The sequence below is a fragment of the Miscanthus floridulus genome, chromosome 7, assembly GCF_019320115.1.
Source record: "Miscanthus floridulus cultivar M001 chromosome 7, ASM1932011v1, whole genome shotgun sequence".
Classification (NCBI taxonomy): domain Eukaryota; kingdom Viridiplantae; phylum Streptophyta; class Magnoliopsida; order Poales; family Poaceae; genus Miscanthus; species Miscanthus floridulus.
In genome coordinates this window covers 61,887,476-61,959,564 of record NC_089586.1, presented here as the reverse complement: position 1 = coordinate 61,959,564, position 72,089 = coordinate 61,887,476, and positions in this window count along the sequence as shown.

The window sequence follows — 72,089 nt, the reverse complement described above, 5'->3', positions numbered from 1 at the left end:
GTTCGCGCCCTCAGTTTCGCATTCCCAGCTCCTCCTTCGCCGTCCACTCGCCTGCAACAGCTGCAGCCTCGGTGCTGAGAGCCCGCCATCACCGTTGAAGGCGCCAGCTCGCGCCTACCTCCTCCATCACCACCGTAGCCCTCCACCGCCACCCCAGCAACCCACTGCGTTCACCTGTGCCCGCTGTTAGCAACTGGTAAGCCACCACGCCGTGCAAGTGCTCGCCGGAGCTCCACTGCCACCCCCGTCGCCATGGTCAGACCCAACCCGACCACTGCAGGCCATGATAGAGCGCTAGATAGGTTCACCGTAGCTCAGTTATGCTCGTCTGAGCTCTAGGTCGAGTCGCTGTGGCTTCCACCGGCGTAACGCCATCGACTCGCACCTTCGCCCCGCCATTGACGCCGCCGTAGTCGCTAGCTCTGACGAGAGGTCCCACCAAGTATTGTAACGTGTGTGCGAGGTTGAGTAGATCACCTCGTGATGATGTCACCGCCGGCAAGTTCGTCGTCGGCGAGCTTTGGCTGCGCCACCATAGCGCAGCGTAGCGACTCTATTCTTGTCTCACTGACGCGTGGGTCCTTTGACCGACGAGTCCCACCAGTCAGCGGTAGTGAGAGTATAGGACAGTTCAAATATTCCAGATTTGTGTGTGTTTTGTGAATTTTAGATCTCTAGTTTGGTAGCTTCAAAAATTATGCAATAAATTTGGTAGTGTTCCTTAGGAAGTGTAGTATTTAGGAAAAATATAGACTTGACACTTACAGTAGAATTTTTGGAAGATTTAAATGGAAGTTTGAAATATGTTTTTGAATGCAGGCAAATTTGTTTATTTTATATCTAGAGTTCCTGTGCTCCAAAAATTATGAAATTTTTGTGGTAAGCTATTCTTGTCATGTATGAGCTCTGGTAAAAATTTGAGGATCAGTGCATGTGTAGATTTATAGTTATAGATTTTTCTTTTATAAATAGTTAATCCTTGTATGAATTTTTATAAATTATTTATGGATCCAAAATTCATGAAATTTGTTGGGGGTAATCCTAGTACCACAAGGATGCTAAGAAAAATAGGAAATCTGTTGCTTGACACTTTTCACTAGGGTTTTCTATTTATGCTATTTTAAGCCTTTATGCTTTGTCCTTTTTGTATAGAGTGTTTTACTGAATAATATGGCATGAAACTTTTACAGTAGTCTTTTGATAGCATTAGTAAAGCACTATAAATTTTTAAGAATTTATGATGCATATTTGATATATATTTATTATTTAACCTATGTATCCGAGTAAAATAATAAAGGCATATAAAGAAATAGTTTGGGCTTCACCATTATATTTGCTTGGATGTATTTTGTATGCTTAAACTGTTGGTAGACTTTGTGTTGTCAAACTTTGAATGATTACATGAAGTAGAAGTATTGTTACTTTGTAATGCAAATTGGAAGGATTCCGGATAGATTCTGGAGTTTGATAAGTTGCATGATAAAAATGATGTTTACTGTAAAAATGGTTAATAACAAAGTTATAGGTAATTTTATAAGCTTTCTAGAAAGTCTAGGATCACTGCATTTGGATAATTAGAACTCCAGTTATGAGTAAAACAAGTAGCCGCTTGTTTGTGAAGTAGTAGATGCATTGTCGAAGTAATTAGTTACATAATCAAGAAGAGATATGCACCTACTCAGTAGAACATGATGCACTTGTTAACATATATGCATTCACTGATATCTTATGCCATATTCAGTGCATCTAGGATCGGAGGAAGAAATAACGTTGCTGGAATTCGACGAAGTAGAGGAAGGGGACCAGCAGGAGAATCCTCAAGTCGCAGCTCCCGAAGGCACTGGAGCAGAATCCTGAAGAGCTTCCGGAGTGTCCTAACCACCGCCCCACTTCCTTTCTACTGAGGCAAGCCCCGGAGCATTCTAAGTCTCCTAGTATTTTATAAATGATTACTTAAGTACTTATGATTGATGCATTAGGTTATAAGAGTTGAATGGAACCACTTGATGCATATACATTCCTTGTCCAGATATTACACCTTTAACCGGTATAGGTCTAGGATCGAGTATATGCTTAGCCATGCTTAGACCGATAGAAGTCGGGTGATGTCCTATCACCTGCGAGATATAGGTGGATACCGGAGCATGGTTGGCTATATTTGCTATCATGGAACAGAACCATGGGGTAAAAGAAAATTGAGACTAGGTGGGATGTCGATAGAGAAGTAACAAGACATGGAGGTCTTGGGTGTGGATCTATCCCCGTCTGTGTCGATTAAGGACCGTACCATTATTGGCGTTTCTGACAAGATTGAACGCATGCCTCTCACTTAGCTGGCCAGATAACTCGTTCTGATCGCAAAGCCGAGTAGCTCAACTCAGGCTTGCACCCGTTCTGTTGTGTGCTCCTTCCGGGGGACGATCAGACTGAGCCCTAAGGGCAGGCTAGGCCTGAACATCCTAGGCATCTGGTGTCCCTAGATTGTGCAGGCATGGTACGGACCCGTGAAATGTGGACCTGAGTTATACCAAAGGTGACCTAAGGCTACCTTCGCATCGGTATGCCTGGGTTTGTGTTAGGAATAAATTCCCTAGCTGGTTAAAATTCGATTCGAATCGCCAGTCTCTCCCGGATAGTGAGAAACTTGGCTAGTCCCAACATCATAGTAACTGTGTTATGGAACATGATGGTTCGAATGAATATGGAAGTACAATACCTGCTATGGTTACTATTGTATGCTTTTAAATGATATACCACATATTTGGCATAGGATAGTTGCTAATTTAGAGATGGATAGTTATAATTAATTGATAAAGGAATCCTAATTGTACAATTAAGTCAATTGCCTTTATGCAAAATGTTGTCAAGCTATCTCCACTTATACAGCCTTGCATAATCCTTGGAGTCATTTTATTTCTGGTTTATGACGGGTAAGTCTAGCTGAGTACCTTCTCATACTCAGGGTTTTATTTTTCCCATTGTTGTAGATGGCACTGTGTATCATGGTTATTGCAAGAGTTGCTTCTATCCCATCATGGATGAGGAGTAAGCCTTGGGTAGGCTTCTTTATTAATACCTATCTTTGCTTTTGTGGACCGTGATCCTACTTGGCACTGTATCAAACTATGTTGGAAACTTTATTTTCGAACTTAATTGCTTCCGCTTTATCTATCAAACTCGATTTGTAATAACTTTTATTTGTACTCTGATGATGAAATGTATCTATGAACTTTATGTAATATGTGGCATGTATGTTGAATCATGTACGATCTTGGTTGTTGTAAATCAGTTTATCGAGACCCATCGTGGTACTCGACGGACTACCGGGTTTATATGGGTTCAAGTATGATAGTGCGACCGCTAGTGGGCTGCCATTGTACTTGTACTCTTATAAATTGGTCTGATTCTAGCGACAAGATATTTGATATCTTGTACCTTGAAACCTTTGGGATATTGCATTAGGGTAGTTTTTGCTAGTGCTTAATCAAAACCATGATCTAGTAACTTGACTAATGGTATATGCAATAAACATTAAAACATGACTTCTTAGCAACATGGAAATAGGGGGCTAGAGTGTTTAGCTAATTTCCACTTGTGGTCAACCAGTCAGTCATCCTTATGGATTTAGAGTCTTCGCCTAGAAGATCAGGGTCAACTTTCTGCTGTCTATACTCTAAGGTTATATTCCTTTTACTAATACGTTATGTAATAAGTGTTGTCTCTTGATATTACCCTTATTTGTGGCTATATGTGAGATTTGACTTCCTAGGCTCACATATATTGTGTTTCTAGGTTTTGTCTTTAAAACCTGGGTGCTATAGCCGGGGTGATGAAGTAGATCAAGGTTAGTACTACTTCTGGAATGCTCCTCTTTGATGTTGGGAATTGGATTTTGACATTGTTATTGTGCATTTGTAGGAGATAACTCAAACTATCGAGCAGCGCCACCAGCTGATAAAGAGGATGGAGCCCCTTGCTGAGGAGAACAAAAAACTCAAAGAGGCGATGAACCTCTTGGAGAGAAACATCTAGAGGGCCCAACGTGAATGAGACCATGCGAAGTCCAATGCGTGGGACCTAGAATACCAGAGGGGGGTCCTATTCGAGCAGCTAGCGACTACGTCCGAGCAGCTATGGAGACAGTCCAAGCAGCTGGCTGTGGTCTCCGGACAACTAAGGAGTGCCTCTGAGCAATTGGAACAGAAATCCGAACAGCTCAGAATTATATCCGAGCAGAAAATAGGTATGGTATATCGGTGAATGTACTTTGTATTGCTGAATAGCCATATTTTTGGTGATAACTATTGCGCTTGTAGAGCAAGACGCAGAGCTTGGCCAACTGCGCCAGGCCATCGAACAACTTTGATAGGAGAAGGCAAAGGAGTCTGAGCGAAAAGATAAACTGGCCGAAGAGTTGAAAGGTGAATACCTCCTGGTCGGAATTATCATTGAAGTAGTTTCCTTGTATGATGGAACATTGTAACACTTGTAGGCTACCGTCATAAAGCCAAGGCACAATTTGATGTGCTGGTGCAGGAGGCCAGGACCCAAAGGGATAACTTCGACGCTGTAGTCGCTGTAATTAAACCGATGCTTGACTGTGTCAACCTAGAACCGGCTACTCATCCTGACGGTAGGCGGCAATGTTCGGACACCATCATCCAGAGGTGCAAGGTAGCATGGGAGAACTTTAAGAGCTTCAACCATGATGCCATTGTGTCCGTTGCTACTCACACCCTTACGGTGGTTCGGTCCCATTACCCAGCCATCGACATTTAGGCGATAGGGGGTGGGTTCGCCGAAGGGCTGAGCAAAGCGGAGACCCAACAGCTAGAGGATGAGGTGGAGGACATAGCGAAGAAGCTGGCCAGTGATATAGACCTGTTTGATGAGATGGACAGTGATGGCGGAGCTTGGTGATCTGCTCAGAGATTATCATCTATAATATCTTAACAGTGTAGTTAGAACGTGTGAAAGCGCAAAAAACAATTATGTATGTGAGAAATGTTACAAGGTGCATGTGTATGCAGTTTGCTTGTATTTGGCAAAAAAAATCCTCATAGTTTTGACCATGACATATTTATATGGAGTATAAGTAGAGTTCGAGCAGTTAGTTCGCTACTGACCCCTATGGCCTTAGCTAGCCCATAGTCCATAATGTCAAGCGCGGAGCCCATGCACGTGTAGGAGGAAAAGGTGTGACCAAGGCACCATAGCCGACCACCCATAACACAGAGCATGGAGCCCATAGCACGTATAGGGAGAGATCGAAGACTGGGTGATCTCCATAGAGAATAGAGCGGAACGTGTGCTGCTCGGTGGTTATCGAAATAACTTGGAGATATAGGTAGTATAAGTGGCGTCCGAGCAATTAGTTCTATGCTGAGCTCTTGGCCTTGGCTAGCTCATAGTCCATAACGTCGAGCGCAGAGCCCATGGATGTGTAGGAGGAACAAGCGTGACCAAGGAACCATAGCCGACCACCCATAATGCAGAGCACGGAGCCCGTGGCACATGTAGGGAGAGATCAGAGACTGGGTCTTCTTCGAAGAGAATAGAAAAGAAAGTATGCTGCTCGCTGATTGGAGAAATATTTTGGAGATTTGGAGCAAAGTGTTCGGCGATTTGGAGAAAACATGTGGCGAAATACGTTGGCGATTTGGAGAAGACGTGTTCATGTAGCACCCGGTTTTAAAGACAAAACCAGATACACACTATATGTGAGCCCAGGAAGTCCAATCTCACATATAGCCACAAATAAGGGTAATATCAAGAGACAATACTTATTACATAACATATTAGTAAAAGAAAAATAACCTCAGAGTATAGACAGCAGAATGACGACTCCGATCTTCAGGCGAAGACAACAAATCCACAGGGACAACTGACTGGTTGACCACAAGCTTAACTCCTCCAAACCAGCAATCTGGTACCCATCTAGGATTTTTATCCAAAGTATAGAAAAGTAAAGCAAGCGTAAGTACATGTCGTACTTAACAACTATATCATGGGGTTCATGAGGCTCAAAAGGCTAACACTAGTTTACTGCAATTAGCTTTAATAGGTCATCTTTTTAAGTAATTGAGTGGCAAAGAATTTATCATTCCCATAAACACATGATCAGGTAAACATGATAATGTATAGCATAAACAATTAATCATTAGTATCATTATCCATTAGTGATCATCTCTATTCCATAAGGGTCCAAGGTCGCTCATGACCGTGAGCATGGCTGATATATCAGTTTTATACTCTATAGAGTTTGTACACTTTCATTGTGAGTCATGATTTACCCTTTCAGCTGAGGTAGCTAATCTCTTGACCCACTTCCAAGGAAGGTCAGCAGGGTTCACTATGAAGCCTTTCAAAGGTTCATCTAATAAGTTAGGGCCGCTAGACGTATGTGGCCCATCTCTAGGAGTGGCACGCATGGGCATCGTAGCACGGTACACACACCCTAGCAGGAAAGGAAACATACCCTCATGTGCCATAAAGGTAACCACTAACAAGCTAGAAAAGGTCCTCATACTGAGCTAAAGCCAGAGCCATATAGCCCTCACAGCTATACTGTAAGTCCTAGAGTATCGCTTATAGATAAGTCCTTAGGGAGAGGAATCTAAAGCATTTAGAAAGTAGCTAAACACTCCAGCCCCCTGTTTCCATATTGCTAAAAAGTCATATTTTAATATTTATTGCATATACCATTAGTCAAGTTACAAGATCATGGTTTAGTTAAGCACTAGCAAAAAATACCCAATGCAATATCCCAAAGGTTTCAAGGCATAAGATATCAAATATCTAGGATATCCTTATTGGCATCAAGGTAGACACATGCAATATGAATTAAGTGATTAAATGTGAATAGGTAACAAGGATGGTCCCATGCTATACTTGCCTTACGCACCGATCCTTCGGTAAGCTTTAATCTTCACGTCCTTCTTCTTCTTTTGGATCACCATGTGTATCTCACTGACTGGACATAATCATAGAACACCACACAAACATCCATATGCATACATGCATAGCATACAATTGCATCTATATCAGAATAGTACACCAATCATAGAAAAACAAGTAAAAGAGATTGAAATAAGATTCTACTGCATCGCTACGAACACACAGTCACGAGAGACACACTAATCGAAGCTACAGTTAAAAAGTTACAACTACCGAGAGATTTGCTTAATACGTTGAAAAGAAGACTACATGCTTCATTTATGTTAACCATATGAATTCATATATAAAAGATATTTTATAAATAATATAGATTAAATTAAGTCAATTTTAGAGTTGAATTGTAAACTTAAAGTAAAACAAATTGGATTTTATTTATAAAATCCCATTGCATAATCATTAATCAAGATATGATTTAAACTATGATTTTTATGAAATAGTAATATAGTAAACACTGTTATTAATGCATAGATCTCGTCGCTACAAATCTAACGCAACTTGAACAGGACTATTTCGGAGTTAAAATGAATAAGTTATGATTTAAACAAGTTTTCCTATAGTTAAATAATAGATTAAATCTACCCACGAATTTAAGATATTGAAAACATGCCTAACAGTTGTATAAACATGTAGAAAACGTAAATATGATCCTAACGCAATTCGAACGGGTCAAATCGGACTTAAAACGCAAAAGTTATGCATGAAATAAGGTCCAATGGCATTCCTATAATTAATTGAACTCAATTTTGAATTTAAACAATTAAAATTCTAAATTTAAACGTATTTTGGACTGTGCACATTAATTCTGGAAACTACAGGGGCTAAAACAAAAGAAAACATGACCTAAAACAAATTATTTTGAACTATTACGGACTATGGGTTGATTCACCAAAAACAGGAGGGTTATTCTGCAAAATACGCGTGGCTGACCGGATGTTGACTGCGTGTTGCTGACTGGGCAGCCATGTGGCAGTCTGTGGTTAGCGCGGTGCACCATGTGGGTGTGGGCGTGCGCTGACACGGTGCTGTGGACCGAGTCCACAGCCGTGGTGGACCGGTTATGTATCGAACCGGTACATCTAATCCTGGTCGTCCGTGCTAGATCTGATGGTGCTATGTGAACGAGAGGTCCCCCGCCGCTGCCCTATGCCTCCGATGAGCCCAAACATCGGGAGGGTGTCCCGGACTTCCCCGGTTGAATCCGAAAGCACGTACGTGAAGCGCAAGATCTTGCAAGATCACTGGAATACCGAGAGGGGACAGGGAGCACGTCGGGGCGGCGTTCCCCATGATGGTGCCATGGTCGGCGGTTCAGAGCTTGTAGATGTGGTGTTGTAGAGCGCTATTTGAGGAACAGAGAGCATGGGAGGAATGAGAAGCTCACCACGAATCGATTGGAATGGAGCGCGGCGTCCGGGGAGGCTCCGAAGGGGCGGGCGACGGTGGTGGCAATCTAGAGAGAGAGGCACGCGGGTGAGTGGAATCCGAGCAAATCAAGGCTAGAACGACTGAATTGAAGGTACCTAGGGCTGCGAGAGAACATGGCAGACCTCTGGGTCATGTCGACATCGATGATAGTGCTCGGGAAGGGGAAATCTACCGATGGCAGTGAGATTGAGCTCGAGCGGATGGGAAAGGGAGAGGAAGGGGGTCTGGCTAGGGCTTTATAGGCGGGCAGGGCTGTGGCATAGATGGAAGGGGAGCGGGGGCACTGGCAGAGTCAGTTGCCTTCCTTGCATACGCGGAGGACCGACAGCTTGCCGTTTTGGCGTGCACCATTGACGGGAGCAAGAAAGGAAAGAGCGCGCCATGGATGAAAGGAAAGGGAGGTGGTGGCTGACGGGCGAGACCTACGGTGTAGTGAAGGAGAACGGACGGACGCGTGTGGCTATAGGCGCTGAAGGCCGAGGCAGGGCCATGGTGCGGGGTAGGCCGAGCAGACTAGAACGGGCCGCGCGTAGAAGAAGCGGGAAGGAGAAAGGGAGGGAGGCGTGAGCTAGGGCTAGGCGACTGAGCAGCGGGCCACCAAGCGATGGGCGGTGCGGGGCTGGAAGGCGGGAAAAAGGGGGGGAGGCGCGTGGTCTGGGCTGCCAAGCAGGCCGAGCTGAGTAGGTTAAGCTAGGGAAGGGGGAGGAAAGAAGGCCGAGCCGGATTCCGGGCGTTGGGCTGAAATTGAAGAATAGAAGATTTTCAATTAAAAACCTTTTCTATTTCTAGTTTTCAAATCCTGAGCCAAAATCAAATCAATCCAAGTATAGTTTCAAATATACTTCCCTACTCAAATGAAAATGAACAATTTTGTTAGACTTTCTAAACACTTTTATTTTCTAATTTTCTTTTCTTTCTTTTCTTTTATTTCAAAGCCACTTTCAAACCCATTTCAAAAACAACTTCAAATTACTTTGGAGTTTGGATCAATACCATTCATCACAATAAATAAAATGCAACAGCATGTATGCTCACACATGTTACTACCTTATGATGAATTTTAAATTAATGAAAAAATTTATTCTCCTATATTTCATGTGCACAAAATTTCATAAATAAATCATTTTAGCTCTATTTCAAAAGAGGCAAATTTTTAGGGTGTTACAGTTTGGCAATTTGGAGAAAACTTATTCGGCGATTGTTGGCGAAAATGTGTCGGCAATTTGGAGAAATCGTTCGGTGATATTGGAGAAAACCGTTTAGCGATATTGGAGAAAACCATTCGGCGATTACGTTGGAGATTTGGAGAAACGTGGTTGGCGCAGTTATGGCTATTTCATATTGGAGTTCATTATGGAGTACAATAAAGCTCGGTGACCGTAAGTTGGGGTTAAACCACAATGGAGAAATACTTTATTCAACATAAAGTGGAGAGTATATATCTAGAGTGTTTCAAGGATAGAAACATATAAGGTGCTCGATGTGCCTCCCTGCATACATATCCTAGTCGGGTGACCTCTTTAACGATGTAAGGCCCTTCCCAAGGGGAGGAGAGCTTGTGCATCCCTTTGGTTTTTTATTTTTTGCTGAGAATGAGGTCACCGACAGCAAATGAACGACCTTTGACGTTGCGGTTGTAGTACCTCCACAAGCCTTCTAGATATTTGGCTGTGTGGACATAGGTGATTAGGCGTTCTTCCTTGGCCCTAATGACGTCCTCTGTCTGAACAGCTGTGACCTGCTCTTCATCATAGTTTTCCACCCTAGGTGCTTGGAAGGCAATGTCCGCTGGTAGTATGGCTTCTGATCCATAGACCAAGAAGTATGGAGACACACCGGTGCTGTGACTAGCTTGAGTATGCAGTCCCCAGACTACAGCTGGTAGCTCTTTGAGCCATCTGCCCGGGTGCTTTTCTTCTCTCTAATATAATCTCTTTTTAAGGGCATCAAGGATCATGCTGTTTGCTTGTTCAACCTATCCATTGGCTCTGGGATGAGCAACGGAGATGTATTTGATGGAGATGCAATGGTCTTTGCAGAAGTCCTAAAAGTGATGGCCAATAAATGTAGTTCCGAGGTTGGTGATGATGCTGTTCGAGAGACCGAATCTATCGATGATATCTTCGAAGAGCTTGACTGCTTTCTTTGCAGTAGCCGAGATGAGCAGTTTATACTCAATCCACTTGGAGAACTTATCAATGGCAACATATACATACCAGAAGCCACCTGGCGCTAGCTTAAAAGGGTCAATCATGTCCTGTCCCTAGCATGCAAAGGGCTAGGAAGCTAGAATGGTCTGCAGCTCTTGTGCCGGCACGTGTATTTGCTTGGTGAAAAATTGGCATCCTTCACAATGTTGAACGAGGTCTTCTGCATCAGGAGATGGCCGTGGGCCAGTAAAAACCATCTCGGAAGGCTTTGCCGACTAGTGTTCTCGATGCCGCATGATTGCCGAAGGAGCCAGAGTGAATTTTGAGAAGTAGCTTCACTCCGTCTTCTTGGATGATGCATTTTTGTAGAATCCCTTCCTTAGCACTTTTTCTCATCAAGTTATCGTCCACCAGCATGTAATGTTTGCTTCGATGGATTAGGCATTCGGTTTTAGTCTTATCGACGGGTATGTCGGTGCTGGTAAGGTACTTGATGAATTGTTCCCTCCAATCGGTGGCCATCAAAGGTACCGCCAGTACCAGCTAGTCGGTAGGGGGAACTTCCTTATCTTCTTTGATGGATGGCACCAGGAGATCTTGAACGAAGACCCCTGGCGGGATCAGTGGTGCGAGAAGAGCCTAACTTGGATAAATGGTCGGCAAGCTGATTCTGGTCGTGTACCACATGGTGGTACTCGATGCCATAGAATTTTCCTTCAAACTTCCTGATTTTGGCGCAATATGCATCCATCTTCTCGCTGGAGCAAGAGCAGTCTTTGTTAAGCTAGTTGATGACCAGCGTGGAGTCCCCATATACCATGAGCCTGTTTGACGCCGAGCTCAATGGCTATATGGAGTCCGTGGAGACATGCTTCATATTCAGCGGTGTTGTTAGAGGGCGGAAAGTGTATCTAGAGAATGTATCGGAGCTTATCCTAGGTTAGTGTAATGAACAGAATGCCTGCACCAGCACCATTGATGTTAAGGGCACCGTCAAAGTACATCACCCAGTGAACAGGGGCAAGTGGCAGCGATGGGTTCTTAGATCTCAATCCACTCAGCGATGAAATCAGCAAGCGCCTGAGACTTGATCGTAGGCCTGCTTCTAATTCAATGGAGTAAGTGCCGAGCTCGATAGCCCACTTGATGATATGGCCGTTGCCCTCTTTGTTGTGGAGGATGTCCCTCAGAGGAAACTCAGTGACCATGACAATCTTGTAATACTTGAAAGTAGTGCCGGAGCTTATGTGATGTAATTAGGATGGCATATAGCAGCTTTTGGCCCTGAGGATAATGAGTTTTGGGCTCATTAAGGACCTCACTGATGAAGTATACTGGATGTTGCACCTTATAAGCGTGCCTGGCCTCCTCGTGTTCGACCATGATGGCTGTGCTGACGACACAAGAAGTAGCGGTGATGTAGATCAGGAGAGTTTTGTTTGGCCATGGCGCCATCATAATTGAAGGCTTTGTTAGAAACAACTTGAGCTGCTCGAAAGCTATATCTGCCTTCTTTGACTAGGAAAAGCACTCAAAGGCCTTGAGGAGTTTGAAGAATGGTAGCCCTTTTTCACCGAGGTGCGATATGAAGCGGCTTAAAGTAGCCATGCAACCTGTAAGTTTCTATATATCCTTGACGCATGTTGGTTGTTTTATGTTGGTGATGGTGGAGACCTTGTCAGGGTTGGGTTCGATGCCATGAGCGCTGACGATGTAGCCTAGCAGTATACCGGATGGAACTCCAAAGATGCACTTTGAAGAGTTCAACTTCCATCGATACTTTTTCATGTTGGTGAACATTTCTTCGAGGTTGGCAATAAGATTGTCGGTGGTACTAGACTTGACGACCACATTGTCGATGTAAGCCTTGATGTTGCGGTCGATCTGTTGATCAAGGCACATCTGGATGGCCCTTTGATAGGTCACCCCAGCGTTCTTGAGTTTGAAGGACATGGTGGTGTAGCAGTATGCACCGAAGGGCATGATGAACAACGTCTTGATCTGGTCTTCTTCCTTGAGGGAGATCTGGTGATAGCTGGAGTAACAGTCAAGGAAGGAGAGCAGTTCATAGCCGATGGTGGAGTCTACACCTCGTCTATCCGAGGCAAACCAAAGGGATCTTTAGGGCAGTGTTTGTTAAGATCAGTGTAATCAACGTACATTCTCCATTCTTTATTCTTTTTTTGAATGAGAACAGGGTTTGCTAACCACTCAAGATGATACACTTCTTTTATAAATCCGGTAGCTAAGAGCTGTTTTATTTCTACCCTGATAGCCTCCTTGTCTGGCGTGAATCGGTGGAGTTTCTGCTTGATCGGTTTGGTGGTCGGCGAGACATTCAAGGAGTGCTCGATCTTCTCTCATGGTACCCCCAGCATGTCTATAGGTTTCTAAGCAAACACGTCGGCGTTGGCATGTAGGAAGGAGACAAACGCACTTTCCTATTTGGGGTCAACGGTGAGCCCTAATCTTCATGGTCTTGGAGGGGTCATCGAGGCTGAGGCTGACCTCTTTTATTTCCTTGGACTTGGTGGAGGCATGGGGAGGCTCTAGCTCTAGGATCTCCATGTCATTGGCGAGCAACGTCTTGGCTTCGGTGACCACGCTGGCCATATGGATGGAGAGGTCAGTAGCTTCAGTGAGAGCGAGACACTTTGTCTCATAGGCGTAGGTGATGGAGAGGTTGGCCCATAGGGCCAGAACTCCATCTTCAGCACTAGATACGCGTAGTGTGGTACAACCACGAACTTGGCCAGAGCTGGCTGACCAAGTATAGCATGGTAGGCGGTTTTGAAGTCGGTGACGTAGAAGTTGATGTGTTCGACATGGTAGTTGCTTGCTGTGCCAAACTGTACTAGTAGGATATTCTCTCCAAGCAGTTTGGAGGCCCTGCTAGGTACCACACCCCAAAAGGGGGAGTCAGAGGGTGTGAGATCTGATAGCCTGAGGCCCAGCTCCTTTAGGGTTCCGGCGAAGAGGAGATTCAGTGCGCTCCCACCGTCAATGAGCACCTTTCTAAAAAGCACCTTCTAGACGGTTGCATTGAGGATGAGGGGGAAACGCCCTGTGTAGATGTCCGCCCACTGGTTGGCCCTACTGAAGGTGATGGGTATCTTCGACCATGGGCAATAACTGGGGTTGGCAGTGGCATCTTCCGTAGTGACGGAGAGCACCTGCCGTGCGGCGAGCTTCCCTTCTCTTCTACTCTTGATGGAGGCAAGGCCCCAAAGATGGTGGCGACCACCTTGTTATGGTCCTAGAAGGCATTGTTGTTGCCCATAGGTGGTCAGTGGCCTCTAGCTTCGTCGTTGGCATCGTCTTCTAGCTTTTTGTCCTAAAACTCCTTAGCCAAGCCGAGGCAGTTCTTCATCTTGTGTTTGGTGTTCTTGTGAAGAGGGCATAGGCCGTCAAGGATCTTTTGGTACTGCTTGTCATAGTTGCACTTGGCGCAAGGTTGACTGACAGCGGCGATGATGTGGTCTGGCCAGCGGCAGCGATTTTGGCCAGACCTAGGTCCTTCTATTCGGTCACGACCACTGTCACGATGGTAACTATGGTCATTGAAGCGGCGGACGTTGTGGCGTCGGTCGTTGGGGCGGTCATCGTAGTGGCAAGATGGGCGATGAGTGCCCACATCCTTGTTGAAGCACACCTTAGCTTCCTCAGCATTAGCGTACTGGTTGGCAGTAGTGATCATCTTGCTAATGCCTGTGGGTGGCTTGTGGTTGAATTTGGAGCGAAGCTCGCGATGGTGGAGTCCTCGGATGAAGGCGGTGACGACCTTAGCTTCCATGATGTTGGGAATAGAATTCCTCTTCTTGGAAAAGCATCGAATGTAGCTGTGGAGGAGCTCCGATGGCTTTTGGTTGATGCAGTTGAGATCATGCTTGGTGCTCGGCCGAGTACACGTAGCCATATAATTATCGATGAAGACTTTTTTAGCTCTTCCTAGGATCTGATAGAGTTTGGGGCAAGGCTAGTAAACCAAGTCATGGCGGGTGGCGTGAGCATGATGGGGAGATAGTTTGCCATGACACTGGTGTCTCCTCCGGTGGCGCGGACAGCGATGGCGTAAGCCTGTAGCCACTGTGTTGGATTCATCCTTCCCTCATAGGGCTCGACCCTAGTGATTTTGAAACCATGGGGCCATTGAAGTGTTTGAAGCACCCTTGTAAACGTTGTGGGCCCTTTGGGGTTGTGGTCAGCGTCAGCTGTAGTGTTGCTGGTGTTGATTGGCTTGAGAGCTGAGTCTGAGTTTCTGTACTCCTGCTCGTACTCCTAGCGGCGATGTACTTCATCTTCATGGCGATCGAAGCGATGTTGCTCGATACGCTGTCATGCATCCCAGAGGTTGCTAGGGTGCACTCGAGCGTCCTATTTAATCTCCTGGTCGTGTTGGCGATGGTGTTCGGCATGGTGGCCCTCAGCTCCCCCCTGGAGAGGCAGCAACTGGTCGGCGAAACGGCTTTGACTGGGGTGGCGATTGGATCTTGGCGTAGCTAATAGGCGAATCATGCTCATAGAGCACGAAGGTCTCCGATCCTCGTGAATCTCATTAACCTAATAGTGTGCTGCTTTAAGCATGGTGGTGACCTTGGTGAGCTCGGGCGTCTACGGGAGGCGGGCAAGCTCATTGGCAGCCACTGCTAGATTAGCACTTGGAGTCTTGAAGACATCATGGCCATCAACACAGAGAAACTCTTCATCAAGGTCGCGGTGGAGCGGGAGTGGCCTTCCTTGTGAGTCGAGCTAATTATTTCGAGTAGCCTCCGCCCTCGCAATGGCTACCTCATTTTCTCGGTGCTGTGCGCGGTTGATGTTCTGGTTCTCAAGAGCAACGCGTTCCTCCTTGGTTTTGCTATTCTGAGGAGGGCTGTCAATGCTGACATTGAAGATCGTGTCACCCCAGAAGGGTGGAAGAAGGAGTTGCTCAGTGAATGTTTTGGCGAGGGTCTCCATAGAGCCCTAAGACTCGGAGCCCAGATTTTCCTCTGGGATGGTCTGGAGGGACACTCCGGGGCACCAGCCTATATGTAGCATGTTGATGGCTGGCGAAGGTTGGACAGCGATCTGGTCAGCGAGTGGATGGGTGCATCCCACCTGGTCGACAAATTTGCCCCTTAGGGCGTCTTTATAAGTAGCGGCGACATTGGTGAGCCCAAAGGGAAGATCCGCAACTCCTAGAGTTTTTTGAGCAGCCTTAGATAAATTTGGATCAGAGAGTGGTTGGCGCTGAACCAAAGTGTCCAGGGCCAATTTGGCGATGGAGGGGCAATCGACAAGCTTCAGACCGACCCAATCAATGGACTCGATCAGATCATCATCGTTGATCTGCCTCCTCTGGTAGCGAGGAAGCGGGTGACGAGTTGCTGATGCAAGCAACCTCGGAGGTGGTTTTGAGATTGGATCTACAGTCATAGGTGCAGGGATGATCAGCATAGAAATGATCTGTGCTGGCTTGAGGAGCTCTCCGACTCCGTCAGCATTGATGATCCAAGAGATCGATCCGACCATGAAGATCTGGCCGGGCTACGGGAGAGACAAAGAGCCTACAGAAAAAACCATCTTGTTTGACAAGGAAACAGCACGCAGTCCCCAACCTGGCGTGCCAACTGTCGATAGAATATCATTGATAGTCCTCCGAGGGGTATCCCACGAAGGTAGATTGATCGGCAGAGGAGCGTGAGATCAGGAACAAGAAGGCAACAGAGACACACGAGTTAGATAGGTTTAGGTCATTAGTATGACGTAATACCCTACTCCTGTGGTCTGTTGGTTTGTATTAGCTATCGTATGATATTGCGTGAGTTTGGAAGGGTCCCTGCCCACCTTATATAGTCCAGGGAGCAGGGTTACAAGTTGGTTAGATCTGAGAGATAACTATAAAGTAATAACTAATTACAGGAATCTTGGGATCATACATATCCTAACAGATCTCATAGTATCTTCAGGATATCTTCTAGATGTCTTGCGGAGGGCGCCGACCAGAGTCATGCCCCGCAAGGCTTCATCTTATGGGATGGGCCACCCCTGAGGATGTAGCCTATGTGGTCTGTCATGGGTATCCGGGGTCATACCCCCATAAGGTCTCATACCTTTTCTGGATTCGGAAGTTCTCCTAAAGCTCCAGCAAATACTAGCAACCTTTCTTCTAGAGTTTTCCTGCTTTTCCCCGTCATCACTTTGTGAGTTTTTTGTATAATCATAAGGGTGGTAGATACACCTAGAAGTTGTGTAAAAGCGGGATAGCATGTTTAATATCACCCTATGTTGTAAAATTGAGTGTGTTGTCACTCACTTATGTAATATGTTTTCTAAAATAATAAAGTTATGTAAGCAGGTTTGTAGTAATCGTAAGATCATTCATGCATCATGTCATTAATAATGTTTATTTACTTTTCCCTTACTAGTAGATTGGGTTAAGTGTGTTGCCAATCCTATTCTTGCTATCTTTCTTTTCCTGTGTGTTGTTCTACCGGTCTATGGAAATCTGGTGACTAAAGATCATTCTTACCTTATAGTATGAGGAATCATTCTGGAGCTACAGATATACCTGGCAACTCACTTGGTCATTGCTAACATGACTAATCCCATCAATCCACCACTAGCACCAACTTTAGATGATGCGGTTATTGCTCTGTTGATTGTTAGCACTAGCAAGCGCATATCCTCCAAACTTTGGCGTAGAATGGGATACCCGCTCCTCAGGGTCGTCTAGATCCCAAAGCCAACAACACTTATGCTAACTTTCTAAAAACTCATCGTCCCATATTTCTTAAAGCTAAAGAACATCTGGAGGTAGATTATTGGATTCACAATATAGAGCAAAAGTTTGGGCTTATCAGTTGTAGTGATGTCTAGAAGACTCTGTTTGCAGCACAACAATAGGGCCCTACTAGGTGCCTGGTGGGCAAATTTCCTTGCAACATAGCCAGAGGGACATTAGGTTCCATGGGCTGAGTTTTGCACTACTTTCTGAGCACACCATATTCCTGATGGTGTCATAGAGGTGAAGATAGAATAGTTCCTTAAGTTATAGCAAGGAGATCAGAGTGTGATGGCGTACTTGAGCAAATTTAACCACTTATCACAGTATGCCCCCAAATATGTCAGTACTGATGCTAATAAGAAGCATTGGTTTGTACGTGGTCTCGACACCAAACTTCAGAATATGGTGACCGCCTGCACCACTGCTAGTTATTATGAGATTGTTAGTATTGCTAGTTCTTCTAGGTAGAAGTATTGTCAGCACAAGGAGGAGAAGAGAAAGAATGTACCTGCAAGATCCTCTAGGGGCAATGCTCAGCATCAGAGGATTATGTATTGGCCTGACCATCATTCTCCTTATTGTCCACACCAGCCGAATATCGCCTGGTGTTCATCCTAATAACCCACCAAATAATCCCTAACCATGTTTTAAATGCGGCAAGACTAGGCATTATGCTCGAGATTGTTGTCTACCCAAGCAAGCCAAGGTTCTGAAACCTCTAGTGTGTCAACAATAGAATAATCAGCAGAATGCTCAGAAGAATAGAGCTGTTTCAAAGCTGGGCTGAGTTCACTATACTCAAACTAAATCGATTCTAGAAGGCGAACCTATAATGATGGGTAAGTTTTCTGTTGCAAAACAACCTACAATTATATTGTTTGATTCTGATGCATCCCATACGTTCATTAATAGAGCCTTCATGATGAAGTATTAGTTGCCGATTGAGGCTATGGAGGGAAGTTTCTACATATAGTCTCTTGGGGGACATATGTATACCAAGGAAGTAGTGGAGCATGTTCCTATAGATCATGTTGGTCATATCTTTCCTATAGATCTGCTTGTTCTTAAGGGTCAGGATATAGATGTGATCCTTGGCATGAATTGCTTGTGCCAACATGGAGCTATCTTTGATACTCTACTAAAGGACCATACAGTTGAACTCTCCTGATAGTAGTTCTAAGTTACTTATCTGTCTACCTACTCCTAAGAGGGCAGTTGAAAGAGTGTATGGAACCACTGTTAAGGAAGTGAAAGATATACCTATAGTAAGAGAGTTTCTAGATGATTTGCCTAGTTTACCTCTAGATAGAGATGTAGAGTTTGTGATTGAGCTAAAACCTAGCACTGCTCTAGTGTCTAAAAGAGCTTATCGGATGCCTCTAAAAGAGTTAGCAGAACTTAAGATGCAGCTATAAGAGTTGCTTGACAAAGGATATGTTAGACCTAGTTCATCACCGTGGGGATGTCTTGCTATCTTTGTGAAAAAGAAAGATAAAACTTTGAGGCTTTGTGTTGACTATAGTTCGCTAAATGAGGTAACTATCAAGAATAAGTACCCCCTTGGAAGGTCCTAATATGGCTAGAGGGAGGGGGTGAACAGCCTATTTAAAACTCTACAAAACCACTAGAGCAATTTGTTAGTAAACTAAATGGCGAAAATGCAAACTTGCTCTAGCTCTATAAGGGTTGCAAGCCACCTACCCAACAATTCTAGTTGCTATGATCTTTAGGCACAAAAGAGGCTAAGTGACTACTCACTAAGAGCTCTCAACAAGGCTACACTAAAGAGCTCCACTAGATAAGACTAAACTACAAAGCAAGCTCTCAAGACCAACTATACTAAAGAGCTTGCTACAACTAGTTTGCAAGAAAGTAATAGAGTGAGTAGGGTGATTATACCGCCATAAAGAGGAATGAACCAATCAAAATATGATGACAACCAATCACTAGGAGAAATCCAATCACACAAGAGATACAAGATTTTTCTCCTGAGGCTTCACGTGCTTGCCGGCATACTAGTCCCCATTGTGTTGACCAACACTTGGTGGTTCGACGGCTAAGAGGTGTTGCACGAACCTTGTCCAACAAATCGAACACCGCAAAAACCTACCCACAAGTGAGGTAACTCAATGAAACAAGCAATTTACTAGAGCTATCTTATGGCTCTTCACCGGGGAAGGTGCAAGACCCCTCACAATCACTAGAGCCTGGCCACGAACAATCACCAACACATGTTGAAGCTCCTCCACTACTCCAAGCCATCTAGGTGGCGGCAACCACCAAGAGAAATAAGAAATCCGTAGCCACAACGATCCCTAAGTGCCACTAGATGCAATCACTCAAGCAAATGCACTTGGAATCACTCCCAATCTCACTATGATGATGAATCAATGATGGCAATGAGTGGGAGGTGTTTGCTTAGGCTCACAAGGATGTTAGGAATGTTAAACTGCCAAGAGGGTGAGCCCCAAGATGGCCAAAATGCTTTTATAGACCCCCTCAAAAGAATAGAGCCATTAGGGTCAAGGAGGGGAGTTCTATGTGCTGACCAGACGCGCCGGTCAGGTTGACTGGATGCACCACGCTAGCGTCCGGTGGTGCATCTACTGCCACATGGCTCCTCGCATTCAAGCATAGCCATCCACCTCAATGGTCAAGTCCCAAGCCAGCATTGTTAATGTACTGACCAAACGCATTGAAGAAAATGACCGGACTCGCCACTACATGGAGTTTGATCATTTATAGAGAGCATCCTAGAGCATAGAAACCATGACCAAACATGTCACTGTGTGGGGTGACCTGATGCACCCTAGCATCCAGTCCTCACTTCGCCTCTCTGATCGCACCGTGATGTTGATGCTAGCATATGTCACGCCTTGACCTAACGCAAGCCCTGCGCGTCCTGGTCGCATGAAACCTCCTACGTTCGATCACCGGGCTATGCTGCACCTTCTCTAGATAGCTTGACCAGACACACCCTCCGCGTCAGATCACCACATCTAATCATTTCTTATCGCTCTTGGCCGATGCAGCCAACACACTATAAATGACCATACGCACCCAAGGTGAGTCCGGTCACCCCGTGGCCAGAGTTCGGTCGTGCACCTTCGCCTCCTTTTCTTTTTCTAAGTCCACAACCACTTTGCCCTTGCTTCCAATTGCTAACCACAAAGTGTAGAACTTGTGTGCTCGTGTGTTAGCATTTTACAAGGGTGAAGGTTAGCACACTAGGTTCCTAAATGCATATGCAAGAATCATGTCACCTAGTGGCACTCGATAATCGCTTAGAAAAAGATTTCCCCTCTTTATAGTATGGCTATCGATCCTAAATGCACTTACACCCTCTATGGTGTGTTAAGTGCCAAAACAAAAACCTATCTTATACCTTTGCCTTGATCTCCTTTGTTTTATTTTTCTCTTTCTTCTTTTCCAAATGTGAAGCACTTGATCATCTTTTGGTCATCACCATCCACCATGATCATCATCATGCTCCACCACTTGGAATGGGACCATCCTTTCATGTCTACACACTTAGTACAAGGATTAGTCCCTAAGTTTCATCAATTATCCAAAACCAAACTAGGGCTTTCAATCTCCCCATTTTTGGTAATTGATGACAACCTATTTACAAAGATATTCTATTAATTATTTTTGGATTCATGTTGCTTGCCCCAACATATTACCATGTGTAAAGGTTATGGACAAGTTTCATCAATCCAAATTGGTAGTATTTGCTCCCCCTACATATGTGCTAAGAGTTTGGATTTAAAATCTTGCACATATGCATGGATTGGAAGTTTGTGAGAGTAATAGCTACCAAATGATGCTAAGGTGTAAAGAATGGACCTTTGAAGCATGATACCAATCGGAGTTGCCATTTCAACAGCCATCCTTAGCACCATGGTTTGCTAGATACCACTTGAAAAGCAAAGACAAACAAGATACCTTGTGAGATCAACATTAGAAGCAAGGTTCTAGTACCACATGTAAAAGATCAAGGAATATCTAGCCATCCTATGCATGCTAGTTTTTCATTTCATCAATCATTTTCTACAATCTAGCATACACCACACAAGCATGGATAGGGAAATTAGAACTTGTGCCATGCAAGCAAACATATGTAATGCACATACAAATGCAACATACAAGTTTATGAGCTTGCTCCTCCTACTTGTGTGCTTCAAATTTTAATTGATCCCCTTACAATGTCATTTTATTTGTTTGGTCCCCCTATCTTACTTTTTGTGAATTTCTCTCCCCCTTTGTCAACAATTAGCACAAAAGGTGAGCTCAAATTTTAGATAGGTTGGGGGTGAAACCATGTTAACTGAGGATCATTTTCCCAATTTAGTTCAATCTAGATTACTTGCAAAAGATATTTAACTCGGTTTGATCTAAGGACAAGCTTCTTCACACCTCCAAATAAGGGTTATCTTGTACCATGTTGAGTTAAACACTTAGAGCTCATTTTCTAGATCAAACACTAGGTTCAAAAGCCCACAAACATATCATATGCTACCACTATATCATTTCAAGCATAGAGACAATAGTGATACCATACAAGCATCAAATTCATTTGATTTTCATGAATGAGCCTAAGACATGAGAGGAATGACTAGATGCACTAAACAAGTCCTTAGCAATGGATGAATGACATGTCAATCAAATTTACCTTGCTTTGCTCATGGGAGAGGCATGTCATAAAATGGGGGTGCATCAACACATATTTGAGAAGTCAAGTATGTTCAATTTATTCCTTAGATTGCAAAACCTCTTCTCATTAGTGTATTGGTGAAAATATCAGCGAGTTGATCATCGATGCCCACACTCTCAATGCAAATGTCCCCTTTTGTTGATGATCTCTTATGAAATGGTGGTGGACATCAATGTGCTTTGTTCTTGCATGTTGAACCGGGTTGTTGGTGAGCTTCATGGCACTCTCATTGTCACATAGCAATGGCATGTTTTTGAACTTGATTCCAAAGTCACTCAAAGTAGCCTTCATCCAAAGTCACTCAAAGTAGCCTTCGGCGGTTGAAAGTACTACACTATTTTGCTTCTTTGATGACCAAGGCACAAGTGAACTTCCCAATAGTTGACATGTGCCCGATGTGCTCTTTCTCTCAACTTTGCATCCTGGCATAATTGGAGTCTGAATATCCAATCAACTCAAATCTTGCTCCTTTGGAATACCACAATCCAACATTTTGTGTATGCTTCAAGTACCTCAATATTCTCTTTATTGTCTTTAAATGACTCTCTCTTGGTGAGGCTTAAAATCTAGCACACATGCATACACTAAACATCACATTCGGCCTTGATGCGGTCACATAGAGTATGCTTCCAACCATAGACTGATACATCTTTTGATTCACTATGTTGCCACTAGCATCACTATCCAAGTTTTCATTTGTCCCCATTGGTGTACTAATAGCTTTAGTATCATCCATTCCAAACTTCTTGAGCATGTCTTTGATGTACTTTCCTTGACTCACAAATGTGCCATTCTTCATTTGCTTGAATGGAAGACCAAGGAAGTAACTAAGCTCTCTAATCATGGACATCTCAAACTCACTTGCCATTTTGTTTCCAAACTCCTCATAAAAATCTTGATTGGTTGATCCAAATATGATATCATCAACATAGATTTGCAACACAAATAAGTCCTTGCCAATCTTCTTGGTGAAGAGAGTGGTGTCAACCTTGCCCATAATGAATCCCTTAGAAAGTAGGAAATCCCTCAATCTCTCATACCATGCTTTTGGTGCTTGCTTCAAGCCATACAAAGCCATTCTCAACTTATAGACATGGTTGGGTTTCTTCTCATCTTCAAAACCGGGAGGTTGCTTAACATACACAAGCTTATGATGTACCCATTGAGAAATGCACTCTTCACATCCATTTGGTACAACTTGATGTTGTGGGCTCAAACATAGGCTAACAAGATCCTAATTGCTTCTAATCTTGCAATTGGGGCATATGTTTCTCCAAAGTCAAGACCAGTCAAATTGAGTGTAACCTAGAGCTAGTAATCTTGCTTTGTTCCTTACAACTATCCCATCTTGATCTTGCTTATTCCAAAAGACCCACTTAGTTCTAATCACATTATGATCCTTAGGACTCTCAACTAACTCCCATACTTAATTTCTTGTGAAGTTGTTTAGATCTTCATGCATAGCATTTACCCAATCAACATCCAACAAAGCTTCATCTATCTTCTTTGGCTCAATAGATGACACAAATGAGAAGTGTTCACAAAATGATGCCAATCTTGATTTTGTTTGTACACCTCTAGAGATATCACCAATAATAGAGTCCAAAGGATGATCTCTTGCAATATTGGTTGGTTGGAGCACTTGCACTTGATTGCTCACTTGGTTGAGATGATGAACTAGCCACTTATTGATCTTGCACTTTGTCATCACTTGTACTAGCATGATTTCGATTATGAGAGCCACTAGCTTCCATATTTGAGTTAGAGAGCACTTGATTCATGCCATCTTCAACATCAATCACCTCTCGAGGCCTTATATCACCAATGTCCATGTTCTTCATTTCATTGACCAATTGAGTGCCTCTCACATCATCTAGATTCTCATCTTCCTCTTGGGAACCATTGGTTTCATCAAATTCCACATCATGAACCTCCTCAAGAGTACCACTAGCCAAATTCCAAACTCTATAAGCATTGCTAGTAGTGGAGTAACCAAGCAAGAAACATTCATCATATTTCTTCTTAAACTTGCTCAATCTAGTGCCTTTCTTCAATATGTAGCATTTGCGAGCAAAAACCCAAAATGTATGCAATGTTGGGCTTTTTTCCATTCAAGAGCTCATATGGTGTCTTCTCCATCATGGGGTGACAATAGAGGTAGTTGCTATAGTAGCACACCATGTTGATTGCTTTAGCCCAAAATGAATGACTCATAATGTACTCACTCAACATTGATCTTGCCATAGTCAATCAAAGTTCTACTCTTCCTCTCAACTAGGCCATTTCATTGTGGAGTGTACTTGGCTAAGAATTGATATCTAATCCTAAACTCATCACACAAATCATCAACTCTTGTGTTCTTGAATTCACTTCCATTGTCACTTCTCACTTTCTTGATGGTTGTTTCAAACTCATTGTGAATTCTCTTGATGAATGTCTTAAAGGTTGCAAACACATCACTCTTGTTAATAAGAAAGAACACCCAAGTGTATCTAGTGAAATCATCCACAATCACAAATCCAAATTTATTTCCACCAATACTAGCGTAAGTGGTTGGTCCAAACAAGTCCGTGTGCAACAACTCAAATGCTTTGATGTGCTCATCATGCTCTTCTTAGTATGTGTGTTACCAACTTGCTTTCCTGCCTTGACATGCACTACAAAGGTTATCCTTCTCAAATGTGACATCTTTCAAGCCTCTAACTAGATCATGCTTAACCAACTTGTTCAATTGTTTCATTCCAACATGATCAAGCCTTCTATGCCATAACCAATGTATGCTAGACTTAGTGAGCAAACATGTTAACAATTGAGCTTCTCTAGCATTGAAATCAACCAAGTATAGACTCTCATATCTAAATCCTTTAAATATCAAGTTAGAGCCATCTACACTTATGATCTCTACATCATCCACACCAAATATGCGCTTGAAACCAAGATCACACAATTGAGCTACCGACAATAGGTTGAAGTTCAAGCTCTCTACTAGTAGCACATTGAAAATGCTCAAGTCATTGGATATTGCAATCTTACCAAGCCCTTTGACCTTGCCTTTCCATTGTCACCAAATGTGATACTATCAATCCCATTGCTCTCATTTGTGTTGATTGAATTGAATATTCTTGAATCACCGGTCATGTGTTATGTGCACCCACTATCAAGCACCCAATGCCTTCCTCCAGCTTTATAATTGACCTATAAAAGAAAATCAATTCTTTTTAGGTACTCTTGCTTGGGTCCTTGAAGGTTAGTTACTAAGGCCTTTGGAACCCAAATGACTTTCTTCTTTGAGCTCACAATTGGTGTACTAATGAACTTAGCCTTCACACCATTGGCACCCTTAACAAGTGTCGGCACTGAAAATGTCGACACACAGCAAGCAGAAGGATCTGCTTTATGGAGCAAGGCTGGAGATCTGCTTGGCTTCAACACAGGGGTAACTGTTCCTATGAATTCCTCCCAAGACATGCCAGTCAATTTGCCTATAATTGACAAGGAGAGAAAGTTTATCAGTAATTTAAGGTGGAACATGCTAGGTATTTGCCTAGATAGTTCCAAGTGTGCCGCTTTGGGAGCAGCTAGATGAGAAAATCGACTAAATAGTCGATACGCGTAGAAATCGGCTGTTACTGGACTGTAAAGCTCATGGGTAGCGATTGATTTTATGCCAACAGGTACAGTACATGTAGACATAAGTGAGACCATCAGCTAGGTGGATATTATTAGTATAAAGCATTGAGCCGATGAATCTAACGAGAAAAGATATAGCATGAGAACAAATCGACTGTCTAGTACAAATGATCCTCCAAACTGCTCTGAATCTAATCTGTTACCATCAATAGTGAGGTTCGACTGGATCAATGATAGCTATGATGATAATAACAAACTAAAACCAAAGAATCCGTAAAACCATCGATAGGCTTTCCGAAAGACATGCTATGCATGAAGGCTCGGGTGAATCGGCTGAAATAGCCGATTCAGGTGAAAAGGTACTACAACATGTAAACAATCAACTATTTCATGTGGACAAACCTATAGACTCATCAGACCTAACCTGCTATATCTTATAGTGGGGTACGACCGGATCGATGCAGCTATGATTAAGACAACAAATCAAACCTTTAAAGTAAACAGATCTATTCGTGTTTAATAGAATCATGTAAACATACTATAGGCATTAACACATAGGTGATCGGCTATTTAGCCAATGTAGGCATAGCAAACAGTTAAGGTCATGCCTAATCAAGAACAAATCTACTAACTAGTATCCTCCAATCTACAGTGCCATCAGTGGGGATCGACCGGATCATTACAGCCATAATAGCAAACTATAGACTGGATTTAACTAGCCAGCAAACCTCTTCAAGATCATACATGCCTTAACCATGTACTATGCATGATCAAGATCGAAGTAAAAACTAGCCGATGAAACATAACCTATCACTCAGAGTAAGAAACATCATGTTGTGACAAAGCAAATGACGGACCAAAAGGATATGAGGCCAATCTAAATCGATCTCGACTGGGTAGATTAATGTTGCTAGCAAAATAATAACAATAGGAACATCAGCAAGATCGGTTACTTAATGAATCTACCCGAAGGACACCACCCTTAGGTAGAGCCGATAACTTAACCTTAATCTAATTTGAGCAGTGGAGGTCGAATGTGTAACACCCTAGGTGTTTGGCTTCCACATAATTGCATGTCATTTCATAAACATATGCATCATCTATGTCATCATGCCATTGTTATTGAAACATGCATATGTAACATTTTCGATTGTGTATGTTTCATGCTTGATCGCTTAGAATGGTAGTAGTGCAACATGTGAATGTAACATGAAATTCTCATACTTTGAAACATGGCAACATGGTAGTAATGTGACAAGTATAGAATAACAACCAAGTCATGCAACATATGAAACATTGCATTGCAACATATGAGTGAATTGCTTGTTTTAGTTGCTTTATCACATGTGATCTTTAGAAGTGGTATAACAATTTTGTAAAGTGGTTGATCATGGTCTATTACACCTTAACTACACTTAGGTTACTTGTTGGAACATTGTTCATGTAGATCAAAATGACCAAAATGACCTCAAGTGAAGGTTTGACTAGAATTGACCCTTGGAGTGTCACTGTTTGACTGATTCAAAAGACCAACTTAGAAACCTTGCATGGCTTTACACTCTTTACAAAAGTTGTAGCTAATTTATTAAGAAACAAAGTTGTTTTATGACCAACTCATGAAAATGTGTGGAACATGTTCAAACAAGGCCCACAAGTCAGATGTCCATGCTGTTTTCACTGAAAAATTTGTCTAAGTCTTAAACTGCATTTTCAGTTGGATCAGGCCAACTTGGGCTTCATTTACCTGCTTATCCATGGCGAATTAGATCTGGGTCCTTGAAAAGAAAATGTAGCTGGATGGTACCTCTACATTTTTCATGAACACCGTTTTTGCAAAGGATCATTGGTTGAGCCGTGCTGACACGATGAAATGGCGCTGTCAGTCTTGGTCATCAGCACTGAATCGTGTTTTCAGAAAACGCTCAGTAGCGTCATGGCCGACCGGTTCAGAGTTCGCTGGCCGCGTGGCACCACCCATCGCTAGCCTTCTGCTCATGCAGGCCACGCGCCATGGACGCCCTGGCACGGCCAGCCGCGTCTTGAAGCCACCCCGCGCCTGCCCGACCGAGTCGCCCGCCCCAGTTCGCATTTCTTCGCCTCCCACAGCGCAGCACCGAGGTCGTCCACCATTGCCGCTAGACCTTCGCCCTCGCCTAGCTCCTACATCTTGGCAAAAACGCATTGCCCAGCTCACCTAGAGCCTCGTCGTGATCCCCTCTCCCTTTTCCACCATGCTATCGAGTCAATCGAGCCTCGGTAAGGGCCAATCGTCGGTTTTTCTTCCACCGCCGCCATGGCTGCCCTCACCGGAGTTAGCGCTCCTCGCGGCCAGCTCTCCTCATGTCCTTGCCATCCTGCCTCTGTCTCACGCTAGGGTCTAGGGATGCTGCCGTAGCTCGTAGGGTCGTCCTATTGGGCTGCCACGCCGTAGCGTCGTCGGAGCCGGTCAAGCCGTGGCCGTGCGCCACCATGGCTATTGCCATTACCCTTACTAGTGATGATAGCTTCAATAGACGGTTCCACTAGGTGCGCATGAGGAAGGTGAACACAGTAGCGTTGATGGTTTCACCGGAGAGGTCACCGGCGATGACCTTCGTCGCCACCCTGTTCTTCTCCCCTGTTTCTCTCGCTGACGCGCGGGCCCCTCCAGTCAGTCACCACGGCTGAGGCGGGAGCCCAGTGTGGGCCGCACCGTTGTCTGGGCCGCGCCAGCATTGCTCGCAAGCCGCCATTTCCTCGGGCCGGCCCAACTGTGGCTGTGATTTGTTTCCTTATTTTGTTTTGCTTTATTATTTCACAGATTTGTGTTGATATTCAGAAATATGTACTTCCTAGTATATAGATCCAAATGTTATGGTTCTAATTTTGTTGAGTTCCTAGTATTGTCTAGTATTTAATAAAAATATTATATGAGCACATGTTTCAGAAATTCTGGATAAATTAAATAGGACTTTGAAATGTGTTTTTGGATACATGCAAACTTATTTGAATTTTATCTTGAGTTTTTGTGGTCCAAAAATGATGAAATTTTGTGGGTAATCTATTATTACTTAGTAGAATCTATGGTTAAAATTTCAGAGCTAGTGCATGTATAGTTTTTGAGTTATAGAATTTCTTTTTATCAATAGTTGGATCTTGTGTGAATTTTCATAATTTTTCTATAGATCCAGTATAGGTAAAATTTGGTGAGTAAGGTTCTTATGCTAGAATGATGCTAGGAAAAATGTGAAATCTGTTGCTTGACACTTTTCATTAGAGTTTCCTAATTATGCTAAAAATGGACATACCACTTGTTATTTTGGATACAACAAGTTCTGCTTGCTCAATGGCTTTGAAATTTTTATGGTAGTCTATGTGAAGCATGAGATAGCTACTGTAATTTCTGTAGATTTTTATGAACAATTTTACTATATATTGCTTTAATCACCTAATTAACTAAATAAATTGGAAAAGGATATTAAATAATTTATTTAGAAGTTAGCACTATACTTTCTAGTGTTCCTCTGGTATGTGCAACAAGTTGGTAAGCTTGGTTTGGTCAAATTAGGCTTTTGCATCATCATTAAATAATTAAGTTAGTAACCCTGCCATTCTGGACAAATTCTAGGTTTACTGGAATTCGATTTGGTTAACATAAGAATCATGCTTTGATGTTACAATTGATTTGTAGAGAATTTCATAAGCTTTCCAGAATGTCCTCATACAAGTCTTTTGGAATTGTAGAACTCTGGTTGTGATTGAATTAAGGGACTACTTGTATGCATACGAAGCTTTAAATGTTAAATTATGTATACCTTTACTATTTCTAAGTTTATGGTAATGTTCTTAGGTGTTAGGCCTTTAACTGAAGATGAGCATCTTTACCTTATGTTATGCAAGTTAGGTAAGTTGATCTTGTTCTTCAAGTTAAGTTTAGATACATGTTTTAAAGTAATTTGAATAGAGCTATTCTTAATCGGTAAACGAGTGTCCAGTGATGTGTCGTTAAACACTTACTGTGATTCATTCATCATGAGCATCATGTCATTCCTTATGCATCCATGATATTTATCTTGTGCATCGGCATGCAATAGGTGTTCCGGAGGGAGTTACGCTTCTGGAATTCGAGCCTAGTACTTCTGGAGGAGCAGCAGCAAGCTTAGGAGCAGGAGGTGCAAGGCCCCCGAAGAAGGAGTCAACGAAGAAGTTCTTGAGTGCCCCGATCACCAACCTTCATCTTTTTTGAAAGGCAAGCCCCGGAGCATTCTAAGCCTCCTATGTTTTAAAAATGGTTACTTTGAGTATCTTTATTTATTGATGCATTAAGTGAAAGGAATTGGATGAGAACACTTCTTGCATATATATCTATTCCTTGGCCAGTATACGTACCCTAAATCCTATTTAGGTCCAGGAGCGAATCAAAGCTTAACCATGCTTAAACCGGTAAGAGTCAGGTGATTTCCTGTCACCTGCATATTAGGAAAATGTCTGGTCATGGTTGGCTATAATTGCTATCGTGGAGAATAACCATGTGTTAATAATGAATTGTGACCGGGCGGGAAGTCGATAGAGAAGCAACAAGGCAAGGAGGTCTTGGTTGTGGATCTATCCCCATCTGGGTCGGTTAAGGACCGATTCGCTGTACATCCTCATGTCATGTTGAACACATGCCTATCACTTAGTTGGTTGGATAACTCGTTCCGACCGCGAAGCCGAGTAGCTCAACTCAGGCCGAAAGACCGAGAAGTGAAAGTGCGCACCCTGGCGGTAGCAAGGATGTGCAGGGAGCTATTAGCGCAAGTCTGAGGTGAGATTGACCACCTGGCAGAGTGGACTCCCTGAGGGTGCGGCGCTGCTCGGAGCCATGATTCCTAAGATGTACCAAAGGTGACCTAAGGCTACCTTCACGAGGTATGCCTGGGTTTGTGTTAGGAATACCCCTCCAGCTGGATAGGAATCGATTAGAATTGCCGTCTCTCCCGGATAGTGAGAACTTGACTGAGCAGTGGCAACGTAGATGCACTTAATTGAACTTGATGGTTAAATCGATGATGATGATACAACATTATACCGGATATGGTTACTAATGTTTGGAGTTAATCAATTGCTTGCTCTAGTACATGTGCTAATCTAGTTGATAGGTTAATATTGTTAACTTACTGCTTATTCATAAATCAAATTATGCTCTCGTATCACTAAAGCTTTTATGCAAAATGGTTGTCAAGCTAGATCCACCGATAAAGCCTTACATAATCCTTGGTGTCATTTATTTCTGGTTTACGACTGGGTAAGTCTAGCTGAAGTACCTTCTCGTACTTAGGGTTTATTTCCCCCTTGTTGCAGATGACATGCTATATAACGGCTACTGCAAGTATTATCTCCACCCTACGGGGGATGAAGACTAGATCATGGGCATAATCATCTATGTTATCTTATCTTACTGCTTTTGCTGGAGATGACTATGGAGCTGGCTAGTATTTGAACTAAGGGTGTGTGTGAGGGTGTTAAACTACTTTGCTTCCGCTATTTGTGAACTCATTTTGTAATAACTATGTGTACTCTGATGTATGTGGTACTTATGAACTACTTGTGAAATGGATGTAACATGTGGCTTGTTATGTTGAATTACTATGATCTTGGTTGTATGCAAGTTGGTTTGAAATCCTTCGTGGTTTCAGTTGACTACCGGGTTTATATGGGTTCAAGTATGATGGTTTGATCACTCCGGTGATTGCTTTTGTACTTGTGCTCTTATAAATTGGTCGGTTCTGTTACAGCTAGTATCAGAGCTAGATTCAACATTAAACATGTCATATGTGTATTTAAAACAAAAGCTTTTGGTTGCAAAAATCAGTTTTGACAACTTATAGCTACATATATATAGGTGTTCAAATCTGAAATTTTATCTAAGTATGCCAGTGGTCATATCCTCTATGCCCAAATAAGGAACTTTCATGGTGGCTTATTTAAGTAATGACTTTTGGGGGGTAATTGCTTTCATTTTCTTTCGTCGTCCATACGGCGTGCTATTGTATGGATGCCATCTGCTGGGATGGTAATGTATGGATCAATTGCCTCTACGCCCAGGTAAAGTGAGTTGTGAGAGCATGACCGTCCAACTGTCGGTCTAGGGGAGAGTTAGTTATGGTTATCGGAATGTTTACATGTTGCACACATGTACATATGAAGGTACTTAATTGTGGGTGTATCAATCGGGTAGCTTTGGATACCGAAGTATATATATCCGGGGATGTATATATGGAGAGTATCTTAGTTTACTGCTTTCATTGCGTACTTATTTCTTTTGATAGGATGGGCTGCAATGAAATTTTCTATAGGTACACTAACAACGCAACATGTAGCTCGACTAGATACGTATATGAGAGAACGTATGTATGCCACTGTTTATGTCACTAGAATGTTAAATTTCCTTAAGATTCGTGAGGACTGTACGGAACGTGCATGCATCATGTTTACTCATGCCATTACATTTTTGCATCACTTCCCTCCCTTATCTTTAATTATTCCTGTTCTAGTTTTCTCATCCTATAAGGTAATCCTCTCTCACCCAAGTTGCAATGCTACTACTGATGGCCGCACTAGCACTACCGCCCTAGAGCAAGCACATTCCTTCATGTGTTTGGCACCCCAACCCTGTTGCGGATGGTGCTACATTCAGTAGGATACACGGAGCAGGTCTCGTTATACTTAGATGTAATCTCTGAAACTTGAAGTTGACCAAAAATTTGGCATGTGAGCTGTATTCATCGCATGAATGTGCGGAGTAAAGTTATGGCGATGTTATGAGGATGAATTATTATGCCTCTGTTTATTGTATGAAATTAATCTCTCCAATAAGTTGGCATAATTCTACAATTCATCTGCAATGTATCTGACATCGTCCATCATTACTCACAAATGCGCTTCTGCAGATGTCGCGCAATCTGTGTTCAGGCCATGGTGGGGGTAGTGGTGATGATGATGATCTTCCACCGCCACCATCGCCCACACCGTCTGATCTGTTGGCCATGCTCATGGAAGGTCAGCGTGCGTTGGGTGATGCTATGCGTACCATGGCCCAACATCAAGCCCAGGGCCGCAATCAACGACAGGGACCAGAGCCCAACTAGTTTAGTGATTTCAAGGAATTCCAAGATACCAAGCCACCCGTCTTCAAGGAAGCTAAAGAGCCGCTCCAAGTAGAAGAGTGGCTAAACACGCTTGAGCACAAGTTCCGTTTGCTCAGGGTGACAGAGCAGATGAAAGCGGAGTATGCTTCGCATCAGCTACAAGGACCAGTAGGTATATGGTGGCTGACATTATCGGTCCACCCTACCTAGAAAATGCCCTAGATCACTTGGAATCGATTCTAGGAGGCTTTCAAGAGTCATTATATTCCTCCCGGGTTGATGGCCATAAAGCACAATGAGTTTATGAAGTTGGTGCAGGGCACCAAGACACTCACTGAATATCTTCATGCCTTCAATCATCTGGCAAGGTATGCTCCTAGAATTCATTGATTCAGAGGCAAAGAAAATCGCCAGCTTTAAGAGAGGGCTTAGTCCCAAACTGATGAAGTCCATGGGGAACAACAAGAGTATCACTTTCAATGAGTTCAGTAAGCGATGCTCTTACTCAAGAGAATAACTGATAATGTCTATGCCGCTTCAAAAATCGCAAGAGGGTCTTTGAGGTAGGTGTCTCTCAGGCTAGAGCTCCTAGTAGCGAAGACTCAAGTTTCGTCCACCGACTACAGCCGTTCGGTACCGGCCGCCACAAAAGAAGAATCAGGCAAAGACTAGGTTCAAGAAGGCATTTACTATACCTCTTTCAAAGGGTACCACAGGACTAGGAAATTCTTTTGTTCCGCCAGCTAATAGGCCCTGCTGGAATTGTGGCAGGACAGGTCATTGGTCCAAGAATTGTCCGTATCCTCAGAAGAACAATTAGAAGCAAGGGAATTCTGGTGCTCGTCAAGGACATGTTAACTACACCAACGTGATCGAGATACCCTCAGGAGAGGTAGTCACCGTGGGTAAGTTTCTTGTGAATCACCATCCGGTAGTTGTACTATTTGATTCTGGTGCTTCGCATTCATTTATGAGTCCAGCTTTTGCATCAAAATACAATCAGAAGGTAATTACAGTATCCACGGGTAGTTATTGCATTAGTGCAGCTGGAAGTAATATTTCGACCAATCAAATAGTGCTGGGGGTGAGTATTGAAATAGAGGGGCGAGTGTTTATGGCCGATGTGGTAGTTCTATTGGGATTAGGGATAGATGTAATCTTGGGAATGAAGTGGATGAGCGGTCATGGAGTGCTCATTGATACTTCCACTAGGGTCGTTATGTTGAGGGATCCTATCAGCAATGAAGCCTTCCTTGTGCCACTTCCCAGAGAGCTAGAACTCCACAACACTGCTAATGCTATCCAGACCCTGAGAATTGAGGACGTCCCAGTAGTGTGTGAATTTCCAGATGTATTTCCTGATGATCTACCGGGTTTACCACCGGATCGAGATATTGAATTCAAGATCAAGTTAGTGCCGGGCACTGCACCTATTTCTAGAAGGCCTTATAGGATGCTGCCCAATGAGTTAGCAGAGCTTAAAGTTCAAGTTACAAGATCTATTAGAGAAAGGTCTTATTCCGACCTAGTGCCTCTCCCTAGAGTTGTCCTGCTATATTTGTGAAGAAGAAGGACAAGTCATTGCGCATGTGTGTGGATTATCGTCCACTCAATGCGGTGACAATCAAGAACAAGTACCCATTGCCCTGCATTGATATTTTGTTTGATCAGTTGTCTAAGGCAAAGGTATTCTCTAAAATTGATTTGAGATCTGGTTATCATTAGATAAAGATTAGACCGGAGGATGTGCCTAAGACCGGCTTTCTCCACCAGATACGGGTTGTATGAGTATCTGGTTATGTCTTTCGGCCTGACCAATGCTCCTGCATACTTCGTATATCTAATGAATTCTGTGTTCATGGAAGAACTAGGACAAATTTGTAGTTGTCTTCATTGATGACATCTTGATCTTTTCTATAAATGCTGAAGAACATGCCGAGCATCTGAGAGTTGTTTTATCCAGGCTACTGAGAGCATAAGCTTTATGCCAAGTTCAGTAAATGTGAGTTTTGGCTTAAGAAAGTACCTTTCTTGGGTCATGTGTTGTCCGATGAAGGGATTTCGGTTGATCCGTCTAAGGTGCAAGAAGTCATGAATTGGAAAGCACCAACTTCCGTACATGAGATCAGAAGTTTCCTTGGTTTGGCTAGATATTATCGTCGATTCATCCTAGATTTCTCTAAGGTAGCCAAGCCCATGACCAGGTTGCTTCAAAAAGATGTAAAGTTTGTTTGGACTCCAGAGTGTGAGACTGCTTTTTGCACTTTGAGGACCTTGTTGACATCAGCTCCTGTGTTGGCACAACCTGATATCGAGAAACCTTTTGATGTGTTTTGTGATGCATCAGGTACCGGTTTAGGATGTGTCCTTATGCAGGAAGGTTGAGTTGTCACCTATGCCTCACGTCAGCTAAGGAAGCATGAAGCTAATTATCCAACTCATGATCTTGAGTTAGTTGTGGTTGTGCATGCTTTGAAGATTTGGAGGCATTACCTACTCGATAACGTGTGCCATATTTATACCGATCATAAAAGTCTCAAGTATATCTTCACTCAACCAGAATTGAACATGAGACAGAGAAGATGGCTAGAGTTGATTAAAGATTATAACTTAGAAGTTCATTATCATCCGGGTAAAGCAAATGTTGTTGCTGATGCCTTGAGTAGGAAATCTCACTGTAATTCTCTCTTGGAAGCAGATTATCATTTAGCGCATCTGTTACATCCTGCTATGTTGCACAGTATTACCCTTAGTTGCTCTCTGGAAAGTAAAATCATCGAGCTTCAGAAAACCAATGTGGGTGTGTTCCACATCAAAAGAAAAATGAAGGAACAAGAGACAAAACACTTTTGTATTGATGAGAAGGGTGTTCTATGGTTTAAGGATAGACTGGTAGTACCGAAGGACAAAGAGCTTAGAAACCAAATCTTAGGAGAAGCTCACTCATCCAAGTTATCTATCCACCCGGGAAGTAGCAAAATGTATCAAGATTTGAAATCTCGCTTTTGGTGGACAACGATGAAGAAAGAAATCGCAGCTTATGTTGCAAGGTGTGACAATTGTTGTAGAGTCAAAGCAATTCACATGAAGCCTGCTGGACTTCTCCAACCATTGTCTATACTAGGATGGAAGTGGGAAGAGATTAGTATGGATTTTATTGTTGGACTTCCCCCTACCCAAAAGAATTTTAATTCCATATGGGTGATAGTGGATCGTTTAACAAAGTCTGCTCATTTCATACCAGTTAGAGTTGACTATCGACCAAGTGACTATGCTGAGCTATATTTTAACCAGATAGTACGTCTCCATGGTGTTCCTAGAACCATTGTATCTGATAGAGGACCTCAGTTCACCGCTCGTTTTTGGGAACAACTGCATAAGATGATAGGGACCAACTTAGTTAGAAGTTCTGCTTATCATCCCCAAACCTCCAGACAGACGGAGCAAGTGAATCAAATATTGGAAGACATGTTAAGAGCTTGCATCATATCATCCAAAGGTTCATGGGATAAGTGGTTACCCTTGGCTGAATTTTCCTATAATAATAGTTATCAAGAAAGCATCAAGATGGCCCCGTTCAAAGCGTTGTATGGTCGCAAGTGTAGAACTCCTTTGAACTGGGTTGAATCTGGAGAAAGGAGATACTACAGCATTGATTTTGTCGAAGAGGCTGAACAACAAGTCTATACTATCCAAAAACATATGAAAGCCGCTCAAGCTAGGTAGAAAAGCTATGCGGATAAAAGAAGGAAGCCCATTGAGTTTGAAGTGGGTGATCACGTTTATCTGAAGGTATCACTGATGAAAGGTGTACAACGATTCGGAGTAAAGAGAAAGCTTGCACCTAGGTATGTAGGTCCATATGCGATCATAGAGAAGAGTGGGAATGTAGCTTACAAGATAGAGTTACCTTACAAGATGAGAGCTATATTCAATGTTTTTCATGTATCTCAATTGAAGAAATGTCTCCGTGTTTCCGAAGAAAGAGTTTCACTTCGAGATGTCAAGTTGAAATTAGATCTATCCTGTGAAGAAAGACCAGTGCGGGTTATCGATACGAGAGAAAGAGTAACTCGGAATCGTGTGGTTAAGTTCTACAAGGCTATGTGGAGTAACCAGGGTAGTGAGAGCGATGCAATGTGGGAGCGGGAAGATTATTTGAAGGATGTATACCCTACCTTTTATTCAAAATGGTACGCTTTTCAAATCTTGGGGCAAGATTTTTATAAGGGGGAGGGCTGTAACACCCTAGGTGTTTGGCTTCCACATAATTGCATGTCATTTCATAAACATATGCATCATCTATGTCATCATGCCATTGTTATTGAAACATGCATATGTAACATTTTCGATTGTGTATGTTTCATGCTTGATCGCTTAGAATGGTAGTAGTGCAACATGTGAATGTAACATGAAATTCTCATACTTTGAAACATGGCAACATGGTAGTAATGTGACAAGTATAGAATAACAACCAAGTCATGCAACATATGAAACATTGCATTGCAACATATGAGTGAATTGCTTGTTTTAGTTGCTTTATCACATGTGATCTTTAGAAGTGGTATAACAATTTTGTAAAGTGGTTGATCATGGTCTATTACACCTTAACTACACTTAGGTTACTTGTTGGAACATTGTTCATGTAGATCAAAATGACCAAAATGCCCTCAAGTGAAGGTTTGATTAGAATTGACCCTTGGAGTGTCACTGTTTGACTGATTCAAAAGACCAACTTAGAAACCTTGCATGGCTTTACACTCTTTACAAAAGTTGTAGCTAATTTATTAAGAAACAAAAGTTGTTTTATGACCAACTCATGAAAATGTGTGGAACATGTTCAAACAAGGCCCACAAGTCAGATGTCCATGCTGTTTTCACTGAAAATTTTGTCTAAGTCTTAAACTGCATTTTCAGTTGGATCGGGCCAACTTGGGCTTCATTTAACTGCTTATCCATGGCGAATTAGATCTGGGTCCTTGAAAAGAAAATGTAGCTGGATGGTACCTCTACATTTTTCATGAACACCGTTTTTGCAAAGGATCATTGGTTGAGCTGTGTTGACGCGATGAAATGGCGCTGTCAGTCTTGGTCATCAGCATTGAATCGCGTTTTTAGAAAACGTTCAGTAGCGTCATGGCCGACCGGTTCAGAGTTCACTGGCCACGTGGCGCCACCTGTTGTCGGCCTTCTGCTTGTGTAGGCCACGTGCCGTGGATGCCCTGGCACGGCCAGCCGCGTCTTGAAGCCACCCCACACCTGCCCGACCGAGTCGCTCGCCCCAGTTCGCATTTCTTCGCCTCCCACAGCGCAGCACTGAAGTCGTCCGCCATTGCCGCTGGACCTTTGCCCTCGCCTAGCTCCTACATCTTAGCAAAAACACGTCGCCCAGCTCACCCAGAGCCTCGCCGTGATCCCCTCTCCCTTTTCCATCGTGCTATCGAGTCAATCGAGCCTCGGTAAGGGCCAATCGTCAGTTTTTCTTCCACCGCCACCATGGCTACCCTCGCCGGAGTTAGCGCTCCTCATAGCCAGCTCTCCTCACGTCCTTGCCATCCTACCTCTGTCTTGCGCTAGGGTCTTGGGATGCTGCCGTAGCTCGTAGGGTCATCCTATTGGGCTACGACGCCATAGCGTCGTCGGAGCCGGTCAAGCCGTGGCCATGTGCCACCATGGCTGTCGCCATTACCCTTACTGGTGACGATAGCTTCAATAGATGGTTCCACTAGGTGCGCACGAGGAAGGCGAACATAGTAGCGTCGATGGTTTCACTGGAGAGGTCACCGGCGATGACCTTCGCCGCCGCCCTGTTCTTCTCCCCTATTTCTCTCGCTGACGCGTGGGCCCCTCTAGTCAGTCGCTGCGGCTGAGGCGGGAGCCCAGCGTGGGCTGCGCCATTGTCTGGGCCACGCCAGCGTTGCTCATAGGCCACCGTTTCCTCGGGCCGGCCCAACTATGGCTGTGATTTGTTTCCTTATTTTGTTTTGCTTTATTATTTCATAGATTTGTGTTGATATTCAGAAATATGTACTTCCTAGTATATAGATCCAAATGTTATGGTTCTAATTTTGTTGAGTTCCTAGTATTGTCTAGTATTTAATAAAAATATTATATGAGCACATGTTTTAGAAATTCTGGATAAATTAAATAGGACTTTGAAATGTGTTTTTGGATACATGCAAACTTGTTTGAATTTTATCTTGAGTTTCTGTGGTCCAAAAATGATGAAATTTGGTGGGTAATTTATTATTGTTAGTAGAATCTATGGTTAAAATTTTAGAGCTAGTGCATGTATAGTTTTTGAGTTATAGAATTTCTTTTTATCAATAGTTGGATCTTGTGTGAATTTTCATAATTTTTCTATAGATCCAGTATAGGTAAAATTTGGTGAGTAAGGTTCTTATGCTAGAATGATGCTAGGAAAAATGTGAAATCTGTTGCTTGACACTTTTCGTTAGAGTTTCCTAATTATGCTAAAAATGGACATACCACTTGTTATTTTGGATACAGCAAGTTGTGCTTGCTCAATGGCTTTAAAATTTTTATGGTAGTCTATGTGAAGCATGAGATAGCTACTATAATTTTTGTAGATTTTTATGAACAATTTTACTATATATTGCTTTAATCACCTAATTAACTAAATAAATTGGAAAAGGATATTAAATAATTTATTTAGAAGTTAGCACTATACTTTCTAGTGTTCCTCTGGTATGTGCAACAAGTTGGTAAGCTTGGTTTGGTCAAATTAGGCTTTTGCATCATCATTAAATAATTAAGTTAGTAACCCTGCCGTTCTGGACAAATTCTAGGTTTACTAGAATTCGATTTGGTTAACATAGGAATCATGCTTTGATGTTACAATTGATTTGTAGAGAATTTCATAAGCTTTCCAGAATGTCCTCATACAAGTCTTTTGGAATTGTAGAACTCTGGTTGTGATTGAATTAAGGGACTACTTGTATGCATACGGAACTTTAAATGTTAAATTGTGTATACCTTTACTATTTCTAAGTTTATGGTAATGTTCTTAGGTGTTAGGCCTTTAACTGAAGATGAGCATCTTTACCTTAGGTTATGCAAGTTAGGTAAGTTGATCTTGTTCTTCAAGTTAAGTTTAGATACATGTTTTAAAGCAATTTGAATAGAGCTATTCTTAATCGGTAAACGAGTGTCCAGTGATGTGTCGTTAAACACTTACTATGATTCATTCATCATGAGCATCATGTCATTCCTTATGCATCCATGATATTTATCTTGTGCATCGGCATGCAATAGGTGTTTCGGAGGGAGTTACGCTTCTGGAATTCGAGCTAGTACTTCCGGAGGAGCAGCACCAAGCTCAGGAGCAGGAGGTGTAGGCCCCCGAAGAAGGAATCAACGAAGAAGTTCTTGAGTGCCCCGATCACCAACCTTCATCTTTTCTGAAAGGCAAGCCCTAGAGCATTCTAAGCCTCCTATGTTTTAAAAATGGTTACTTTGAGTATCTTTATTTATTGATGCATTAAGTGATAGGAATTGGATGAGAACACTTCTTGCATATATATCTATTCCTTGGCCAGTATACATACCCTGAATCCTATTTAGGTCTAGGAGCGAATCAAAGCTTAGCCATGCTTAGACCGGTAAGAGTCAGGTGATTTGCTGTCACCTGCATATTAGGAAAATGTCTGGTCACGGTTGGCTATAATTGCTATCGTGGAGAATAACCATGTGTTAATAATGAATTGTGACTGGGTGGGCAGTCGATAGAGAAGCAACAAGGCAAGGAGGTCTTGGTTGTGGATCTATCCCCATCTGTGTTGGTTAAGGACCGATTCGCTGTACGTCCTCATGTCATGTTGAACGCATGCCTATCACTTAGTTGGCCGGATAACTCATTCTGACCGCGAAGCCGAGTAGCTCAACTCAGGCCGGAAGATCGAGAAGTGAAAGTGCGCACCCTAGCAGTAGCAAGGATGTGTGGGGAGCTATTGGCGTAAGTCCGAGGTGAGATTGACCACCTGGCAGAGTGGACTCCCTGAGGGTGCGGCGCTGCTCGGAGCCGCGATTCCTGAGATGTACCAAAGGTGACCTAAGGCTGCCTTCGCGAGGTATGCCTAGGTTTGTGTTAGGAATACCCCTCCAGCTAATAGGAATCGATTCGAATCGCCGTCTCTCCCGGATAGTGAGAACTTGACTAAGCAGCGGCAACGTAGATGCACTTAATTGAACTTGATGGTTAAATTGATGATGATGATGATACAACATTATACCAGATATGGTTACTAATATTTGGAGTTAATCAATTGCTTGTTCTAGTACAGGTGATAATCTAGTTGATAGGTTAATATTGTTAACTTACTACTTACTCATAAATCAAATTATGCTCTCGTATCACTAAAGCTTTTATGCAAAATGGTTGTCAAGCTAGATCCACCGATAAAGCCTTGCATAATCCTTGGTGTCATTTATTTCTAGTTTACAACGGGTAAGTCTAGCTGAGAACCTTCTCGTACTCAGGGTTTATTTCCCCCTTGTTGTAGATGACGTGCTATATAACGGCTACTGCAAGTATTGTCTCTACCCTGCGGGGGATGAAGACTAGATCATGGGCATGATCATCTATGTTATCTTATCTTACTGCTTTTGCTGGAGATGACTATGGAGCTGGCTGGTATTTGAACTAAGGGTGTGTGTGAGGGTGTTAAACTACTTTGCTTCTGCTATTTGTGAACTCGTTTTGTAATAACTATGTGTACTCTGATGTATGTGGTACTTATGAACTACTTGTGAAATGGATGTAACATGTGGCTTGTTATGTTGAATTACTGTGATCTTGGTTGTATGCAAGTTGGTTTGAAATCCTTCGTGGTTTCAGTTGACTACTGGGTTTATATGGGTTCAAGTATGATGGTTTGATCACTCCGATGATTGCTTTTGTACTTGTGCTCTTATAAATTGGTCGGTTCTATTACAGAATGGATCGATGTAGCCATACTTGAACTAGATAAGAGTCGATAACTAGCTTATACTATAGTTCACAGTGGAGGTTGAACTTAACCGATGCAGCCGTACAAACAGAAGTATAAGCCATGACGGTACTTATAGACAAGCCAAAGGTCGGCCAGATCGATGCAGCCCTACTTGTTGAAGAACTCACCAAGATCTACACTACTCCTACTCCTAAGGGTTGGCACAGAGCTGAAAAAAGTAAATTGTATTTGATTGATTAGATGTCCTTTTTACAATAGCCGGGGTCCAATACTTATACCCGGAGCCTAAGCATGAATCCTACTCAAGTATGACTCATCACAATCTTTGGTATAAAAGAAAACATTCCTAACTCAAGATAACTTGGACCCTAACCTTTCCCTTTTTGTAGAGTTCGATATGTATTTCCCGACACCAACTATAGCTCTTTATCATTATCTGCTGACGTCATTCGAAGAGAGCCAATTCTAGTGTCGTATCTGAATTAGCTGATATCGACCCTTATGCAATCGATTCCTTGATTGACACAATCTTGGAAGCTTCGAGTTCCTGCGTTCCTCTTCCCAAATTTTGGTGTAAACAACAAGCATGTAACAAGAATCAAATCTAATTGAGGATACATTAGGTTGCTTGTTCTTGTTAGTCTTGCAATATTACTCTATATGCCCAACTTGCTTGCATATACTACAAAACTAACCATTGCCCTTCACAAAGCTAGCTTTGGGAGTGATAAAGGCCACCTTGCCTTTCTTGGGGGTATAGCCTAATCCCTCTTTGTTGAGAGAAAACATTTGGCTACCCAAGCACTTTAGCAAGCGGGCATATCCACCATAGGCATTGCTTAAGGCACGAGTGAGCTCATTCACCTCCTTCTTAGTGAGGCATCACAAGTGAAACCATCACTCAAAAGGTGAAGTAGAAGTAGAAGTGCTATAAGAGGGGTTAGTGGGAGCGTCAACAATGGGCTTATAAAATGATTCATTAAGAATATCACATGTTAGTCCCACATCACATGACACAATCACTTGCTCCTTCTTGGCTTTCCTCCTTCTTAATATGCTTGAGAAGAGAGGAGTGAGATTTTTTAAGCTTGGAGTGAGCTTTGCCAAGCTTCTCATAGGCTTCCATTAGCCTCTCATGAGTGGCATTGAGCTCATCAAAGGATTGCTTAAGAGATTTGACCTTCTTGTGCAATTCTTTGCACTCCTTTCTCTCTATCTCAAAGCAAGTGTGTACTTGCTCACACATGTCCAAGGGCTCCTCCTTGGTGTACTCATCATCATCATCATCATCATCACTCCTACAATCATTACTTTCACAAGAATCATCATCACTCATATCATATTTTACCTTGGTAGGCTTTGCCATGAGGCATGTCGATAGGAGTGTCAAAGATGGAAGGCTTATTATTGATGGCGATGCTTGATAGTACCTTCTTGATGGATTTCTGGTCATAATCACTAGAGCCATCTATAACACCCTAGGTGTTTGCCTTCCACATTGCACTTGCATTTCATGAACATGAGCATCATTCACCCATTCATGAGCTTATATTGCATGAAACATGTTTCAAAACATTGCAACATATTGTTATATTTCAGGTGTGTTTGTTTATTGAAATGAATAGTGTGCAACACTCAAGTGCAACTCACTTTAGTAAAACATGGTTAGTTAGTACTATGCAACAAAATCATGAAACAAGTGAAACATGACTTTGAAACAAAGGTAACATTTCACTTGTTTTTCCTTGTTTCAATACATGTGATGCTTGATTTTGTGTGGTCATTTTGGTGTGGCTAATTATCCTCTTAAACAACTTAGCTACACTTACAATGTCATTAGGAACAATGTTCATGTTGACCATGTTGCCTAATTATGATTTCAAGTAATGGTTTGACTTGTATTGACCCTAGAACTCTTTTGTTTGACTAGTTTAAAAAGTACAACTTAGAGTGTTTGCATGTTTGAGCAACCTAAAGTAAAGTTGTAGCAAATTTTATAAGGAACAAAAGTTATTTTATGACCATCTTATGAAAATGTGCACAACATGCTCAAAAAGGTCCCACAAGTCAGAATTGGGGTTTGATTCAACACTCAGAAATTTTCTTAGTGTGGAAACTGAGTTTCAGTTTCATGAACTCAACTTTGGCGTGATTTTACTCTATATTTGTTGAGAATTAGTCCTTGGTCCTTTAAAAGAAGTTGAAGATGGGAATAAGGGCTACAACTTTCATGCAGACTGTATTCGCTAATGAGCAACGGATTAGGAGACATAACACTGTCAAGTATTGCTGTTAGACTCAGATTTGAACCCTAAATCGACGTCTACAGTACCGATTAGCAACAGAGCATGAACATCATTTGGTGCCGCGCGTCGTCGGCCGTCTGACCACGTTGGCCATGATGGGCCTGAGCATGGCAATTGAAGCCCCTGCACGTGACCGAGAGCCCCACCTGCGCCCATATTCATTTTGCTTCTCCTTCACCTCCTCTACTCGCCCACAGCACCGAAGCAGCAGCACAACCCTCTGCCGTTGCCATAGCCAGCGCAAGCTCATGCCTCTTTGCCCCTTTGCCACCGTTGAAGCTCCACCGTAGTCCCCTTTTGCTCATCCACCTCGCCGTTGAGCCACAGAACCAAGGTAGCGGCCACATTTATCACTTCCGCCGCCATCGCCATGAGCGCGACCTCACCGAAGTTCGAGGCCGCCATGGTCGGGATAGCTAGGGTCCATCTCATCCTCCTTTTCCTTCCTAGCTTGCTCTGTTGTTATCTCATGAAGCTCGTACCAAGCTCGGAAGAGACAATGGAGGCTCACCGTCGCTAGCACACTGCCACCGAAGCTCCACCGAGCCGCCGTGCGCCATGGCTGCCTTACCTAGAGTCCGTTAGAGCTTAGGTTGTGTAGGTCAATCAATGCAGGAGATCATGGCAAACATGGAGGTGCCCTCCTCGTCGCTGGAGATGCCGCCGTCGGTGAGCTATGCCATTTCCGCGCCATCGCAAGCGTCGTCCCCTATTTTGTGTCGATGACAGGCGGGGCCTACTGACATGCGGGTCCCTACTATCAGTCACTATGCTATAGAAAGCTAGTTCATTTGTTTTGATTTTGATGCTATTTTGTAAAATCTATATCTAGAGTTTTGTAGATCCAAATTGGGTGGTTCCAATTTTGTTTGGATCATAGTGAAGTGTAGTATTTAGGAAAAATATAACATGAACACTTGTAGTGGAAGTTTTGGATGAATTAATTTGAATCTTGAAATGTGTTTTTAAATGCATGCAAACTTGTATAAATTATATCTTGAGTTCCTGTGCTCCAAAAATTATGAAATTTTGTTGGTGAGCTATTCTTGATGAGTAGAAGCTCTAGTAAAAATTTGAGAGTCATTGCATGTATGGTTTTTGAGTTATAGATTTTCCTTTTATCACTTAATGATCCTTGTGTGAATTTTTGTAATTTATCTATGAATCCAATGACCATGACATTTCATGGTGAATGTCCTAGTACCTTAAGGATGCTATGAAAAATATAAAATCTATTGCTTGACACTTTTCACTAGGGTTTCCTAATTATGATATTTTAAGCCTTTATGCCTTGTCATTTTTGTATAGGATGTTATACTTGCTCAAATGATGTGAACTTTTTATAGTAGTCTACTTGGATCATGTGGTACCTACTATAATTTTTGTAGATTAAATGGTGTAGTTTTCATATATATTTACCATTTCCCCTAATTAATTAAATAAATTAAGAAAGGCATGAAAAGAAATGAATTGGTGGTGAACACTTTACTTTCTGGTGTTCTTGTGACATGTGTGATAAGTGAGTAGAGTTGGTTTTGTCCAATTATTTGTTTGCAACATTAGTTAATAAATATTTCCTGGCATTATGTCTTTCTGGACAGTTCTCGGGACTTTACAAAGTTCCCCATGATATTTTAGTTTGCTGGGAATGTGATGAATACAAAAGTTGTAGATAACTTATGTATCTAGCTCCTGTCAAAATGTGGTGGCATTTGGCCTAGTAGTTTAGCAGTTATAGTCATTTAAAGTTGGATCACAGAGTTGCTTGTTCTCTGTCTTGTTTGGACCTGATCATGTAATTCTATAAATTCGACCTGGTAAAGGTTGGAATCATGGCTTGAGGTCTGACAATGAATTGTAGGTAATTTCATAAGCTTTCCAAATTGTCTTGTTGCATGTCATTTGGAATTGTAGATCTTTAGTTATGGTCAGTTTACCATACCACTGTATAGTCTCTGTTTCACTGAAATATGAATGTTTGTGTGCATGCTTTGTTGCAATGTTCTTATTGATTGTTAGGTGCTAGCCTAACTTGAGAACATGCTTAGGTGCAGGTGCTAGGTCCTTAACTGAAGATGAGTAAATTGTACATTAGATTGTATAAACTTGGTAAGTTAAAGTGATTTGAATAGAGCCTAAGTCAGAAAATGCGGACTGCAGTAAGCATGTGCATTTTCCGAGCATCCCTAACTTCGTTCATGTGCATCCATGATATTTATCTTGAGCATTCATGCAATAGGTGTGCCAGAGGGAGCGACGCTGCTGGAATTCGAGGGAGCGAGCTAGGAGGAGGAGCCCGAGGTGCAGGAAATCGACGAAGCAGCCGCCGAGGAGGAATTGCCCGAGTGCCCTGACCACCATCCTTCCTCTTTCCTGAAAGGCAAGCCCTGGAGCATATTAAGTCTCCCATGTTTTTACAAATATCTTAAGTATCTTTTATTCATTGATGATGCATTAAGTATAGGAATTGGTTGGAACTAATTGTTGCATTATATATCCATCCTTGTCCAGGTATCGCACTTGAATCCTATTTAAGTTCAGGAACGGGTTAAATGCTTAGCCATGCTTAGTGCGGTAGAAGTCAGGTGATTTCCTGTCACCTGCGAGCTTTAGGATGAGGTGGATCATGGTTGGCATATTTGCTATCGTGGAAAAGAACCATGTTAATAATGAATTAAGACCGGGCGAAGCCTTGTGCAGGGTTGGACATAGTGACTCCGTCTGTGTTGTTTAAGGACCGACACGCTGTACGTCCTCATGTCATGTTGAATGTAGCCTAACACTTAGCTGGCTGGATAAGTCGTTCCAACCGTGAAGCCTAGTAGCTCGACTCAGGCCGGGAACACAAGTAGTGGCATGCATTCTGGAGGAAGTAGGGATGTGTGGAGAGCCATTGGCATAAGTCCAAGGTGGGTTAGAGTCCTGAGCAACCTTGGCAGAGTGGTTCTCTGAGAATGCCGATCTATTCGGACTCATGACTCCTAAATTGTACCAAAGATGACTTGTTTGCGACCCTAACGGGGGAAGCAAGGTTTGTGTTAGGAATACCCCTCTAGCTAGATAGGAATCGATTCGAATCATCGTCTCTCTCGAATAGTGAGAACTTGACTGAGCAGCAGCAACGTAGATTCAATTAATTTAATGATATGGTTAAATGGATGATGATGATAATGTTGCCATGATTTATACCTGCTATGGTTATTAATGTTTGCATCTTAATCAAATGATTGCTTAGTACAGGTGCTAATATAGATGATAGGTTAATGGCTAAAAGTCACTGCTAGTTCCGGTTAAGAGTTGATCATTATTACTTATGCTTTTCAGCAAAAAAAAAGTGTCAGCCAGACCCACTAAGTTAAGCTATGCATGATCCTTGGTGTCATTTGTTTTAGTTTCCGACAGGTAAGTCTAGCTAAGTACATTCTTGTACTTAGGGTTTATTCCCTCTTGTTGTAGATGACCTTCTATATCAGGGCTTCTATAAGTATTGTCTCCACCCAACGGGTGACGAAGACTAGATCACGGGCATGATCTTTGTTTCTCTTATCTGAATGCTTTTGCGGGTTGTGATCAGCAAACCAATATTTGTATTTGAACTCGGGTGTGTAAGTTAAACTATTTGCTTCCGCGTACTTTACAAGACTTGTTTTGTAATAAGCGATGACTCTGAGGTGATGTAATCTATTTGCAAACCGTCTGTGAAATGTTGTAATGCATGATATGTTATGTTGAATTACTATGATCTTGGTTGTATGCAAGTTGGTTTGAAATCCTTCGAGGTTTCAGTTGACTACCGGGTTTATATGGGCTCAAGTGCGAGAATTTGATCATTTCAGCGATTGTTTTTTTGTACTTGTGCTCTTATAAATTGGTCGGTTCTAGTGACAGCTGGTATTAGAGCTAGATTCAACACAAAACATGTCATATGGGTATTTAAAACAAAAGCTTTTGTTGTGAAAACAATTTTCCTACTTATAGTTATATATGTGTTCAAAAATAAAAATTTTATGGTGTACTGGTGATCACATCCCTTGTAGCCCACTTAAGGACTTCTAGGTGGCTTATATATAATTACTAACTTGGGGGAAATTGATTATTTTCGATTTTGTTGTCCATGTGGTGTGCTATTGCATGGGTGCCATTCGCTTGAATGGTAATGTATGGATCAATTGCCTCTACGCTAAGGTAAGTGTGAGTTGTGAGAGCATGACCGTTCAACTGTCGGTCTAGGAGAGATTTAGTTGTGGTTACTGGAGTATTTATATGTTGCATACATGTATATATGAAGGTACTTAATTGTGGGATACATCTGTCGGGTAGTTTGGATACCAAAGTATATATATCTGGGGATGTATATATGGAGAGTATCTTAGTTACTACTTTCATTATTAGCTTTATATCTTGTTGGGTTGGCCTGCAATGAAGTTTTCTGTAGGTACGCTAACAACGCACCATGTAGATCGACTAGTTACCACTAATTGAGAGAACGTATGTATGCCACCGTATATTCCGCTAAAACTTAAATTTTCTTTGGTTTGTGAGGACGTATGGAACGAGCATGCATCATATTCACTCATGTCATTCATATTGCATTACTCCCTCCCTTATAATTGCATATCCCAAGTATTAAGTTCAATCTCTCAACAAAATAATCCTCTCACATGAGTTGCATCCCTTTTTGATACAGATGGCCACGCCCATGTTTCCTACTGGTAGCAGCACCTTTTTAGACTAGTTTGGTACGCCCACCTTGCTCTAGAGGGTGCTCAATTCAGTTGGGAACCCGGAGGCACCTTGCTACATGTGGAGGTAGGTGGTGCCATTGGGAGACATACCATGGTACGTTGTGACCTTTATAGTGCCAGTAGAACCCCACGAGACCATTGTGGCAGGCTCAAGTATGACGGTTTGATCACTCTCGGTGATTGCTTTTGTACTTGTGCTATTATAAATTGGTCGGTTCTGTTATAGGCATAGCCCTTGAACTCCTGAGCGATCCTAAAGGGGTTGGTCAGGGGGAATTCTTCGTTCTAGAACCATTGGACCCAAGGCTTAACATACCTATATGTTAGGATCTCATCAGGAGCCTATGAGCCCTTCATGGCCTCACCTAGCATGATGGCGACGAAGGGCTTAATTTGATCTTCTTGTGACCGAACCTTCCTTGGTGGGGATGTCTTCTGCTAGCGAGAGTGATGTGCCCTACTTGGGGCCTTCTTCTCTAGTGTGATGGATGGTGCTTGGTATCGAGGCTGAGCGAAGATGATGTCGATCCCTTCATGAGTCCATGTCGCATGGGCCTTTGACTTGAGCAAGAGCTCAACGAACTCACCTAGGAGTCACCTGACTATAGGCCCAAGGGTACCCTTCTTTTTTATTGGAGCCTATCATGGGCCGGGTGATCTAGAGCACTGGGCTCTGGCTTGGGGCCATCTGATCATTTGGAGCTCCACGTCCTTCTGAGGGCTATGATAACATGTACCAATCCTCTCAAGCCTACCTTCTAGGGCCAACCCTCTATGGCCATAGATCAGGGAAGTGGGAGCACACCAAGGATTGGATGGAGGCCCTCGTTGGGCCCACTACTTAGCGGCTCCTGACCCAACTCCAAGGAGTTGGTTGGTTTTTGGGGGATGCGCCACCTAGGTGCCCATTGATCAGGGGGTCAGATTGCTCCATCTGGGGAGCCGATGCAACCCCCGAGGCCATTGTGGGGCCTCCTTGCTAGTGAAGGGGGTAGCTTCTGGCTGCGTCTCGACCGCTAACACCTTGCGCAGGCGGTTGATGGCATCTAGGCCATCATGCTTGGTGGAGGAGTTATGACGCACGTGCACCCCTACATTGTCCCATCTCATCTGGGAGATGGGATGTTGGGGCCACATGGAGGAGATCTAGTGGAGGAGCCACGACACTTAGTGCGCATGGATTTAAGCCGTTGATGATAGCCAATGGGCTTAGGGGGAGGCAGATCCCCCCAAGTCCTATGAGGAGGCGTGCGTGGAGTGGGTGGCACACGTGGCTTAGCCCAACAAGGTCATGCCAACAAGAAGGTGGCGGTTCACCTCTACCTCAGGTCCAGCAACCACCGTCGCACCACACAATCGCGCATGGGATTGTGGGGGGTCCTGATCTTCCGTTAGGTTCAAGATAAACAACGATTTGTTCGGAGAGCGACACACCGATCTGGCTTCAGATCACAAAGACCCAAACCCTGCAACCTTAGCACCACGTCTCCTCTGGTTATCAACCGTGTCACAATCCGGTTGACCTCACCAAGAAGGCTAATCCCTGCTGTGAATCGAAGAACACAAGCAAGAACAAGATAAAAAGCAACTCAATTAAAGTGACAATTGCAGATGAATGATTAAGCACTCGAAGTTGGGGTCTTGCAAACCGATAACGGTGACTGTTCAATGACAGATTGATCTAAAACAAAACCCAAAACCTAAATTAGATGGTGGCTACTGATTATATAGCCTAAGGGACGTCCAAGGATCCCTCTTCACGTCCTAAAGGTGTCCCAACACGTTACAAGGCCCAACAGCCCAAAAGAAGGTGTCGCAGCACCCTGGCAGATTCTGGACACTAACTTATTTCGACTATTCCTGTTGATTCCGAAGAGCTTTTGACGTGAAACCACTTGGATTGGCTTCCTTATCAAATTATCTTTCCATCCATATGTGGATCATCAAAAACGGAGTCCGGATGCGTCCTGGGTGTCCGTTTTATTGCAGACTGGTCCTGACGGCCGAGGCAGACTCGAACTCGGATTGGACTGGGCCTCTGGCTTGGCTTGGACGTCCTTGCTGGCCTCCTAAGGTGGTGGCCAAGGAGGAGGACGTCTAATGCCATCTCTTAGGTGTTCTCCATCTTCTTGGGGCGTGCTCCAACTTGGGCCTGGGTCCCAAGGATGTCTAACAAGCCCATGACGACAGTGTAGCTCCCGCCAGAAATAGCGACAGAATATATTGATGATTTGGAGGCCTTGTTGACGTGATATTGATATGGAACCAGATCTATTTGAAAGCTTATCAAACAAGCTTTCCATCAAGTGCTCATTGACTTCGATCGCACTCCGGATGGATGAGTTATGACCTTCCTAATGAGGCACTGTCGGGCTGCCGACAAACCGAAAGTTCAACTTTGATGAACTTCCATTATGAAACACATTTGAACCTACAATCAAATAGTGACATGTACATGTGGAACCAAGTGAATTATAACCAAAGTCACTATGCAAATGTAGGAACGAGCGCACCTTATAATCATTGTTTGTATCCAAAGGTGCCATGTCCTCATCATCCTCCCCTTCTTGACAACAAACCGTCCTCAGTTTGGGATTAGATGAAGAAAACATTGTTGGTAGTAGCCAACATTGCTCCCCTTCTTGAAATTTAACATGTTTCTTTATAACAAAACTAGGGGAACTCGACATGACAAGATTATAGCAATTGCAATCCTTTGGTTGATCATACTTTTGCACAATATAAGGAGATTTCAGATTTGAACAAATATAGACACGATGCACCATATACTCTCCTTTACAATTATATTTTCCAATAAAATGATATGTATGTCTAGAGAACCATGGCAAATCAGCATATGCATAAAGTTTTTCCTCTAAAGAACTAAGATTACATGGAACATCAAATTCAATGTAACCCAAAGTATTTAAAGAAGACAATAATTTCAGCTCATCAACTTCACTAGCATTATGAATAACAAGTCTATTTTCAGCACAAGTACTCATTTTCAGCACACATATAGCGTGATCATTCTTCAATGATTGCATGGGTATAACATAAATATCATCATGCAAGTCATCTTCGTCACAAGAAACATCACGCAAATCATCTTGTGACAAAGGTAAATCAAGCGAAGGCTCCACTAAAATTTGCTCTATCATAGCATGATTGGTGGAAAAATTCAGCACATCAAGAGAACTCTCACCTTTCGTGAGTTTAGCATCGTGGGCTTTACCTTTGCTCTCATGATCAGTAGGAGTATTAGTTGATTGTTCTGAATTGTCATATGAGACTGTGATCATCTTATTTTCTATCATGTCATCCTCGCTCTTTTGTATATTGTCCTGTAAAAGGTTAGGCATAGTAGGAGGAATAACAACAGACTCTTCCTCTAAATGGTGCACCTTATCATATGAAGTCAAAACAGGAGGTGGATTAACAAAGGTTTCTCGCATAAGAAGTTTCATATCATTCCAAGTTGGCTTATCAGAAGGATCTAAAGACTCCCACCAAGATAAAGCAGAATGTTGCAAAACACTAGCTGCATTTTTTACCTTCCTCCTTGGACACATAAAGCGAGTAGCAAATATGTTATCGATTGCAATTTCCCACTCCATGTACTCATCAGCACCTATACCATCATAAGTCAGTGGATACAAACAACCTGTCATTGTTAGAAGACAGCAAAAGACAATACAAAAATATTATCCCTATCAAATGACAACGTGGTTGCAGTTGTGTCACTTTTGACAGCAAGTGGAAGCGTCTTACCAAGCTCTTACAAAGTTCTTACCAATGCAAGCAGTGGACGGTACAACCGGCGGCTGGTTCGTGATACCTGTGAGGCAGTGGTACCAAGATTGCAAGGACCTTTTTCTATACTAATCTGAAGTATATATGTGGAGCTTGGGAGGCATGAAAAAAAACAAATACATATATGTGGCACACAAGTCAATGACAGATAGCAATATTGAATAAATGTCCAGAGCACTTGTCCTAGTTGCTGGCCTATACGTGTTCCTATCACTAGTTGTGATAAACAAGAGAGAAAACAAGGATGAAAGGAAACAAGTATTAAAGGTAGCAACGGATATGAACAAGGCAAAAGTTACCACAAACAATAGAGCTATTGAGTGTTCCTTATGTGCTCCTTTTCGATATCTTCTATTCTCTTTTACTATTTTTTTTCTTTTATCTTTTTTGTCCAATCTTTTTTTCTTGCTTTTGCTCTTTTGATATTTTTTTCTCAGCAAGGAGCACACAAGAATAAACCACAAAAAATTTGAGCTCAATTGAATAAAAGATGTGGCCTATAGAAAATTAGGACTGTGCTCTAAAAAGTATACCAAAACTTGTGGGCCTAGAAACTCAATTTTCCTAATCAAATTTTGCAAATCTAATTTTTGCGAACCCAGCAACGCTGGGATGAAATAGATCTAAAATTTTCTGGCGTTCTCCATAGATATAAAATTTTTCCCGTTTCGAGTTCAGATGCAAAAGTTATGACTGTTTTAAGGAAGCTGCTCGAATCAGGGATTTAGTGGACACAAGATGCAAACCGATGGTGATACGGAATAGCGGCGGGTGAAGGGATCAACACAAACTAGAAAAGATCACAATCTAAACCAGCAACAAGACTATGACCTAGGACACAAACTCAACAAAGCGGACTCTGAAACTGAAATATGCAAAGGCTATGGCGCGGAAGGTTCTAGGACAGGAAAAACGAGTATGGCACTGGACTATGGGATGAATGCGAAACACTCAAGCGAGGGAATAAATGTGAACCTGATGGTATACCTTAGCTCTGATTACCACTTAATGGAGACGGGGTCCCGATCTTCCGTCAGGTTCAAGATAAACAACGATTTGTTCGGAGAGCGACACACCGATCCGGCTTCAGATCACAAAGACCCAAACCCTGCAACCTTAGCACCATGTCTCCTCTGGTTATCAACCGTGTCACAATCCAGTTGACCTCACCAAGAAGGCTAATCCCTGCTGTGAATCGAAGAACACAAGCAAGAACAAGATAAAAAGCAACTCAATTAAAGTGACAATTGCAGATGAATGATTAAGCACTCGAAGTTGGGGTCTTGCAAACCGATAACGGCGACTGTTCAATGACAGATTGATCTAAAACAAAACCCAAAACCTAAAGTAGGTGGTGGCTACTGATTATATAGCCTAAGGGACGTCCAAGGATCCCTCTTCACGTCCTAAAGGTGTCCCAACACATTACAAGGCCCAACAGCCCAAAAGAAGGTGTCGCAGCACCCTGGCAGATTCTGGACGCTAACTTGTTTGGACGATTCCCGTTGATTCTGAAGAGCTTTTGATGTGAAACCACTTGGATTGGCTTCCTTATCAAATTATCTTTCCATCCATATGTGGATCATCAAAAACAGAGTCTGGATGCGTCCTGGGTGTCCGTTTTATTGTAGACTGGTCCTGACGGCCGAGGCAGACTCGAACTCGGATTGGACTGGGCCTCTGGCTTGGCTTGGACGTCCTTGCTGGCCTCCTAAGGTGGTGGCCAAGGAGGAGGACGTCTAAGGCCATCTCTTAGGTGTTCTCCATCTTCTTGGGGCGTGCTCCAACTTGGGCCTAGGTCCCAAGGATGTCTAACAAGCCCATGACGACAGTGTAGCTCCCGCCAGAAATAGCGACAGAATATATTGATGATTTGGAGGCCTTGTTTATGTGATATTGAGATGGAACCAGATCTATTTCAAAGCTTATCAAACAAGCTTTCCATCAAGTGCTCATTGACCTCGATCGCACTCTGGATGGATGAGTTATGACCTTCCCAATGAGGCACTGTCGGGCTGCCGATGAACCAAAAGTTCAACTTTGATGAACTTCCATTATGAAACACATTTGAACCTACAATCAAATAGTGACATGTACATGTGGAACCAAGTGAATTATAACCAAAGCCACTATGCAAATGTAGGAACGAGCGCACCTTATAATCATTGTTTGTATCCGAAGGTGCCATGTCCTCATCAATGGCTGCCGCTACTCTCAGAGTATAAAAGCAGAGATGGAAAGGTGGAGAGGGGGAGTTATGTTTTGCTTTTGGCAAAACCTTTCCTATTCCTACAACCTATGCTTCCTCCCACTCCCGTGCATTTGCTCGCCATCCCTTGCCCCCACCTTCATCCCCATGGTGGAATGGGGGCCGTCCAGGGTCACCGAGGCAGAGATTAAGAGGATGGAGGAGAACGGGTTGGCACCAGAAGAGTTTCTAGCAGTTGGCTGGTGCCCCCTAGCATTGGTGAGCTAGAACTCATGCCTAGGGATGGGGAGATCATTTCGTTCACTGCCTTCCACCACTTGGGGCTTAGCCTTCCCCTGCACCCCTTTGTGTGGGGTCTTATGTTCTTCTACGGCCTCTAGCTCCATGACTTGACGCCGGAAGGGATCCTCCATATCACGACCTTCATCACGCTGTATGAGGCATTCCTAGGGATCACTCCCCATTTCATGCTCTAGAGGTGGGTGTTCTAGGTGGTGCCATTGTTCCCTAGCAGCGCGTTCTTGGTGATGGGAGGTGCCTAGAACTTGGTGCGTACATAAGTTGCTGGCCAGTACCTCTCCCTTGCTCACCCGCCAGGACTCGACGGTCAAGCAAACTGGTGGGAGAACTGGTTCTACCTCCCCAACATGGTCCCGATCCTACCTTCCTTTGCATTAGTGGGGTCAGGAGGCATCGCTTCAGAGTCATGGCGACTATACCCCCTAGTGGAGGAAGCCATGGATGTCCCTACTCTTGTAGGGGCTATCGAGGCCCTAAGAGCGTAGGGGCTAACCAGGCCAATGGTGGTGCGCATGTTTATCCATCGCTGGATCCTCTCGCTGAGGGAGCGGGCGCATCCACTATGGCCACACCATGAAGATACTACTTTGGGTACTGATGCTCAAGGCCATCGGCATGAACTACCCGAGGGCAGGCGTTGGCCCTCCCCCCCTTCAGTGCTGATCATACTCCGCTAGCTAGCCATCCGTTCGCTAGGATGATGTTAGAGCCCCTGGCACCACCTTTTGAGGTGGAGTGGACATGGATGGTGGTGCCCCCATCAGGGATGCTAGCGTCGCCTACACTCATCTTTGGTCCATCCCTAGCAATGGTCCTGGCTCTGGCAGCGGCCCCAGCTCTGGTGGCAATCCTAGCTCCGGCGGCGGCCCTAGCCCTGATGACGGTTTTGGCTCCGGTGGTGATCCTAGCTCTAGCGGTACACGTGGTGGAGGTCGGTGGTGGGTCCCAAAGGCACCGGAGGAGTCCTACCAGGCATAGATAGAGCCTACCCCACTGATCACCTCCTCGAAGGGATAGGTATGAGTTGTCTCAGTATTGCTTTGTCCTTGTCAATGCATCTAATGTTATTGTCTTCATCACGCACAGGGGCTTCCCTGGGAGGACATTTTTCAAGGTTGGTTCTTTGAGTGGCATTGAGCCTCCCCAATGCCAGGCTCACCTAGGACCGCCTTCTCCATCGGCGATAGAATTGGGCTGATGCGCTACATCACCTAGGGCGCTCTCCCACAGCACCTCGGTCACTCTCCTAGCGGCGGCGGTCGAGGCGCTACAGAACGAATGAGAGGATGCCCTTGAGGTCACCGAGGATGCTCGAAGGGAGGTTGAGGAGGACCAGCTAGTAGCAACAATGGCAAAGAACATCCTCGATGCGGCACAGGTGGAGGCGGCCCATCTAAGGGAGCAGCTCAAAGGTGTGAGTCATTCCCTTCCCTTCTTGCTTTCTACTGGTCCCAGCCAATGAGCCACGCTTATGGTGTTCAGCCTTGATGTTTGTCATCTTTATTGATGTAGGGGCGAGGGAGGAGGTCCGCCATTTGATGGAGCAGCTTTAGTGGTCCTAGGATGAGGAGGGTAGGCTATGAGCCCTCCTTGAGTCCTGGGGCATGGAGTCAAGGGAGCTTTGTGTCATGGCCCTAGGAGCTTGCCACACCCTCTTCCCATGGGGTGTGCACCACAATGCCACGGAGGTGAACAAGCACCTTTGTGCCTTGCTGATGCGCTTCCAAGAGGCCATGGAGGATGGCGTCCGACAGGGTGCGGCCTCCATGCTGGCTGTGGTACACTTCCGCTTCCTTGACCTAGTGGACATTCGTGAGGTGGTGGAGGGGCACCCTTGGAACACCAACAACACTAACATGGCGCTCCTTATGCCCTAGCTGGAGGAAGCCACTAACATTGTCCTGAGGATTGCTTCACTAGCACGGTCCTCCGTGGTCCCTCGTCGCAATGCGAAGGGTGATGGTCACGCGCTGTGCCTCCCCACCCAAGCCTACAAAAGAAGAAGGATGAACCAGCATGTGCTCTATGGCTAAACAATAGGATGTAGTCCCCAAAACAATCTAATGTTTTTTGTAAATATTAAGTTCATTTGTTTGTCGTTTCTTTGTTGGCCTTGTTTTTCTGCTACTCTGGTGCTGTCGGTGCTCACCCCCTTTTGGTCAGTATTTGGGGCCTCATTTCCCTTGAGATCCTTGGCCATGCCGTGGGTGGCTAGGGTTCATGACCCCTTTTGATGACACATGTAACACCCTAGTGTTAAGCATTGCATTTGGCACCTGCATTTCATGAGCACAAGCATCATCCAAGCATTCATGAACATGAGCATAAGAAATTTCATCTCATTCTTATACCTTATCACATGAAATGTTGACCAATGTATGAAATGGTTGTGAGGTCATGAAAACACCTTAGACACATCTGAAATGATAATTGGAACAATGTTTATGTTGATGACATAGACCAAATTTGCTTCTAAGTGTTGGTTCCATTTGAAATGCCATTTTCATGGTACTAGTTTGACTAAAGTTGAACAGTAGTTTAGAGAGCTTGCATGGCTGTGTGACCTAAATAAAAGTTGTAGTTCTTCTCATGAGTAACAAACTTTATTCATGGGTCATGAGCTAATTCAGTGTCTAAGTTAGTCAAATAGGGCTCACAAAAATCGACAAAATGTTGTTTTGAAACTAAGAAAATTTTGCTAAGTCATGTGCTGACTACAGTTTCAAAGTACTCTACTTTGGAGCTTTGTAATTTGAAAACCATTGAGAATTAGGCCAAACTCCTTTAAGCATTTTTGTAGTACTCACTTAGCTCTACAAATTTGATTAAGGAAGTTTTCAAGAATTCACCACGGATTAGGAGTTATAGAGCCACAAAGTTGCGCTGTCAGTCGCGTTCAGCGGCGTCTGAATCGGCGCCGCGCGTGCGTGTTGTGGCTGACCAGCGTAGGCCACGCACGTCGCGTGGAGGCCATATGCCGACGCCGGCCCCACCGGTCAGGCCAACACAGGCAACAAAGCCGCGCGGCGCCACTGCCCTCCCTCACTCGCTCGCATTCGTGCTCCTCTGCCTCGCTTCGCTTCACCCTCACCATGCCCAAGCAAACCGCAGTGCCGTGCCATCGCCGCTGAGCTCTATCGAGCTAACGCACCACCACCACTGCACTATTGACTGATTACTCATGCTCACCGCTTGGCCATCACCTCCTTCACCTCGCCGACCACCCATTGCCTTAACCTGAGCCAAGGTAAAGGCCTATGGGCCGTCGCTATCGTCGCGCCATCACTGAGAGTGCCGCCACCAAGCACGCCACCGTGGCTATGCATGCTCGGTTCTATTCCTTGCTTATTTCTAGATGTTAGGGTTAGGTTAGAGCTAGGTCTAGCTTGAGGCATGAGCCTAAGGCCAGTGCTGGCCTCATCGGAGTAGAACGTTGTCGTGTCGCCATTGCGCTCACGTCGTCGTGCTGCCATGCACGCGGCAAAGCTTTGCCGCCGCTCCACCCTAACCTATCCACGCCATAGAGCTTTGCTAGGGTTTGTAGATGCCATAAGAGTGCTCGCCTAGGCTCACCGTCGTTGGAGATGACAGGCTCGCCGTAGCGCGCCGCTGCCGAGCCACCCTACTCGCCGGTGAGCTAGCTCCGGTGATCCTCCGAGCAAACCGAGGGTACCTATAGATGTAGAATAGTATGGGGAACACATCGGTGGTGACGCTACCGCCGGTGATCTCGCCCTCGGCGAGCTTTTTGCTAGTCAATCACCGCCTCTGCCTTGGCCTCGCTGACACGTGGGGACAGTTGACCCACGGGGCCCAGTCGTCAGTCATAGCAGGGTGTATACACGGGGTGCACCTAGTTGTAGCGCCCCGATTTGAAATTTGATTTTCTTTATTAATTTTTCACAAATCAAGTTACAAACTTCAAAAAAATTCATATCTAGAGTTAGGAATATCCAAATGAGGTGAAACAAATTTTGTTAGATTCATCTTAAAGTGTACTATTTGATAAAAATATGAAATCTACTGTTTAGGGTATTTTCTGGGAAAATTAAATTCAGCAAGATAAGTGCTTTTAAAATAGTTTCTATCTTGTAAATTGCATAACTTGAGGTAGGATAAAATTGTGATTCTAATTTTGCTGACCTTGTGTTGACATGCTCTAACTAGGAAAAATATTAAACCTACAGTAAACGTACTTGTAATATGGTCTTCCTATTTAATCTTAATTAATTGCTAGATTCTAGTAAAATTAATTGGGGTAAAAATACATAACATATGATCATACAAATTTTTACACAGTTTTTCTCATGCTAGGAGAAAAGTAAGAAAAATATTAAATCTGTTGCTTGACACTTTTTACTATGTTAAATTATTTTTGCTAAAATAAGCATAAGTAACTTGTCATTTTTGTAGAGTAGCTATAATTGTCCAAATAGCATGAAATTTGTACAGTAGACTATTAGAGTCATTTGTAGGCTACTTTAATTTTCTCAGAATTTATTGAGCACTGAGAATATTTATCCTTTAAATCACCTTATTATCTAAGGAAATTAATAAATGAAAATAAATGAATTATTTTGGCTTAACCATGATGTTTTTTGTGGTGTGTGTGATGTTATAATCTGTTGATACTGTTAGTGAGGCTTAGAAGTTTTTGTTTATAGGCAGCTAGTTAATTATTGCCTTATAATTCAACTAGATGGTTGCATGTATAGTTTCTATTGTGGTGATGATTTCATGATGATAACGATCTTTTCTATAAATATGGTTAATAACAAAGTTGTAGATAACTCACTTATATACCTGGTATTAAATTTTCATAGTCATAGGTCTTATGGTTTAATAATTGTGGCTGTTAGAAGTCTGCTGTTAGAAATACTTACTCTCTAGATAGATCTGAAAGATTGAAATGTTTGACCTAGATAACTGCTGAATCACATTAAGATAATTACAAGAAAGTTGTAGGAAATTTCATAAGATTTCTAGAATGTCCACAACCATATTATTTTGATGTGTATAACTCCAGTTATGATCAAAACAAGTGGCTGCTGTCTCGTAGTCCAGAAAATAATTTACATAAGTGTTTGTTTAAGTTACTAGAGAAGAGATATGCACCTACTCAGTAAAAGAAAATATAATTTGTTATCACCGTAATGTAATGCTGCTGAGAACACTTATAAGGATGCATTCATCACATCATATCATATTATACATGTCATTATATATGAATTCATGATATCTTATTTCATGCTCATGCATATAAGATCGTCCGAGGGGATAACTCTTTTGGACTTCAACAAAGAAGAAGAGGAGGAACAGCAGGAGATGCCTTAGGCCATAGCTCCACAAGGAGAAGAGCGAACTCTTAAGGACCTCCCTGAGTGCCTGGATTAGGCCAACCCCTTTCATCAAAGGCAAGCTCTGGAGCATTTTAAGCCTCCCATGCTTTACAAAATATCACTTGAGTCCTTTATGTTTGATGCATTAGGTTATAAGAGTTGATTGGAAACACTTGATGCATAGAACTACCTTATCTAGATATATATACCTTTAACCCTATGTAGGTCCAGGATCGAATATATGCTTAGCCATGCTTAGATCGATAGAAGTTAGGTGATTTCCTATCACCTGCAAGATATAGGTGGATACCAAATCATAGTTGGCTATATTTGCTATCGTGGAAAAGAACCATGGGATAATATTACTGGAGGCCAGGCAGAGTCTATGTGTAGGTTGAACCATATGATTCTATCTATGCATATTAAGGACTGTAATGTTATTGGCGCTTCTATCGAGATTGGACGCATGCCTCTCACTTAGCTGGCCAGATAACTCATTCCGACCATGAAGCCAAGTAGATCAACTCAGGTCAGGCCCTATTCTATAAGAGTGTGCACTCTGGATGGTAGTAAGGATATGTGGGGAGCCAGATGTGAGCCCAAGGGCAGGTTGGGCCTGAACGTCCTGGCAACTGGTTGTCCCTGATTTGCGACGCTAGGCGAACCCACGAAATGTGGACCTGAGTTGTACCAAAGGTGACCTAAGGTGACCATTGATCTGGTCTGCCTAGGTTTGTGTTAGGAATAAATTCCCAGCTGGTTGAAATTGATTTGAATCACCGTCTCTCTAGGATAGTGAGAAACTTGGCTAGTCCCAACATCGTTGTAACTGTGTTATGGAATATGATCGTTTGGATGAACATGGAATTATTATACCGGCTATGGTTACTACTGTATGCTACTAAATAATATACCACATGTTTGGCATAGGTTAGTTGCTAATCTAGAGATGAATAGCTATAATTAACTTGATGACCGAATTATAACTGTATACTAGAATTGGTAAGCTTTTTATGCAAAATGTTGTCAAGCTAGCTCCACTTATAAAGCCTTGCATAATCATTGGAGTCACTTTATTTTTGGTTTATGACGGATATGTCTAGCTGAGTACCTTCTCGTACTCAGGGTTTTATTTCCCATTATTGTAGATAGTACAGTTTATCATGGCTATTGTAAGAACTGCTTTTGTCCCACCATTGATGATGAGTAAAGCCCTGGATAGGCATCTCTTATTAATCCCTCTCTTATGCTTTTTGTGGAAGTGTGGTCGTGAGCTGGCACTATATTTAAACAATGTTGCAGATGTTGGTTTCAAACTTTTATTTTGCTTCTGCTACTATCTTACCTGAATGTGGTTTGTAATAACTTTATTTTTTTTACTCTGATGGATGAACTGTATTTGTGAACTTTATGTAATGTGTGACATGTATGTTGAATCATGTATGATCTTGGTTGTATGTTGGTTGAATCGAGACCCTTCGTGGTACTCGATGGACTACCAGGTATATATGAGCTCAAGTATGATAGTGTGACTACTTGCGGGCTGCCATTGTACTTGTGCTCTTTTAAATTGGTCGGTTCTGCTACAGTTGGCATTAGAGCAAGATTCAATATTAATTGCCATATGTGTATTTAAAACAAAGGTTTTTGTTTTCTAAAACTAGTTTTTAGCAACTTATAGCTATATATATAGGTGTTAAAAAATAAAGTTTGAATCTAGAGTGTGCTAGTGATCACTTCCTTTATGTCCAATTAAGGATTATAGGTGGCTAATTAAGTACTAACTTGGGGGGGTTTACTTTCGTCGTCCATACGACGTGCTATTGTATAGATGCCATTCACTTGAGTGGTAATGTATGGATCAAATGCCTCTACGCCTAAGGTAAGATGCCACTCATCACCACAGTGGCATGACCGCAAGTTGTGAGCATGTGGTCTAATGGGGAGAGTTAGCTTCGATACTGAAGTGTATATATGCCTCATATATATACGGATGTATTTAACTATGGGTTAGCTTTGATACGGCTATATATGCATATTTATATGTATATATAGGACGTATTTACTCTCAGGTAGCTTTGATATGGAAGTATATATATATGGGTATATATATATGGAAGTATTTAGCTTGCAATCTAGAGCCTAGATTTACATTCTACATATATAATTGTGGGGTTGGGCTAAAATAAAATTCTTGTGCAAGTACACTAACAGCGAAACATGTAGCCCGACTAGTTACGTTATATATGAGAGAATGCTTGTATGCCACCATGTATGCCGTTAGAAGTTTTAAATTTTCCTAAGTTTGTGAGGACGTATGAAACTTGTATGCATCATGATAAATCATTATTATTACACTTGCATTGTTCCTCCCCTTATGGATTTCTTACTCGGTTATGTAACTCTTATCCATTATGACATTGTCTCACAAGAGTTGCACCATGTTGTGGTATAGATGATAGCACTAGCTGGAAGTGAGACTTTCCTATTGATGTTTGGTACCCCTGCCCTACTTTGGAGTCTTGCATTATGCGGGGTATTACGAACCGCCCCTCTATTACTAGAATGAAGACCTAGAGAGACAACCATGGTATGAAGTATAGCTGACTATACTAGCTCATAACCAAGCACCTTTCTAACAAGAATGGAGGGCAGAATCTGAAGGAAGCACTCCTTGGGAAGCTACCCAAGTAGTGGCTTTTGAGGTGCTATCGGTGTGGGACCCACGGGATACCCCGCAAGGAAGGGAGAAGAACTAGCCTGACTAGGATTCTTCCCCTGTAATCTTAGTAGTAGTATTATCCTGTAATCCTACTAGGAACTCTCATTGTAAACCGACTAGGACTCTGGCCTCCTAACTATATAAAGGAGGGCAGGGCTCCTTGGGTCGGGAGATCAAAACAACAATTATACAACACAACACTTTACAATCAATCCAACGCAAAGGCTAATGCCGACTGGACATAGGGCTATTACTTGATCAATGATCAAGAGTCCGAACTAGGATAAATTGACTGTCTCTTGTATTTACCGTCGAGTTCTGCATACGCTGAAGCCCGAACATACTACCCTGGGGACCCCCGTGGTAGGCTATCGGTGGTCAAACATCGACAGCTAGCGCGCCAGGTAGGGGCTTTCGGTGATTTTGCATCTGAGAGCTCGATGGACCTCGATAACATGATCTTCTCGAAGGGATCAATCTTCATCTTCAGTTCATGGATTTGCTAGGCATGCGACGATGGCAAGCTCCAAGGCCATCTCCTCGAAGATTCGGATCATCATCAGGACTTTTTCATTTCGACGACAACAACAGATCAGCTTGCCGAAAGATTTGCGTAGTTTGTAATTTCTGATCCAACATGGATTCTATGACTTCACGCATCCGATTTGAACTCAAGTTCTGCTTCCGAGACTAAGTCTTATCTGAGTTCTTTTGGAAAACCAAGTTCTTTTTTGAAAAAGCTCTGGAACATGATGTTAACCTATCAAGAGTACTACTCAGAATACACTCAGAATACTTCAAAGAAGTCGGGTCCTCTTCCATTCGGACTCCACAACATGGCGACGTCTAATCAGACATGGCCCAAAGAATTCCTCGATCCGATGCTCAGAATGCCACTGAAGGGAGCCCAGGAAGGTCTCGTTCTAACTATAACTTCTCAAGACTGCATCGTTCACTGGCCAGGTACCATTCCTGAGGATGATGACACCCAACTAGTCGATGATACAATAATGAAAACTCTACCCTACCAAGAAGGAGATTCGATCTATGACCTTGAAACATCTACTAAAGTTATCAACAGCTCTGGCAGTACAAAAATCAACGACGATGATAGAACAACTCACGCTAGAGAAGTATTCATGATTCGCCATCCTTGATCACCATTGATCCCCCCAGAAGTACCTAACGTGAGGTCTTCAGATGAATCCAAATCCAACATACCACCATTTATCCAGGGGCACAATGGTGAGACTGAGAGTCAGAGGCAAGCAAGAGAAAGGAAGAACAAATTGAAACAAGGACGTCAACGCCATGCTAAGCAGCGAAAAGACACTTGGATCAAATATGAATCAGACCTAGCTGAGTACAATAGAAGAAAATCAGAATGAGAGGTTGAAGAAGGACGAGCAGCAAATACACCCTACGATAAGATCCAAGAAGCACTAGAAGAACTCAGGGCGACCTCATATCCCAATGAAAAACAAGAACAGCTCCGAGATTTTCTCCAATCAATAGTCCTTAAAACGCATGATGGAAGGGCAACATCTCATGAATAGGAAGATCAAAATCAAAGGAAGTCCGCTTTCGAAAGACTTGGACCAAGTGGAAGTCACAACGGAGAGAGCCGAAGAAATAATAGTCAAAACAACCGAGTCGAGCAACCAAGAAAGACCAGAAGCAAAGCACCTACTCAGACAGCCACGCAGAGCTACTCTCACCAAGACGACAGTTAGCAAGAAGGGGGCGCAGAATCAGAATATATGGAAGCCAGAACGCATGATAGATTCCCCTGTTTTGCGAACAGACTTGCTTCAATACGACTACCTCACAAGTTCAAGCTGTCCAACCACTCCAAGTATGATGGCAAGACCGAACCAAAGCAATGGCTCAGGATTTACTCACAATCAATTGAATTGGCTAGAGGAGATGATGACATCAAAACCTTGTTCTTTCCCATGGCCCTAGAAACCATGCCACTCCAATGGTTTGACAAATTGAATCCAGGATCAATCAGAAATTGGGAAGACTTGCAAAGAGCTTTTTGTGAAAATTTCATGGGAATTATTACACATCCAATCACCCATGCAGAGTTAAAAGGACTCAAGTAGAAGGGAGGTGAAAGTCTCAAAAATTACTATCGACGATTTGGTGAACTACGAGCTCAAGTACATGACATCACACAACGAGAAGTAATCGAAGCCTTCTCTCACGGAATCATGGCTAGGTGGCAATTTCAAGACTTCTATAAAGAAAACCTAAGAAACAATGAAGAATTCAGAAGAACAGTGGAAAAAATGATTACTGCAGAGGAGAAGACATGAGAAAGATTCCTGGATAGAAACAACTGAGACAACCCGGACAGGCAAATTCCTCGAAACAGCAGACATTAGGAGAGAAAGCGTGGTCCAGACAACACAATAGCAATGGCTGACAAATCAAAGAAATTTAGCAAGCCTAGAAGATATGATGACATTGAGAACATACGTTGCCCCTTGCACCCTAATGGAAAGCACACCATTGGAAATTGCTACACCTTCAACGAAAGATACACTAGAAAAGATAGCAAGGGAAACAATAAAGAAGACAATCAGAAAAAAGAAGGAGACAACCTTGAAGACAAGGGATTCCAAAAATCTAGGGGAATAGTGGCAGTAATCTTTGCTGAGGTTCTAGATTCCAGAAGCAAACATCAAGAAAAACTAGCGTTACGAACCATCATGGCAGCAGAACCTGCTACACCGAGATATCTCAATTGGTCAGAGTATCCAATCCAATTTTCAAGAGAAGACCAATGGACCAGCGTAGGAAACATAGGCCATTACCCACTGGTTCTAGATCCAACCATCGCCTGTATGACCATTACAAAAGTACTAATCGATGGAGGAGCCGGACTCAACATCATTTTTTTAGAAACTCTAAGGAAGATGGGGCTACAACTCGCCGGGATGATCACACCAACAAGCACACCTTTTTATGGCATAGTACTTGGCAAGGCAGCAATGCCACTTGGACAAATCACTCTACCAGTTACCTTTGGAACTCCCTCAAACTACCATACAAAGTTCATCAAGTTTGAAGTCGCAGACTTCGATTCATCATATCACACAATCCTCGGGCGCCCGGCACTAGCAAAATTCATGGCAATACCGCATTATCCGTACCTGTTACTTAAGATGCCAGGGCCTAATGGTGTTCTTTCTCTTTGGAGTGATTTAAAGCACACATTTGACTGTGATGTTCAGGCTATTCAAATTGTAGCAAGAGCACAAGCAAATGATGGAAGAAAAGAAATAGCCACTATTGCTGTAGAAATAAGTCAAGAAGGACTAGAGATACCGGCTAAAAAGCTAGGCATCCTAGCACCACCAAAAGAAGCTAACGTCAAGCAAATCGACCTGGGCACCGGTGATCCCTCAAAAATGGCAATCATCAGTGCACACCTATCAACAAAATAGGAACTCACGCTCACCAACTTTCTTCGGGACAACAAAGATATCTTCGCTTGGAAGCTGGTCGACATGCTAGGGGTCCCAAGAGAGTTGGCTAAGCACAGAATTGATATCAATGAAGGCTCCAAGCCTGTGAAACAATGACTATGATGATTCTCTCCTGACAAGAAGGCAACAATTAAAAAGGAAATTACAAAACTAATGGCAGCCGGATTCATCAGAGAAATCCTTCATCTAGATTGGCTAGCAAACCCAGTTCTAGTGCAGAAAAAGAATACAGATGAGTGGCGCATGTGTGTCAACTACACAGATCTCAACAAACACTACCCGAAAGATCCATTCGGGCTACCATGCATTGATTAGATAGTCAATTCAACAGCAGGATCTGCCCTATTATCCTTTCTAGACTACTATTCCGGATATCACCAGATCGCATTAAAAGAATAGGACCAAAGCAAGACATCTTTCATCACTCCATTCGGTGCCTACTGCTTCAAGACCATGTCGTTTGGACTCAAGAATGCTGGAGCCACTTACCAAAGAGCTATCCAAACATGCCTTGGTGATCATATCAGCGAAAATGTAGAAGCATACATGGATGACGTGGTTGTAAAAACAAAGAACCCGGATGCACTAATGGAAGACTTAAAACAAACCTTCGAGAATCTGAAAAGATGGAGGTGGAAATTGAACCCAAACAAGTGTGCATTCAGAGTTCCTTTAGGACAACTACTCGGATTCTTGGTTAGTCATCGCAGAATCGAAGCAAGCACCGAGCAAATTTGAGCCATAATAGAGATGGGCCCTCCTCGAAGCGTCAAAGATGTACAAAAACTAACAAGCTGCATGGCGGCACTCAATCATTTCATTTCAAGACTCGGTGAAAAAGGGTTACCTTTCTTTAAATTGCTAAAGAAGACAGACAAGTTCGAGTGGATAGAAGAAGCCAATGAAGCTTTCAAGAAACTTAAGGCATACCTCACATCCTCACCAGTTCTAACACCTCCAAAGAAAGACGAAGACATGATGCTATACATTGCGGCAACTTCTACTGTAGTCAGCACGGCAATAGTAGTGGAAAGAGAAGAAGAAGGGTGGGTGTATAACGTACAACGCCTAGTATACTACATCAGCGAAGTACTGTCAGAATAAAAAATCTGGTATCCGCATGTGCAAAAACTACTATATGCCCTACTGATCACTTCACGCAAGCTTCGTCACTATTTTGAAAGCCACAAGATTACCATGGTGATAGATTTCCCACTCGGAGACATCTTACACAACAGAGATGCAACAGGGTGCATATCTAAGTGAGCGGTTGAACTCGGTGCTCTCAACATCGATTTCACCCCGCGGAAAGCAATTAAATCTCAAGCCCTTGCTGATTTCATTGCCGAATGGACAGAAATTCAACAACCCATACCAAGCACCGTCCTTGATCATTGGAAGATGTACTTTGATGGATCACTCAAGCTAGGCGGAGCCGGTGCAGGCGTCCTCCTAATTTCTCTAGACGGAAAACAACTCAAGTATGTCCTTCAGATATTATGGCAAGCTACCAACAATGAAGCAGAATACGAAGCTCTCATCCATGAGTTACGAGTGGCAATTACCCTCAGAATCAAGCGATTACTCATATACGACGATTCGGTAGTAGTCATCAACCAAGTCAACAAAGATTGGGATTGCACCAAAGAAAACATGGGTGCTTACTGTGCTGAAATCCGAAAACTCAAAAAACATTTCCAAGGATTAGAAATTCTACATGTCTTATGGGATTCTAATATTGCGGCAGACATCCTCGCCAAGCTTGGATCAGATAGGGCAAAGGTCCCACCCAGTGTATTCATAGAGGAGCTATCAGCTCCCTCTATCAAACAACCTGGTGAGATAACCCCTGAAATCTTAGCCAAAGACAACCAGATCTTGGTAATCACCACTTTATGGACCTAGGTTTTTATTGATTACATGAAAGAGAATAAGTTGCCAGCAGAAAAACAGGAAGCCACACGAGTTATCCACAGAAGCAAGAATTATGTCCTAGTAGGAGACAAGCTCTACGGAAGAACCGCATCATCAGGAGTACTCCTAAAATGTGTCTCATTTGAAGAAGGCAAACAAATCCTAGACAAAATACACTTAGGTTGCTGTGGAAATCACGCCGCTTCAAGAACACTAGTCGGCAAAGCATTTTGCACTGGTTTCTACTAGCCAACTGCTTTGAAAGACGCAGAAGAACTCATCAGAAGATGCAAAAGTTGTCAGGCTCATGTGCCAGCCCACAACCTCATCTGCATACCACCTGCTTGGCCATTCTCCTACTAGGGGCTGGATCAAGTAGGACCTCTCAAGAAAGCAAAGGGCGGTTTCGAGTACATCTTTGTAGCAATCGACAAGTTCACCAAGTGGATCGAGTACAAACCACTCACAAAATATAGCGCAGCCAAAGCAGTCGAGTTCATCCAAGACATTATGCACCGCTTTGGCATGCCCAATCGAATCATCATAGATTTGGGTTCTCCCTTCACAGCTACAGAATTCAAAAGTTGTGCACAAGATTGTGGCTTCAGCATAGGTTACACATCAGTCGCACATCCAGAAGCCAATGGATAGGTAGAAAGGGCTAATGGACTCATACTAGCCGGATTGAAACCAAGACTATATGAAGAACTAGTAGACTATGGATCAAAATGGATTGAAGAATTACCCAAGGTTGTATGGGGGCTACAAACTCAAATAAGCAGAGCCACCGGATACTCACATTTCTTCCTAGTGTACGGATCAGAAGCCGTACTACCCGTAGACTTGATCTGGACATCACCAAGGATAGAGCAATATGATGAAGGAGAAGCAGAACACACCTGAAGATTAGAACTCGACAGTATAGAAGAAGTCAGAGTAAACGCTACCCTGTAATCAGCAAGATACCTCCAAGGACTAAGGTGCCACTACAACAAAAATACATAGTCTCGATCATTACAAGTCAGAGACCTAGTACTAAGAAGAATACAAAAAACCAATAGACGCCACAAACTACTCAGTCCATGGGAAGGTCCTTTTATCATCACAAAAGTCATCAGACCAGGCACATACAAGCTCATAACTGAAGACGGGAAAGAAGTCAACAACACATAGCACATCAGTCAGCAACGAAGATTCTACGCATGAAAATAACTCAACGGAAAATATGTATACAAGACACAAGAGATCAATGTTCATGATCAACAAAGATAGCGCTCACCAAAAACATATGTATCATTGTGACACATCAATATTCATGATCAATAACGATGATTCTCTCTCGACAAACATATGTCTCATCATGGCTTTCTTCAAGTTGTTTCTTCAATGCAAAATGGCTGAAAAGACGCCTGAGCATCCTGGCCGAGAGCAAAAAAGCTGAAAAGATGCTTGAGCCCGCCGATGAGGGTAGCTAACAAGCTAACACCCAAAATAAAATACAAAATGGTTGAAAAGACGCCTAAGCATCCCAGCCAAGAGCAAAATAGCTGAAAAGATGCTTGAGCCCGCCAATGAGGGTAGCTAACAAGCTAACACCTGAAATAAAAAGCAAAATGGCTGAAAATACGCCTGAGCATCCCGGCCAAAGCAAAATAGCTGAAAAAGATGCTTAAGCACGCCGATGAGGGTAGCTAACAAGCTAACACCCGAAACAACTAAAACTAAGCCTAAGCAGAGACCACAGCAATTTCAAGACAAGACCCTCCAGCTACTTGTTCCAAATAGCAAGAAGCTTGGGGGCTACACTGGAGATACCCAAGAACACAAAGATTTATATATAATGAGTTGTTTACATGGCACAAAAGAAGGCCAGACAAGCACTCAACATATCAAAAAAGGTTGTCAACACAAAGATCTACGTATAACGAGTTGTTTACATGGCACAAAAGAAGGCCAGACAAGCACTCGACAGATCAAGAAAGGTTGTCAACACAAAGATATATATATATATATATATAATGAGTTGTTTATATGGGCAGAAAAGTACTCGACAAATCAAGAAAAATTGTCAAGATAGCGCGCAGAATTGTTTACAAGGAAAAGACGAAAGCAAGACAAAGTACTCAGTAAGTCTAGTAACTCTAACCAATTGGACAAATCATCCGAGGGATAAGCAAGGCTCCAGGCAAAGAAGACATCGACAAAAAATCTTCATTCAAAAAGAAGTATAATGTCATATTACAAGGCATGGGCATAAAGGTCAAATACATCAAGCCTCATCATCAGGAGAAGAGATAACAATATTAAGATTATCTACTATTCTACTAGCTAAGTCTTCAACCTTAGGCTCCATCCTCTCAACGGCATCAATGTATTCTTTACTATTAGCTTCCTCTGCTATCTTGGACAAAGGAGCCGCCGGAGCAAGAACCCGGACCAGGGCTAGGACATTCTTAGTACACAGTTGAGCGCACCTCTTCACAAACTCTTGGAAATGAGTCGGAATTCGAGGAATCAACTGAGCCCAAGATTGCCCATCATCCGCTGGAGTTCGGAGAACATCAGCTACTGAACGAAAGGATTTCCACAAAGCTTTCTAGTTTTTAGTAGCCGTCGCCAACTTGCTAGACAAGTCTTCAATAGTTTTTTGGACCTACACAAGATCTCTATCAGCTCCACGCCTAATCAACTTAGCAAGCACAAGTTCCTCCTCAGCATGAGTAATTACCTCCTCAGCCTTGTTGTGACTCGTACGAACAAGAGTCTTCATTTCTTCAACGCCCTTCGAGAGCTTCTGCTTTTCAACCCGGAGAGCTGGACAAGACAACAAACAACAAGTCAGTAGAAAGGAGAATTTGAATACAGAAGGAAACAAAAAGAACCCACAATACCGTTGCACTCCTTCATGGCCTCCAAATTCTTTTGAGCCTCCTAGAAAGCAGCATCCCTCTGCTTTTCGATCTCAACAACCTAGGCATGAAGAGATTTTTCCTCCTCCTGACGCGTTTGATGCTCAGCCTCCATCTTAGCCTGGAGGAGGTCAAGATCAGCTTTCAGGGCGCTCGATTCGGAAGACAACTTTTTCTTGTTTTTAGATGAGAAAAAGAAGCTGGTATGATCATGAGAGAAGGACTGAGCAAAAAGAGACAAAGAAAAACAAAGCATAAGGATAGAAGAAAAGTGAACATCCAAAGAAGGAATGGCAGAAAAACTTACCTGGAGCTTTTCTCCAAAAGAAGTCGCAAGGGTCGATAAGCTTCCCCAGGCGGCAGTTAACTCTGATAGTCGATGAGTGGCATCAAACTACTGCACCACATCATCAGCAAAAGGTGGACCACCAGAGGCAAGAGAAGGAGAAGGAGAAGCCGACTGAGGTGAAGAAGGCATGACCAGAGCAATCTCCTGGGAAGCCAAGGCCAACCCCTCAGAAGGACCCATCGCAATGGCCATGGTCACCTCCAAGGCAACCAAGTCAGCAGCGGCATCGTCGCCAAAAAGCTTCATCGCCTCCATAGCCA